The 72,089-nt window shown below is 48.6% G+C and overlaps 1 non-coding gene and 2 pseudogenes across 1 annotated transcript; all 3 read left to right on the forward strand.

Moving 5' to 3' along the window:
- The first annotated feature begins 25,869 nt into the window (after positions 1 to 25,869).
- LOC109939351 (UDP-glycosyltransferase TURAN-like) lies at positions 25,870 to 31,955 on the forward strand (annotated as a pseudogene).
- A 1,141-nt stretch (positions 31,956 to 33,096) lies between these two features.
- LOC103644791 (long chain base biosynthesis protein 2a-like) lies at positions 33,097 to 36,224 on the forward strand (annotated as a pseudogene).
- Positions 36,225 to 39,062: 2,838 nt separating this feature from the next.
- TRNAI-AAU (transfer RNA isoleucine (anticodon AAU)) lies at positions 39,063 to 39,136 on the forward strand. Its single transcript has one exon. It is a non-coding gene; the product is annotated as a tRNA-Ile (tRNA).
- Positions 39,137 to 72,089: the final 32,953 nt, after the last annotated feature.

Below are 72,089 nucleotides of genomic sequence, written 5' to 3' on the forward strand. Positions count from 1 at the left end.
GGACTCAACCTCGACCCCGAAAGACGGTCTTCGCCTCGCCCGACCCCAGGGCTCGGACTCAACCTCGACCCCGGAAGACGGTCTGCGCCTCGCCCGACCCAGGGCTCGGACTCAGCCTCGACCTCGGAGGAGTCACCGCCTCGCCCGACCTTGGGCTCGGACCGACCACGTTACAAGGGGATACATCATTACCCTACCCCTAGCTAGCTCAGGCTATGGGGAACAAGACCGGCATCCCATCTGGCTCGCCCCGGTAAACAAGTAATGATAGCACCCCGCGTGCTCCATGACAACGGCGGTTCTCAGCCCCTTACGGAAGCAAGAAGACGTCAGCAAGGACCCGACAGCCCCGACAGCTGTGCTTCTACAGGGCTCAAGCGCTCCTCCGACGGCCACGACATCACATGAACAGGGCACCAACACCTCTCCAACAGCCACGTCGGCATGTACATAAGGCTCTGGCTCCTCTCTGCCAGACACGTTAGCACATTGCTACACTCCCCATTGTACACCTGAGCCTTCTCCTTACGTCTATAAAAGGAAGGTCCAGGGCCCTCGTACGAGAAGGTGGCCGCGCGGGAGAACGGGCTGACGGACAGGCTCTCACTCTCTCTCTCTCTCTCTCTCTCTCTCTCTCTCCCTCGTGAACGCTTGTAACCCCCTACTGCAAGCGCATCCACCCTAGGCGCAGGATAACACGAGCTGTGGTTCCCTCTTTTGTTCCCCCTTGTGTTCCATCTCGCGCCGACCCATTTGGGCTGGGACACACAACGACAATTTACTCGTCGGTCCAGGGACCCCCCGGGGTCAAAACGCCGACAGTTGGTGCGCCAGATAGGGGCCTGCTGCGTGTTGACGAACTGCTTCCCGTCAAGCTCCAGATGGGTAGTCTCTAGCAACCTCTCCAGCCCAGGACGCTACTCCGTTTCGGGAGTCTCGAGTTCATGTCCCTCGACGGCAGCTACGACATGGTACTCCTTCCTCCGCCACGTGACAACGACAACGACGGCCGTCAGCCCGCCCGCCGGCGGCGGAATCAACGATGTCTTCCCCCCATGGCGGAAGAGTAGCATACGGGTCTGTCCCATCACCTTCCCCGCCGACGGAGGAGGAGGCGGGGCAACCATGGCCAAGCAGGAGGCGACACCTCGTTGGCTGTCGAGCGAGTCGACGGCGCCGGCGCCCCAACGGGGGACACGTCGGGCATTGACCTCGCGTCTGAGACGAAGACGAGCGTCGTTTCCCCACAACACGCCAACCCCAAGCGGACGGATGACGCCAGCACGCTCGCGAAGGACTTGCTGGGCGTTAGCCTCGTACCTGAGATAACGGTGCAGTCCGTCCCCGACGCGACTTCGTCGCCATTCGTCAATCAAGAGGTACCGTCCGCTTTCCATCCTATGCCTTTTAGATTCAGCTTCGACCCACCAAGCGATCCCGCTTCGGTGGACGCTTTCGTAAAGGCATATCCTAACCTTCCGCGGTACCATATGTGGTCAACCTGGGACCGACTGACGGCCGTCTCGACCTGCGGGCCCTCGGGTTCCGAGGAAGATGATGGGCCCGACTCTGGTTGGGATTTCTCCGGGCTCGGTAACCCCAGTGCCATGCGAGACTTCATGACCACATGTGACTACTGCCTCTCCGATTACTCCGATGATGGCCACAACCTTGACGACGAGGACTGTGGCCCAAGTCGCGAATGTTTCCATATCGATCTAGGGGGCCTCGACGAAGGCAACCACCTTGGTATGCCGGAGGACGGCGATCCCCCTAGGCCTGCGCCTCGCGTTGACATCCTTCGGGAGCTAGCTGTGGTCCCAGTCCCTGCGGGGGGTCAGGACACACAGCTCGAGCAAATCCGTGAGATGCAGGCTAGGCTCGACGAGGAAGCAGGACATCTTGTGCAGCTCCGGCAGAACATCGGGCAGGAGTGGGCAAGCCGAGCACCAGCCGGAGAAGCGCGTCATCTGGCCCAGGACGTCCAGCACCGCACCGCCGACGATGCCAGGGCAAGGCTGCCCCCCGCTTCCAGTGGGGTCGGCCAGAACCTGGCTGCAGCAGCAATACTACTCCGAGCGATGTCGGAACCATCCACCACCGAGGGGCGACGTATCCAGGGAGAGCTCAAGAATCTCCTAGAGGATGTCGCGGTTCGGCGGGCCGGAAGCTCTGCCTCCCGAAGGCAAGGGTACCCCCCGGAGCATCACACTGCGACTTCCGGATTCATGTGGGAAGCCTCGGTCCACACCGGGCGCACGCGGGACACAACGCATGCGGCCCCGGGTCGCCTCGGCAACGAGCACCACCGCCGCGACCGTCGAGCCCACCTCAACAAGAAGGTGCGCTGAGGCTACCACCCCAGGCGTGGGGGACGCTACGACAGTGGGGAGGATCGGAGCCCTTCGCCCGAACCGCCCGGTCCGCAGGCTTTCAGTCGAGCCATACGATGGGCGTCGTTCCCGACCCGGTTCCAAACCCCGACTACCATCACCAAGTACTCGGGGGTGACAAGGCCGGAACTGTGGCTCGCGGACTACCGGCTGGCCTACCAGCTGGGTGGAACGGACGATGACAACCTCATCATCCGCAACCTCCCCCTGTTCCTCTCCGACGCCGCCCGACCCTGGCTGGAGCATCTGCCTTCTGCGCAGATCTCCAACTGGGATGACCTAGTCAAAGCCTTCGCCGGCAAATTCTAGGGCACATACGTGCGCCCTGGGAACTCCTGGGATCTCCGAAGCTGCCGCCAGCAGCCGGGAGAATCCCTGTGGGACTACATCCAGCGGTTTTCGAAGCAGCGCACCGAGCTGCCCAACATCACCGACTCAGATGTCATCGGCGCGTTCCTCGCCGGCACCACTTGCCGCGACCTGGTGAGCAAGCTGGGTCGCAAGACTCCCACTAGGGCGAGCGAGCTGATGGACATCGCCACCAAGTTCGCCTCTGGTCAGGAGGCGGTCGAGGCCATCTTCCGGAAGGACAAGCAGCCTCAGGGGCGCCAGCCGGAAGACGTCCTCGAGGCGTCCGCTCAGCGCGGCACCAAGAAGAAGGGCAAGAAGAAGTTGCAAGCGAAACGCGGCGCCGCCGACGCAGACCTTGTCGCCGCCGCCGAGCACAGGAACCCTCGGAAGCCTCCCGGAGGCGCCAACCTGTTCGACAAGATGCTCAAGGAGTCGTGCCCCTACCATCAGGGTCCCGTCACGCACACCCTTGAGGAGTGCGTCATGCTTCGACGCTACTTCCACAAGGTCGGGCCCCCGGCAGAAGGTGGCAGAGCCCACGAAAACGACAAGGAGGGCCACAAGGCAGAGGAGTTCACCGAGTTCCACGACTGCTTCATGATCTACGGCGGGCAAGTGGCGAACGCCTCGGCTCGGCACCGCAAGCAAGAGCGCCGGGAGGTCTGCTCGGTGAAGGTGGCGGCGCTAGCCTACCTAGACTGATCCGACAAGCCCATCACCTTCGACCAAGGCGACCACCCCGACCACGTGCCGAGCCCGGGGAAGTACCCACTCGTTGTCGATCCCGTCGTCGGCAACGTCAGGCTTACCAAGGTCCTCATGGACGGAGGCAGCAGCCTCAACATCATCTATGCCGAGACCCTCGGGCTCTTGCAGATCGATCTGTCCACGATCCGGGCCGGTGCGGCGCCCTTTCATGGGATCATCCCCAGGAAGCGCGTCCAACCCTTTGGGCAACTCGATCTGCCCGTCTGCTTCGGGACTCCCTCCAACTTCCGAAAGGAAACCCTCACGTTCGAGGTGGTCGGGTTCCGAGGAACCTACCATGCAGTGTTGGGGAGACCATGCTACGCCAAGTTCATGACCGTCCCCAACTACACCTACCTCAAGCTCAAGATGTCGGGCCCCAACAGGGTCATCACCGTCGGATCCACGTACCGACACGCGTACGAATGCGACGTGGAGTGCGTGGAGTACGCTGAGGCCCTCGCCGAATCCGAGGCCCTCATCGCCGACCTGGAGAGCTTCTCCAAGGAGGTGCCAGATGCGAAGTGCCACGCCGGCAACTTTGAGCCAGCTGAGGCGGTTAAGTCCGTCCCTCTCGACCCCAGCAACGATGCCTCCAGGCAGGAACGGATCGGCTCCGAGCTCGACCCCAAATAGGAAGCAGTGCTCGTCAACTTTCTCCACGCGAACACCGAGGTTTTTGCGTGGAGTCCCTCGGACATGCCTGGCATACCAAGGGATGTGGCCGAGCACTCGCTGGATATCCGAGCTGGAGCCCGACCCGTGAAGCAACCTCTGCGCCGATTCGACGAAGAAAAGCGCAGAGCCATAGGCGAGGAGATCCACAAGCTGATGGCTGCAGGGTTCATCAAAGAGGTATTCCATCCCGAATGGCTAGCCAACCCTGTGCTTGTGAAAAAGAAAGGTGGGAAATGGCGGATGTGTGTAGACTACACTGGTCTAAACAAAGCATGTCCGATAGTTCCCTACCCTCTGCCTCGCATCGATCAAATCGTGGATTCCACTGCTGGGTGCGAAACCTTGTCGTTCCTCGATGCTTACTCAGGGTATCACCAAATCAGGATGAAAGAGTCCAACCAGCTCGCGACTTCTTTCATCACACCTTTTGGCATGTACTGCTACATCACTATGCCATTTGGTTTGAGGAATGCAGGCGCGACATACCAAAGGTGCATGAACCACGTGTTCGGAGAGCACATTGGCCGAACGGTCGAGGCTTACGTCGATGACATCGTAGTTAAGACGAGGAAAGCCTCTGACCTCCTCTCTGACCTTGAAACGACATTCAAGTGTCTCAAGGCGAGAGGCGTAAAACTCAATCCCGAGAAGTGTGTCTTCGGAGTCCCCCGTGGCATGCTCCTGGGGTTCATCGTCTCCGAGTGGGGCATCGAGGCCAACCCAGAGAAAATCGCGGCCATCACCAACATGGGGCCCATCAAGGACTTGAAAGGAGTACAGAGGGTCATGGGATGCCTTGCGGCTCTGAGCCGCTTCATCTTGCGCCTCGGCGAAAGAGGCCTACCCCTGTACTGCCTCTTAAGGGAGACCAAGCGCTTCACATGGACCCCCGAGGCCGAGGAAGCCCTCGGGAACCTAAAGGCGCTCCTTACAAGCGCGCCCATCCTGGTGCCCCCCGCTGCCGGAGAAGCCCTCTTGGTCTACGTAGTCGCAACCACTCAGGTGGTCAGCGTCGCGATCGTAGTCGAGAGACGAGAAGAAGGGCATGCATTGCTAGTCCAGAGGCCGGTCTACTTCATCAGTGAGGTATTGTCCGAGACCAAAATCCGCTACCCGCAAATTCAGAAGCTACTGTACGCGGTAATTCTGACGCGGCGAAAGTTGCGACACTACTTCGAGTCTCATCCGGTGACTGTGGTGTCATCCTTCCCCCTGGGGGAGATCATCCAGTGCCGAGAGGCCTCGGGTAGGATTGCAAAGTGGGCGGTGGAGATCATGGGCGAGACAATCTCGTTCGCTCCTCGGAAGGCCATCAAGTCCCAAGTCTTGGCGGACTTTGTGGCTGAATGGGTCGACACCCAGCTTCCAGCAGCTCCGATCCAACCGGAACTCTGGACCATGTTTTTCGACGGGTCGCTGATGAAAATAGGAGCGGGTGCGGGCCTGCTCTTCATCTCACCCCTCGGGAAGCACCTCCGCTATGTGCTGCGCCTCCATTTCCCAGCGTCCAACAACGTGGTCGAGTACGAGGCTCTCGTTAACGGGTTGCACATCGCCATCGAGCTAGGGGTTCGGAGCCTCGACGCTCGTGGCGACTCGCAGCTCGTCATCGACCAAGTCATGACGAACTCCCATTGCCGCGACCCGAAGATGGAAGCCTACTGCGACGAGGTTCGGCGCCTGAAGGACAAGTTCTACGGGCTCGAGCTCAACCACGTCGCTCGACGATACAATGATACTGCGGACGAGCTGGCTAAAATAGCCTCGAGGCGGACAACGGTTCCCCCAGACGTCTTCTCCCGAGACCTACATCAACCCTCCATCAAGACCGACGACACGCTCGAGCCCGAGGAGGCCTCGGCCCAGCCCGAGGCACCCTCGGCCGCCGAGGGTGAGGCACTGCGCGTCGAGGAAGAGCGGAATGGGGTCACGCCTAATCGAAACTGGCAGACCCCGTACCTGCAATATCTCCACCGAGGAGAGCTACCCCTCGACAGAGCCGAAGCTCGGCGACTGGCGCGGCGCGCCAGGTCGTTCGTCTTGCTGGGTGAAGAAAAGGAGCTCTACCACCGCAGCCCCTCAGGCATCCTCCAGCGATGCATATCCATCGCCGAAGGTCAGGAGCTATTGCAAGAAATACACTCGGGGGCTTGCGGTCATCACGCAGCACCTCAAACCCTCGTGGGAAATGCCTTCCGACAGGGTTTCTACTGGCCAACCACGGTGGCCGACGCCACTAGGATTGTACGCGCCTACCGAGGGTGCCAATTCTACGCAAGGCAGACACACCTGCCCGCTCAGGCCCTGCAAACAATACCCATCACCTGGTCGTTTGCTGTGTGGGGTCTGGACCTCGTTGGTCCCTTGCAGAAGGCACCCGGGGGCTTCACGCACCTGCTGGTCGCTATCGACAAATTCTCCAAGTGGATTGAGGTCCGACTCCTAAACAGCATCAGGTCCGAACAGGCGGTGGCGTTCTTCACCAACATCATCCATCACTTTAGGGTCCCGAACTCCATCATCACCGACAACAGCACCTAGTTCACTAGCAGGAAGTTCCTAGACTTCTGTGAGGACCACCACATCCGGGTGGACTGGGCCGCCGTAGCTCACCCCATGACGAATGGGGAGGTAGAGCGTGCCAACGACATGATTCTGCAGGGACTCAAGCCGAGGATCTACAACGACCTCAACAAGTTCGGCAGGCGATGGATGAAGGAACTCCCCTCGGTGGTCTGGAGTTTGAGGACGACGCCAAGCCGAGCCACGGGCTTCACGCCGTTCTTTATAGTCTATGGGGCCGAGGCTATCTTGCCCACAGACTTAGAATACGATTCCCCGAGGACAAGGGCGTACGACGACCGAAGCAACCAGACCAGCCGAGAAGACTCACTGGAAAAGCTGGAAGAGGCTCGGGACACGGCCTTACTACACTCGGCAAGGTATCAGCAGTCTCTGCGACGCTACCACGCCCGAGGGGTTCGGTCCCGAGACCTCCAGGTGGGGGACTTGGTGCTTCGGCTACGACAAGACGCCCGAGGACACCACAAGCTCACGCCTCCCTGGGAAGGGTCGTTCATCATCGCCAAGATTTTGAAGCCCGGAACATACAAGCTAGCCAACAGTCAAGGCGAGGTCTACAGCAACGCTTGGAACATCCGACAGCTTCGTCGCTTTTACCCTTAAGATGTTTTAAAGTCGTTCATATGCCTCGTTCTCTTTACATACACAAATAAAGTCTAACAATCAAGGAAGGGTCAGCCTTGCCTCGGCAAAGCCCGACCCTCCCTTAGGGGCTAGAAGGGGGAACCCCCTCTGCGTCAAAATTTTTCCTCGGAAAAAGTCTTTCTGTCAGAACGTCTTTCGCGCTTTTCGACTACTTCGATAGTGGGATCCTGAAAACAACGGAGTACACGTAAGCGGCAAAGCCGACCGAGCCGAGGGACTCCTATGCCTCCGGGATACGGATACCTCACTCATCACCTTCTGCGATAAGTAACTCACGCTCGGATAAGCGATTCCGCTGACCGAACAAGTCTTAACGCTCGAAAACTTTTCTGCCGAAACGATTTTTCGTGCCTTCTCGACTATATCGATAACAGAATCCTGCGTACGAGTAAGAGTACACGTAAGCAGCGAGGCCGACCGAGCCGAGGGACTCCTACGCCTCCGGGATACGGATACCTCACTCATCACCTCCTGTGATAAGCAACTCTCGCTCGGATAAGAGATTCTGCTACCGACAAACAAGTCCTGATACTCGAAACAAGGGGAAAAGAAACGCAGCTTTACAACACGACGATGGTATGTTTGGGCCTCGGCGGCCGCAAAAAAACATACGCATACTACAGACAAACTGATCCTGCAGGTTCAGACATCAATAGGGGGGGCAGCAGCACCCTCGGCGTCGACTCCACCTTCGGCGGAATCCGGCCCGGCCTCGGACGGCGACACAGTCGGAGGATCTCCACCTCGAAGGAAGATGTCAGCACCGCGCCTGGCCCATCGCCGCCAGGGTCTCCTCCAGGAACCCGGCCCAAGCAGACGGCTTGATGAGCCGCTCCGTAGCCTCAGCCAGCTTCCAGGTTCCAGCCGCCGCTGCTACGCCTCCTCGTCCAGGCCAGGTTCCAGCCGCCGCTGCTACGCCTCCTCGGCCTGGGAAGTCCCCTGCTCCTAGGCCGACGACCTGGCCAGGTTCCAGCCGCCGCTGCTATGCCTCCTCGGCCTGGGAAGTCCCCTGCTCCTGGGCCGACAAAGTTTTCTTCTCCAGCCGACTCCGCCTCTGTCCACGCTCACACCGCTGCCTCCGGCTCCAGCTCATCGCAGAGCGGCCGAGGGTTTTCTTTAACTGAGCAAGAGAAGCCTCGGGCGGCAAGGCCAACCGAGCCGAGGGACTCCTACGCCTCCAGGATACGAATACCTCACTCGTCACCTTCCGCACAGGGCAACTCACACTTGGTTAAGCGGTCCAGCTAGCCGACAGGCGAGTCCTGGTGCTCAAAATAAGGAAGAAACACGGTATTACACCCAAAATACCTAGATGTTCAGGCCCCGACAGCCACAATGAACAGACACCGGCACTCAAGGTGCCATTACAAACGGAACTCCGGTTCCACCCCCGCAGGTACGAACAACCCCCACATCGGAGGGCCTGCGGGACGACAAGCTCCGGGTGGCTCGTCGCCGACCACTGCAGTAGCGACAACGACCTCCGCTCCGAGCGGCCAAACAGCAGCAGCGATGACCTCATGGCAGACTCTGCTGCGGCAAGGTCCTCGCCCACGTCCCCACTCGAGGGGCGAGGACAAGCTATCAAAGCCAAAGAGCTGGAGGCCCGGAGTGCAGATGGCGCCAACGATCACGTCGGCGGCGAGGCCTTCTCCGGCGGCCACCACCTCAGCAACAACGGTCGTAGCCACCTGCCCACCGGCAGATTCCCACTCGAGTCCTCCCGGACGGGCGAGCACCGACCTCCGTGCGGAGGCATCGTGCCGGAGCGAGGGCGGGACAGCCCAACAACACGAACGCCGCCCTAGCAGCGCGCTACGTCTTGGGCGGTCCCCCAGTGCTCGCGGCGCAACAGCCGCCCGTACGACGGGCAGATAGCCACGCTCCGCCCAGCGGTGGGAGGTGGCACCGGAAGCTGTGCCAGAGCCAGCTGAGCCAGCGAACCAGGCACGCTGGAGCTAACGATGCTTGCGGCCGATCGGCCCCGCGTTGTCGAAGTCCGCCCCCTCCGCTAGGCCGGTGAGCGCCCTCTCCCCTGATTGCTGAAGGAGGAGGCGGCCCGCCGGCCCGTACGGGAGGTAGAGCTCTGGCTCAGCTCGCCCCCCGCCCTAGCAAGGATGATGAAGATCCTTGAAGCTGAGGGTGGGGCAGAGGCCGCAGCCCGGCTTGCTTCTCCCCACCATCGAACTGGTGGTCACCATCTTGGGTGACCATTGGTGAGGGGATGCAGCCGGGCTGCCTGATGAAAATCCTTGAAGCCGAGCGATGGCTGAAAGGTGCCAACTTCCGCGAAGTTGCACTCCTCCAACAGCAGCAAGACGAAAGCAACGCGGGCTCTCCCCATCCGGGGGCTCGGAAGGCGGAAGGGCGCGATGCATGAGGGGAGTGCGAAGGCGTGGCTACCACCCAGGGGGTCAATCCCTTTTTAAAGGCGACTCTCCTCACTCACGTCCTCAGGCGTCGCGGACTAAGTCTTCACCAACGCGCTCCAAGGTCCTCCCCCTATGACACGGGGGATGGGTCCCACGCGTCATGCGAGCTGGCCCAGGACAGAAGAAGCCAAACTGCCGCGCGCGGAGCGTGTAACCGCCCAGCGGTTACAAGCACTCCTCCATCTTCACCTAAACCAATGGGTGAAAGGGCGGACCGCCATGCAGGTGGCATGCAACTGCACCATAGGGGCGCACCCTTTCGACTTCGATGCGTCCAGCATGGAGGCCCAGGCCCACACGTCATGTAACCGGCGCGCCGGTTACTACGTGCGAAAAACTGCACCGCCTCTTGCACCAGTACCGCGCCTTCTCGGCTGCGGAACCGGTGCCGCGACTCGAGGCAACCCTGCGCATGGCCCAACAGTGCCAAACCGAGCACATCGGTCACGGGTCAGTCAGCCGCGGGAGAAGGCGCGACGGTCGATATGGCCAAAAGTGGGCCGGCAGTAATGGCGGCGGCAGGCGGGCGGAAGCAGCAGTCAAATCGTCTGCAGGCTCACGTCCCCTCCTGGGACAGCGAGAGAGCCCTCTCCCACGGCGTGAAGACGACGCGCCCGTGTTCCGTTCCTCGAACGGCTCGTGCAACGGCTTCCCCGCGAACCACTCGTCCCGTCGCATTAACTCCGAGGCAAGGCAGGCGACACCTTTGGCAGGCGAAGCGGGCGACGCTTCACCTCCGCCATGATGACCGCGTCAAAAAAGGTGTGCCACGTCGTTCAATTTCGTATCCTTTTCTTCTTCCCCTTTCTCTGTCTTGCTACAGGGACCAAGAAAGGGGATACTCCGAAAGGGATCCTTCTCCGTAAAGGAAGCGGGCCCCGAGCCCTCCTACTGATCAGAGGTTCGAAGGCTGGCTCCTCGGAAGGTTTCGACAGCCGCCTCAGAGCACTCAGGCTCCAAGCCCTCCTACTGATCGGAGGTTCGAAGGCTGGCCCCTCGGAAGCGTTCGACAGCCGCCTCAGAGCACTCAGGCTCTGCGCCCACTACTAGTCAGAGGTTCGAAGGCTGGCCCCTCGGAAGGGTTCGACAGCCGCCTCAGGCCACTCGGGCTCCGCGCCCACTACTGATCAGGGGTTCAAAGGCTGGCCCCCCGAAGGGTTCGACAGCCGCCTCAGAACACGCAGAGCGAGGGATGACTCTGGGTACGTCCGATACATGGCCGAGGCTCGTGCTACGCTCCCGAGGTACCCTATGACATTTCCGAGACCAGCAGGAGCGATTCTGTAACAGAATCCCATCAGAGGGAGGCATCGAGCCCTCGGACCCTATCAAACGGGACCGGGTCCGGCAAATCACCTGCAGGTACTTTTGGAGTGAGCCTCTGGGCCACTAGCCGACCCTTATCGAACGGGGCACGGGCGTCCACTCGGATCACCCATTAGCAACTCACTGGAGACACCATGTTCGGCGCCCTCCGAGGGCAACATGGCGCTTTCCCCCCTCCTCCTTGCAGAAAGGCGACGAAGGGGCGTATGATAAAAGTCGAGTCAGTCCTTGACCGTCCTCTCGCTCTATGCGGAGGCTCGGGGGCTGCTCTCGCAAACCCGGCTCCGGCCAAACCGTTGACAGCGTCAACATACCAGCCCGAGAACTCGGAACCTGACCATGCACCCGGGTTACGATCAGATCGCATGAGGGAACAACCAGACCGGCCTAGGCGTCACGAAAGACACTAAGACCTCGGAGGAGTCAAACCACTCCTCCGAGGCCTCGGGGGCTACACCCGGCGGGTGCGCTCGTGCGCACCCACCGGAACGAAATGCAACCGAGAAAGGTCGGTCCCCTTGCAAAAAAGTGCGACAAAGCCTCCAAGCGAGTACCAACACTCCCTTTGAGGCTCGGGGGCTACTGTCGGGGACCATAATTAGGGGTACCCCTAAGACTCCTAAACTCGGCTAGTAACCACCATCAGCACAAACCTGCAAAGGCCTGATGGGCGCAATACAGGTCAAAGCTCCGCCCACTCAAGGGACACGATCTCGCCTCGCCCGAGCCCAGCATCGAGCAAGAACAGCAGACCCAGGTGGATTCACGTCTCGCCCGAGGGTCTCCTCAAGCAACAGGCGCACCTTCGACTCGCCCGAGGCCCAGCTCGGGCAGGCTTTGCGGAGAAGCAACCTTGGCCAGATCGCCTCGCCAACCGACCATATCGCAGGAGCATTCAATGCAAGGATCGTCTGACACCTTATCCTGACGCACGTTCCTCAGTCGACATGGCCGAAGTGACCGCAGTCATTTCGCCCCTCCACTGACTGACCTGACAGGAAAACAGCGCCGCCTGCCCTGCTCCGACTGCTGTGCCACCCGCCAGGGTGAGCCTGACAGCAGCCAAGTCTAGCCTCAGGCGCCATAGGAAGCTCCGCCTCGCCCGACCCCACGGCTCGGACTCAATCTCGACCCCGGAAGACGGTCTCCGCCTCGCCCGACCCCAGGGCTCGAACTCAACCTCGACCTTAGAAGACGGTCTCCGCCTCGCCCGACCCTAGGGCTCAGACTCAACCTCGACCCCGGAAGACGGTCTCCGCCTCGCCCGACCCCAGGGCTCGGACTCAACCTCGACCCCGGAAGACGGTCTCCGCCTCGCCCGACCCCAAGGCTCGGACTCAGCCTCGACCTCGAAGGAGTCACCGCCTCGCCCGACCTTGGGCTCGGACCGACCACGTTACAAGGGGATACATCATTACCCTACCCCTAGCTAGCTCAGGCTACGAGGAACAAGACCGGCGTCCCATCTGGCTCGCCCCGGTAAACAAGTAATGATAGCACCCTGCGTGCTCCATGACGACGGCGGTTTTCAGCCCCTTACGGAAGCAAGAAGACGTCAGCAAGGACCCGATAGCCCCGACAGCTGTGCTTCTACATGGCTCAAGCGCTCCTCCGACGGCCACGACATCACATGAACAGGGCACCAACACCTCTCCAACAGCCACGTCGGCATGTACATAAATCTCTGGCTCCTCTCTGCCAGACACATTAGCACATTGCTACACTCCCCATTGTACACCTGGGCCTTCTCCTTACGTCTATAAAAGGAAGGTCCAGGGCCCTCGTACGAGAAGGTGGCCGCGCGGGAGAACGGGCTGACGGACAGGCTCTCACTCTCTCTCTCTCTCTCTCCCTCGCGAACGCTTGTAACCCCCTATTGCAAGCGCATCCGCCCTGGGCGCAGGATAACATGAGCCGCGGTTCCCTCTTTTGGTCCCCCTTGTGTTCCATCTCGTGCCGACCCATCTAGGCTGGGACACACAGCGACAATTTACTCGTCGGTCCAGGGACCCCCCCGGCGTCGAAACGCCGACAAGCTCAGCAATATCCGAAATTATTTTCCTTTGCTTGCAATAGCAAACTCTCTATCAAAGAAGCAAAGCAAAAATATCATCTTTTTGAGATTTTTCAGCTTCCTCTGTCTGTGCAGGCCTATGAGCAGTAAGGGCACTTGGAAGCTCATTTGGGGATCAGAAATTTTCTCTACAAAAAAGACTTACAGGCATTTGATGGGTCATTATCAAGTTCATCAGATTTTTAGATCGCTTTGGAAAAATAAATGTCAACCAAAACATAAAGTTTTTTATTGGCTGTGGTTAAAAAACAGACTCAACACAAGGAATATGCTGAGGAGGAAAAAACATGACACTTGAGTCTTACACTTGCGAGAACTGCATCTGGCAGAAGGAGGAAACTCTTTATCATCTGTTCCTCAGATGCAACTTCGCGAAGGCCTGCTGGAATTCAATCAGTTTGATACCCCCTAGAATTGCTAATCCAGAGGAGGCTGCGGCAAATTTAAAACATCAGCTCAATGTTCCCTTCTCTATGGAGATCATTATTCTCATGACTTGGAGCATCTAGAAATGTCGTAATGCTTGGCTTTTTCAGAACAAAGATCCAACGATGCAGTAATGCAAGCATGAGTTCACAAAAGAATTACTCCTAGTCACTCATAGAGCTCTGGGTAGATTCGATTCTGCCATCCCAGAATGGCTTCAGCAATGTCAGTAGAAACTCACTCTAACCTTCTGTAATACATCTGCTTGTTTGTTCTAAGCACCACTTTTTCTAGTTTTAATAAAATTTTCAGTAGGGGCTCCCCCTCCTGTTCTCTAAAAAAACGAGTTCATGATTTGGTATAAAAATTATTAGTAGAGAGAATGAAATACAAATAATAAGTTGTATAATCAAGTGAACTTGCACTAAGTTATCCATCCACCATATATATATATATATATATATATATATATATATATATATATATATATATATATATATATATATATATATATATATATATATATATATATATATATATATATATATATATATCTACTACATATTAAGTTAGCAAGGGGTAGGCTGCCCAATTCCCTGTTCTGCCATTCCCTACCATTCACGTTCTTCCATTCCCATTCCCGGTTCGGTTCTGTCATTCCCATCGCGCAGGTGGAAACCGCTCCCCTATCACCACCCGAGCCCATCTCCTTGCACACACCGCCGCCCCATCCCGGTCTCATCGGCGAGATCCTCTCCCTCCACCTCGGCTTCGCGCGCGTCGCCACCCCCCATCCCCTCACGAGCCGCCCCACCATCTTGGTCCTCGTCAGCGATATCCTCTCCCTCCACCTCGGCTCCGCGCCGCCGCCGGCTCTTGCTCTCGCCTCCCTCCATTCCCCTGAAACACAAAGCGGAGTCCAGATTGCAGTTCCTTCGGCCCATTCGGCCGTCACATCAGCCCCACGCCACGCCACCAGCCGCCGCACGACAGGACCCAGATGCCAAATAAGATGTGCGTGAACTCCAAGGCAGAGGCGGCCTACGAGCGCCGCTCCACCGCGGAGGTCGATTGGCGCGACCGCCGAGAGCGCGTCGTGGAGGAGCAGTACTGGGCCGCCTCCCCGCCTTCCTTGTTGTTGTATGCCCAGATTTCTCCTCTTCCACTACTGACCCGAGCCATCCCATCCGCCCCGCATCCTTGCATCGAACCTCATAAGTTTGAACCAACAATCAGCTGCGGGGGCCACCACCTCCTGAGGTCATACTCCTACGTTGTAGCCTGTGTAGCGGCCTCGTTCTGCTCAGGTGTGACGCCACGGTGGGAGGCCAAGCTGTGGCTGGCGGTTATTTAGGTGCTAGATCCACGGTGGCGGCTATGGACAAGAGCATTTGTATTTGGATCTGATGATTGAGTCACAAGTGCAAGATACATGTGTTATGCCTACAAACTAGGAGGTAAACGTAAAGCACTGGTGCTTCCATTTTCTGTTGTTGTAGTAATACAGTTCACATGCGCGATCATTTCCATTGTTTTTTAATAGTATTCAGCCCAACAATGAGTAGGAAATGGTGTGCTTCGTTGCAACTTATTTTTTATTGTACAATTTTGATGGCTCTATGCTAATTATTGTTGTTTGTGATATTCTTTTTCATAATGAACTTGTAGGATTGTAAACCACATGCTGTACTTAAACTATGGAAATGTCAAATTGAGCAACCAAAGCTTAATCAGGCTGACCCTTCCATTATCATTTTTGACAAATTAGATAAAGAGAAGAATAGGATTATTGCAGTTTCTTTCTTATTTGCTCTTAGTTGCTAAATCGGATAAGGATGAGACAATTGCTGCTGCACTGTAGTACAATAACAGTTCAAATTGGCGTTCATACCTGCATCAGTTATTTGACCATGGGACAATTGCTTCTTCCATTTTTCATTACTTACACAACTAAACCAGTCTGCATCAGTTATTTGACCATGGGACAATTGCTTCTTCCATTTTTCATTACTTACACAACTAAACCAGTCTAATTCTGTTGAAATTTATTCAGTTGAACAATGTGTGGTCAAAAATTTTCAGGGATTTGGACACCTTTCATTAATTACAACATCTACTTACACTACAAGTATATTTTGTATACCTCTCTCGCACTGGTATTGCTTCTTCCATTTTTCATTAATTACATAGCTAAATCAGTCTACATTGGTAATCGAATGCAATAGATGCTCTGCAATACAAATGTCAAATTCACAGTAGCAACAGATCCATACACCCTCCTTCCATTTTCATGACTAGATGACTGGGTTTAAACTAATAGGTTGGAAACATTGCTTCTAGCAGTATACAGACCTTCTGAATCACTCGTCAGCCATACATTTGAAGACTCGGCTGTAACACATAACCCTTGAGTTGGGTTGCCAGTTGCTTCGTTTGTGTTTCAGTACAGTACTCAAAGAGATGTCAAATTCAAGCAATTACTAATTACAAAACTAAGCTCTCAATCAACATGCTTGATTACGCTCTCAAACAGTTTAGGACATTGTTTGAAGCCAAAAGCCTTGTTTGCATTATGAGTACAGAAAGCGTGAGGCCGAGCTTCCAATTATACAAGTTACTGATTGAACCCCCAGTCAATTTACTACTAAAAATGAGGTATAAAGTATAAACATGGCTATTTGATTTTTCACATCTCGCTGGTAGATGGTTCCATGTCTCACTTGGTGATTCTGTTTCACTTCATTCTCATATAACTGAAGTTTCTAATGCCACTTATTCCCAAGCACTTACCCGGTTCATAGTTATCTTTGCAGAATTAATGCTTTGAAGGTGACCAGTCGTAGACACAACGACAGTTCCACGCATCCCACCTAAGGTGAGGCATCAACTTTTTATTTTTCTGTGGAATTCAGTACCCAACCTGAACGCTTACTACTTGTTGTCGCCAGTATACTTTGGTCATTTTTTGTATTGCAAGTCACATGACATGTTTGAGGCACTTTGGTCCTGGGACATTCACCAGAAACATAGTAGCCATTGTTTTCTAAACTACCATCGGTGACGACCAAATCATCAGGTGGCATATTACTCCATGCCTGTTTATTTCTTTCACCTTTATTTATGCTCTCAGGGTTGAAGTCGAGTCTTTCTCACAAGAGTCTATACTAAAAACCTACACAGAAAATGTACTCTCAGCAATGTACTTAAACAACAGAAATTCACTGCATTTAATCAAATGGTTTGAAACAAACATATCCCATCCCTGATGAAAAGAAAGGGAATCAGCCACCTTCGATACGATGACCTTTGAAAACCACCCCTCTGAATCTTTAAGATATAAAAAGTTGATTTGTCAAATACTACAATCTGGGTGCAACATTTGGTGGTATCACCTGCACAAATATATGAAAGAAAAAGATAGTAGAGTTGTAATGGAAAGTAGCAACAAACAAAACCATACCAGAAATTTCTCGGCATTGCTGCATACGAACTTTAAAAATGCAATGGGGGTCTGATTATTTCTTTCCTTGATGCCACTAAATATTTTCATTTCATTCATCCTGCCACCATGAATCTTATCACTATCATTGCACCACATCTTTTTTCCCTTGAATAGTGTGTGTGGTAATTTTTTCTTCCTTATTTTATAGTTAGAGCCACTTGATGTACCCATATTCTCGTCGGATATATCAAGCAACACATTTATCCTATTCTGTTTGTCATGTCTCATCTTAAACTCCACGCTCTCAGTCATCCTCAATTTCTTCTCTTTAACAAGAGAAGTGATTGGTGCAGTCTCCTTCTCAGTACTGGTATTCGCTGGCCTTTTCCTTTTCTTTTCTATACCACAAAATGTTGTGAACACAATCCCCCTTCTTTACTCCACTGTCATATTTCATCTTGCTGTCAGCAGTCTGCATCTTCTTCCCCCGGTATGTTTTGTTCAGCTTTTTCTCATTCTTCTCCTCACATAATTGGCTGGACACCTTGCTTTTCACCTTAGTAGCAGAGTTACTCATATTCCTCCCCCTCCTCGTCATCATCCCTTTGCATGTTCTTCCCAGTGCTGGCATTGTGAAGTTTCTTCTTCCTCTCCTTCTCAAGGGATGTGGTGTGGACCTTCTTCTTACCTTCAACCTTACTGCAGTCATTCGATATAATTATCTTTTCCATGTCTTGGTCAACACCCATCATCTTGTTCTTGCTATTGGTTTTGTTTAGGGCATCTTTTCCCTCCCCTGCACACATAAAGTTGCAAGCAACCTGCTCTGAAGTTTGCATTTTCTTTTTATAACCACCATCATGTGAAAAAGTTAAACAGACACCCCCAAAAAAAAAGAAAAACACTTATATGATCTGACCAGTGTACACCGTCACCAGTCTGAATATGAAAACATAGAGGTAATTAACATGGGAGCACCACTAACCCTGTTGCATTTTAGAAACTGATCAAAAGTTGTCGACCTGTCATTACTCTGTCTTCATTTTATCCCCTGAAATTTGTTGTTATTGGCCCATTGCTGGTTCAGAGCTGGTTTGTTCTTTTTGTGACGTGGGTGCAAATATCTACCGGAATAAGGAGCATAGCCCAAGAGAGCATTCGCTTCAAGTGATGTGAGTGGAAATTCTGCTGCTTCTGATCATTTTGTAATTCTTGGTTACTTTAGTACTTCAATGTATGCCTGCTCTTATTTTACCTGTTAACTCATCTACGTGTCTTTTGAATGCTGTAAACATCTTTCTCATGTTATTATATTTTAATTCTTCCTTTTCCCCTCCACGCGTTCTATACTTTAGATATCTGACCAACAAATTCTAGATTATTTGATAGTTCAATCTGTACAGAGTGGTATTTTTACTCTGCATTTTCTCTCTCGGATGCACAAAACTACACATCATTTTATATTAAGATCATCAATAATTTTGATGTTTGAATAATTCCCAGCAATTTTTAATAGTTCAAAGCATAAATAGGAATATGGTTCCTACATATAAGTACCTAAAGTTTGCTAGAAAAAAGTGGAACTGATACTGGTAGATACCAATCTGCAGTCACGCCATCCTCTCTGGTGATTGTTCTTAAATCAACATGTTGGAGTGGATCGGCTGGTCACCCTGACCCTGCTTAAATAAAGAGCATTAAAGTGGTTGGCTCGTCACCCTGAACTTTTTTCTAGCAAGAATAGAACAAAAGCTTGCCAAATTTTATTAGAGGCCTCCATCTTTAAAGGATTGGTCAAGTTTCTCGTCCACCTAAATAAACAAATTGAGAATCATTCATGTTAGCATGACAGAATTATAGAAGAGTAACACGGTGTCAAAGTAAATTGTTTGGATATAATCTTCACTTGAACACAACACCGATGGCTAAATAATTTTGATACCAAAACTGAGGCAATTCAATAATATAGGTGTATGTCCGTGTGTGGTTCTACGGAGGAATTTATGATAAGATATATTGATTGTCATTCTATGCTTTTGTTAGCATCTTCGAGACCAGGCTAAGAATGTTTACATAACTATAGTTCTATCTTCATCAATGAAGATAAAATCCATAAAAACGTTCGTGATAGTTTGCTTTTATGGCGGAGTATACATTTTTTAAGGTGTGTAAATATTCTTAACCTTTAAAAGATGCTAACAAAAGCAAAGAACAATAATTAATGCTTCTGCATCTCATCATAACATGTTTACTCCGTAACAACGCACGGGCATACACCTATGGGTCGTATAATTTCCGTTGTGGGTTTGCTCGTCGTTGACCTACCATATTTCTTCTCACGAGACAGAAGGCAGCCCCAGTGTTCAACCATATCCTCCTCCGCATATGGCCGACGTCGACCCTTCCCTGATCTGCGCCCATGGCTAGCGGCACCCCTCCCTGATTCGTGTCTGCTCTATTCTTGCCCCGTCCCAGACGTGCATCGTGTGTCTGTCATCACCCTGTCCTAGCTCTGAGCCCGTGGCCAACGTCGCCTCCATCGAGCTCAACATTCTTCACCGGATGTGGCTACGTCGCATGATGGAGGTCGACATTGTCGTGCTTGGAGACGTCGCAGGCAATGCCACCTCCATCTCCGCGCTCGATCTCTGACTCCCAAGTATCTGCTCGATCTCCTCTCTTTCCTCGTTCTAGCACCCTGTTTTACAACTTTCCGATGTCGTCAGCGTTGCGACTGAACCAAGTTGCTCCCCTCGGCAACATTGCTGCTTTCACCTCTAGAAGCTTCTGAGGTAGCGTAGGAGAGAACAAGAGGAGGCGGCGCGCGTGTGAATAGTTGATAGCGAGCGGCCGCCACTCCGCCAAATGTTCGCATGCTATATTTTAGCAGAAGTTTTAGTGTTTCTTGTTGGAGCTATATTGGACATGTAAAACCTCTATATTTAGGGTACATGGTGTTTACAGTCTCTTGTTGGAGTGTCCCCACCACTTATTTAGCAGCTACAGGAGCACGCTACACGCCGCAGCGGTGCCCCCTATGGTGCATGCCAAATCGTGGTAAGCTTCTCTCTCCCTCTAGATGAAGTTGGACTCTACCGAGCGGTCGCCAACTTTGTTGTCTCCCGCGTTCATGGCGAGGTTGGCAACAAATGGTATTCGGGCAACGCTCGAGGCGACGATAGTCTCCCCCGCCTCTCGGACTTTTCGAGGAGTTTCTGGAGTGCAGGGTCTTCATACCGCGTCACTATTGTCATCCTAAATCCTTACTGGCTTCCGCTCCATCCTTGAGTTACCCTCGGCATGCAGCGACGTCGGCGCTGATACTTGGGCACTCAACAACAGCAGGGCAATCCTAAACTCCACGTCTGCCTAAGTGGCTTTCCCACACGTGTCTCGCCAATCGCCTCACGCCCTTGCCTCTGGTCATCCGCACATCGACCGGCGACTCTATGTGTCGTCCTCCTGCTCCCCTCCTACCCGGCTCCGACGTCTGCACTATGCACCACATGTAACACCCGGGTTTTAGGGGTCCAAAGCCCGGGCGTAAACATAATCACCAGGTGTGCTGGGACCAAGTCTCACACATATGATGAATCATGGCACAGGATCAAATGTCACATCTTTACTACATAACAGGAGTTCTATACAAAATAAATAAATAATTACATTATAAGGAGACAACGGTCCAGCAACCCAAAGTTGACTGGGAGACGATGACCTAGACCTCTCACGAACTCGTCACAGCATCCTTCATGCGCCTCATCCTGTGGTACCTGTTCTTGACCTGTGGGGGGTGTGAGACAGCAAGAGTGAGCTCACATACGTTCATCGCTCAACAAGTTGTGGGGAATAATGTGCATGAACTCGCCAAAGGTGGGAGCTCACGTGAAGTGTAAGGCTTACCAAAGAGGATGGTTAGAGCTGAGCATTGCTTTTAAAGTTGGTCAAAATTTTATTAGCAATTACTAAGTATAAGTAAATACCAACCCAATTAAATAGTAGAACAAAAGTAACAACATCACCTGCGATGCAATGCATATGACAAATTGAGTTTAAGTTCCATAATTTAATCATGTGAGGGTCCGAGCTGCTCATGACCGTGAGCACGGCTAGTATACCAGTTTTACACTCTGCAGAGGTGGCGCATCTTTACCCACAAGTCATGTTACCCATCTGCCAAGGGATCGCGACTTCCCGTACACCTCTACCGAGGAGGCGAGGCAGGGTAACACTACGAGGCCTTTACAAAGTTCCACTAGCTTCAGAAAACCCGCTACAGTTTATAGGAAGCTCCAATGCAGGAATTCCCTTGCAGGACCGCCATCGCAGCAAAATCCTCCCGAGGGTCTCCCTACACTGACCACTCCCCTACTGCCCTTGCCCCTTTCGGGTAAGGTAGTCCTCCACTAGCTTTCCTAATTAATCAGCCAAGGGCGTCCCATTATACCCTTGTGGTAGCACTGTTTTCCCGGGTGGTCGCTCCATGTTCCAATTAACATAATGATCTTATCATGAACGATAAATAACAATGGATAACAAAAGTATAATCATGAGTAATGTATCTTCATACCCAAAACCACCTAAAGCACTAGCAAGTACTACCCAAAAAGTTCAGTGGTAACAAGGTATAAAGATAATCAAACTAGGGTAACCTATTGGGTCCCATCAAAATTAACCTATGCAGATCATTATGATTAATCAGAACATGGCTGGGTAAAAAGAAGTGATCAAGGGCACAACTTGCCTGGGACTTGAGATTCCAGGTACCAGGATGATCTTCAGGTGGCTCGTAACCTCGCGCTAGTCGTAGCAATACAAACAAACATGGCATAGGCAAAATTAACATCACATCAAACATATATGCAAAATACATAATAATGATCTATATATTGAAATAAGATCACAGGAACAGGAATTATAATTTTTGGAGTTACAGATTAAGTTATGAATTTTCAAAGGTTTTATGTGTTTGAAATAGAATTAGATGAGGAATAAATTTTCTTACTGTTTTCATGACCAAACAGAGGCTCTAAGTGATGTAGAATAAAAGTACAAAATTTTAGAAACTGGAATGGAGTAATTTGGAGCTCATATGAATTTTCTATGAATTATCAAAGTTCTAGCATATATTTTCACATTAAAAATCCTTTTATAATTCAATTTCTCGGGTTTTATAATACTCTGGACTGGGCCTCAAAATCTGAGAACAGCAGGGGGCTCTGCGCAAGATATTTCAGACTCAGTGCATAGCAAAAATGGACGGCGGGTTTATTTCAATGAAACCGAGGGGCTCTTAAGTAAAATGGACCCGCGAAGGGGTATCGGCCAAGTTGGGCTGTCCGATCAAACGTGAGCGATCCAGATTAAATCCCGAGCCAACCAAATGGAATGCAGCGCGGACCCTTGGATTAGGATCCAACGGTGTGGATGTTTATGTACCCAGATCTAATCGCAACCAATGGAGCTAAGGCCTACGGTTTGGATTTAGTATCGCGAGTGTGTGATGGTTGCTTTGATCTGCACCATCAATCCACGGATCAACGATCTAGGGTAGCTTCTAATTCTAGCCGCACAGTCAAGATCCGATGGCCAGGACCCCATCGTCCCCACACGCCGAACCCCAGACCGAACAGAGCCGGCCACCCTGCTCGGCATAGCACGCCGTCGAGCACGCAAATCGAGGACCCCCCACACGGACCCTGTTATTGACCGGATCGAAACGGAGGTCCGCCCGCTGTGAGTTCGATAGCCGATTGAACGGCCAGGGATGCATCTTCTTCTCTCTCGCTACCGAGCGACTGCGCCCGAGCCGTGGCGGCGAACACACGGCGGCGAGCAATTCCTGCTATCCGACACGTTGAGCTTCTACGCCTCCCGATGCTACGCGACGCAAAGAGGGTATGGATTGACAGGAGGGGAGTATTACCTGTTGTGATGCCATGGGGATCCCCCAACCACATCGCCCAGCGCTTCTGCGGCGGAGGAGACTCCGTTCAGGAATTCCCGTGGCCTGAGGGTTACAGGCACCAAATAGCTTCCTCCAACATGATCCATACTATCTGGATAACCCTCCAAGCGCCATGCCGAGGCGAAGGATCAGTGAAGACGCACATTGGCGGTGGCGCTCGATCTCTCACTTCTGTGTGCTTCTTGTTCAAGCGGACGCTCGAGGTATGCCAACGGTGGTGGTCGCGAGAGGCGGAGAGGGGAAGGCAGTAACGACGCACGACTTTTATTCACGGAGCTGGGGGAGGTTCGTGCCGAAGATCCCGGCCGAGAATCATGGGAGTCGGGCGAGTCAACCACGGACTTCGGAGGTGGTGGCGCCGGTGCGCGTGTTTTCTCTGGGAAGATGACCCTGACCCGCGGGCCCCAAGTGTAGGTGACGCCAGGGAAGCAGGAAGGGATGGGCCACGCGGCTAGTAAATAGGAAATGGGCCGAAAACGAAGAACTGAGTCCATACTACATTTTCCTTTTTATTATTTTCTATTTCTGTTTTCTTCCTTTCTAAATTCAATTTTGAATTCAAATTTAAATTCGAACCCTGTGCCAATTTTACCCTCAAATTATATTGTAACCTTAAAATTACTAACCTTGAAAATATATCTTTATATATATATTCTGTAAATTTTATACTCTTTCTCTTTCTTTTCCATTTATTTTCTTTCCTTCTCTATTTCAATCCCCAACTCTCAATTTAGGATTCAAACTTCGTTTCAAGTCATTGTTATTATTTTTTTTACTAGCATTATCATTGTTATTATTTTAATGCACAAGCAAACAGAACTCCAAAGGATGCACAAGTTATTTGAGTGTCTTTTGTTACCCATTTATTCTTGTTAAGTAGGGTGTCCACATGAGATGATGCACATAGATGACTCACAAATATATAAAGGAATGAATTCTCTTTTTAGACTTTTCTTACAAAGTGGGTATTACACCACATGAGGCTGGTGGGCAGCGGAAGCTAGCAGCCTAGCTTGAATGACCTAGATCATATGAAGAAGATGCCCCAGATGCTACTCGACTACAAGGTTTCTGTTTCTCAGGTGACTAAATACATCATGTGCTAATGTTAGCGATTCTTGTGTGGAAGTGAAATCGTGCCAAATTGAAGCCAGCATTGTTTAGGTGTATTATTTTTACTGGATTTAGGTTGAGGGTTAGTTTGTCTTCGTTTTAATTCTGCAAATACACATTGACAACCTAATGACTTTCTATTGTTCTAATATCAGACCAATAAACCTTATGTCGAAGAAAACTTTTTTTAATCTGTTATGAACGGTATCATCTTTGTGACCTCTTGTTTCCATTTCCCCTTGGATTCATATAATTAACTTTGGACACCAGAGCAATAGATTTGTCATCAAGTATTAGCATAATTTGTTATGTCTTGCTTGGTTCAGCCTCAAGAGGTTTTATGCATGTTCTTTTGTATTGCTTGGGTTGTTAACTTTTTGTATCCATTTGGTGTTGGTGACGGTGGGATCTGTTATTCCTGAAGTAATGCAGAATCCATTCATTATGATCATAGTAGGATTATGGCTACACTGATTCTTTCTTCCTCAGTGGAGTACAATTGGTGGCCTTATATACATGATGTGGGCGTCATTTTTCTGATTGCCTCTGAATGCCTATATCCATTTTCTAGGTGAACATGGTATTTTTTATTTAGCCAATTGAATCATCTTCTGTCCTTTCAACAATTTGTATTTGTAATCATGTGCATATATTTATCCTCAATTTGAAATCGAACTCTGAAAATCAAATTGTCCTTCCTATTTGATGGTACAGGGTCATGCCTTTGGATAATGAAGGAGAAGATTTAGGAACACAATTGTATCGGCTGTTAGGACTTGTGAGTACTCTACCCCTTATTGTCTCCCGATTGCTCCCAAGTCCCAAATACAATCGGGATCCATTTTGAGATTAGTTAAGGTCATGCATGCAATTGCTAACATGTTCAAGGCAACTCATTTCTTCCAGTGATTCCCATCAATTAAATAGATGCAAGATGTGTGCACTGTCAAAAGTGGATCACACTTGGACTCGAAAGATGCATATGTTACTGTCATGCATGTGAAGTTTGCAACAAAGAAAGGTGGGCGGATACAATTTTTTTTGCCAAATTGTTTACAAAATAATTTTTTGTGCCTTTCATTTTTGTATTCATCGAAAACTGAAGTACAACATAATTTGTTTTTGTATTATACAATTGCAGGAATAATTAAGATTATTTTATATGTAATTAAAGTTTATAAATAATTTGTATAATTTCGAATATTAACACATCAATGCCTATGCAATTTGTTTTGGAAAATAATCAATAGAAAATAAAATGAGTGGTAGTTGAAAGGAAATGTATATTTTATTTGGATGGTGGTTAAGACCAGGAATTTCATGAGTAGCATCCAGCATAACAAACAATACTATATTTCTGCAGTATAATTTAGTTGACTTGCTTTATTTGTTGTTAGGTGAACACCCATTGTGCAAAATCGATAGCTGCATGAAATGTAGTGAACTAAAGTGGGTTCAGCTTGAAGGTACATGGTCTTTCATTTCCCAAATAACTATGATAGTGAAATAACGCTACAATCATCTGACAGGCGATCAACAGAAACTTCTCTTGTTATTCGACATACAACGAAGGCAAGCATATTAACGCATTTAATGCCACACTCAGGTCGGTCTTTTAAAAAACATCAGTTTTTAATATGATATCAGGGCCAACTTACAATGTTTGTTATACTTTTTTCCAGATTGATGTCATGTCCAAGTTCTACAAGCTGATGATGGTAGGTGTTCTGCTTCACTTCTTTCTCATTGTTGAAGTTGTCCCAGGTTGTATTCACTCTTAGAACCCCTCTATTATTTATTTTTGAACAAAGCTTCCTTTTTTGTTATGTCCTAAAATGAGATCAAGCAAGACCATTATTTCCGTGGGTTGAGTAAATCTAGATTTTTTACTTGGCATGATGAGACAATCTGGAGAATGTATACCAATTATGTTGTATGCCTTTTATATTTATCTACATTACCCAGTGTAGCATATTATTCGTTTCTATCTTAGTCAATTATTACTCATGCTATGGTATATTTTTCTTTTGCTTCTTGAAAATAATTTAACCTTTGTTATTGAGTCATGTTATAACATATTATTCTTTTGCTTCTTGGAAATAATGTAACCATAGATTGTGCTTCAAAATTATTGTCGTCTTGACCATCACCATATGCACAACAGGAACAAGGTCAGCTACTCGGCTTGCATCAATGCTACAACACTAGCTCTTGCATATGCTGGGATTCCAATGCGAGACACTGTCACATCTTGTAGTGTTGTCTATTTGTGTTCTACTCCTTTGCTCCATAGGGACCTACCTAATTTTCATAACTTTAGCAATAGTCTTGTGGTAATAAAAGTCAAACAATAATAATGTATTGTGCTAGATCTGAATTACCTCGAAGACAGTGTTGGGGGTTCCGATGTCACTGTTGACATCATATCCAAATTTGTATCCTTTTGTATGGTGTGATATATCTAGAAGCTCTAAGAATTTTTGTCTTGTGCAGGTCCTACAATTAATGAATGATTTGAACCAAAGTGTTCGAAATGTTGTTCTCTTGTATTGAGGTTAGTTAATTCCATATTTGATACTATATAGGCCTACTTTAGCTGACATTTTGCTTTTTCCACACCCATGATGACGGGTATGATCTCTATTTCTATTGATCTTGTTCAATTTCTCAATAGTTACATCCTACATTTACAACCTGGAGAGATTGAAACATTTTTATAGCAACATCTTAACTATTAAAACTCTCTGTTGTTTGCTCCACCACGAGCTTCCAGTGCACTTTCTCTCTCTATCTTGTGTGATCAGGTTGTTAAGATATGCATCTACTCATATTTTAATTTTTAGCAGATATGTATCTAAATTTTCTTGTGTTTTAATACAGGCTTACAGTGTGCTTGAGGTTCTTCGACCTCTCTATGAATCCCCTAAGATACCGGCACAAAAGATAATTGTTGCGATATGTGTCATTGATCAAGTTCGTTGTTACTAGGAGTTTAAGGTAAAAGACATATGGCATATGATGACTTGTGGACATGTTATTAATGGAATGTACTGGTTATATATATTGAGTATCTGTTTGAATTGTAAGGCCTTGTGATATTTCCTAAAGATTTGTATAAGTTTATAATTTGTTGTGATCGTCTTAACATTTAAATGATGCAATTGATATGACATTATTAAAATCATATATAGAAGTATGTATAGTACAGATGGTTGCAATGTAGTGGTGAAATAACTAGATAAAAATAATAAAATTTTTGTATGACTAGGATCAGAAATGGATTACGAAATATTTTTCTTATAACATACATTTGTATATAAATTATCATGCTATTATATGTTTCCGTTGCAACGCACGGGCACTCACTTAGTATATATATAAGAACGTAAGGGGTAGGCTGCCCCTCTTGGTTCTGCCTTCCACTGATCTACACCGTCCGTTCGTCGAGCACCACCCCTGCCCCCGCTGCACCGTCCGTTCGTCGAGCATCACCTGCCCGCCCACCCGCCCCTCCCCGCATCCCTCGCAGCTGCAACCGACGCCGCCTCAATCCACCTCTCTCTCCCCATCGTCAGGCACCTCCTCTCTCGCTGCCGCGGCAACGGCTGCATCCCCACCACCTCCGCCTACCCCTTCCACTACCTCGCTCCGCCATGGGCCGCCTCCTCACATTTCCCCCCTTCCCATCTCACCCATCGCGCTGGGCTAGAGGAAGAGGACGAGGACACAGCTCCGGCTTTTCCTAGGGCGGAAGCAGAGGCGGGGGCTAATGCGTAAGCCGGTGGCGCGGAGGCACAGACCGAGGTGCTCGGCGCCGGCAAGCCCGATCTCGAGTGCAGGATCGTGGCCGCCTCGACAAGGTAGTGGAAGAGGGCGAGTGCAATATTGTGGCCGCGGTGGACACTGTTCGCTCCGTAAGATCTGCTTCCTTTTTCTTTTCCCCGTTTCTTTGCGTCTGGATTTTTTAAGTATTCTGATCTATGATAAACCTCATTCAAATACCAACTACTATGAATGTTCATTTTACTATTCATATATACTCTGATTGTTTGATCTACCATTGCTGTGAAATTACCAGGATTGGCTCCTATTCGATGCATTCTAGGGCACGATTGTGCTTATGTTACCCAGTTTGTGCCCTCCTTTAATTTTTTTATGAAGCACTGAAATTGTTAGCATGTGGGTACTCTTTGGATGCTCAGCAAGAATGAAGTAGTTGGCAACCTGGATAGATCTAACTCCTAAGCATGAAGCAGTTGACAACCTAGATAGATCTAATAGAATTGAGTCATGTTTTTTGTTTTTAGGTTGCACAGATTGGATTTCTTTGTTCTTATGGTGTTTTGTCACGTTACAATTAGCCAAATGATGCATCGATTGTAAGCCACCTTAGTCATTTATTAGTGTGGATAGATAGGCATGGTCAGATAACATCATGAACCAATCATGTCAGTTTTTGTTTGTTTGATATGTGATGTAATCTTGTGATGACGCAATAGAACCGAGCCTTCAGAAATATTATTGCTCTCGATCATGGTGGCACATAGCTGCTCAACCAAACAGAACAAGTAATCATTTCTGTTACTGCTGATATCCTCTTTCTTTGCATTGCGGTTGCTCTTCTTGAAACCAAGGAGCACCTAGATTGTAATAGGTGTTAAGCCCATACAACATGTAGAAAAATGAACGGCTAAAGTAAACATGTATTGAATGTTTTTAAGATCATATGTTGTTCCTCTAATTGGCTCACAAGATACAATGTCTGGTGAATCCCAAAAACTAGAAGCAAGAAGCATTATATCTATCTTTTAGCGCTTAGGGTATTGCTCATGTATTATTTTGAATGTGATCTGTTTACTTTCTAATAAGTTTGATGTTTTGGTCTACAATATGGTTGCGTAGATCTTTCAATTTATAGTGTGTTCGCAGTATATGTTTGTAATCAAATGTCATATAAATATAGTAAACTTGCTAATGTTAGCATCATGTTTTTGTGACTGTCTTAAGCTGGATATCATGTTATGTGGTGGATATGGTCTCATATTTCTGACACGTTTTCATTCTGATTAGTCTTTGTGTAGCACATTTGTGAAGCTGTCAATTTAACAGCAATGTATATCCAGAGTTATTAGATTGCAGTCTCTTCGAGTCCCTTTTGTTTGATGCTTACAGAAGCCCCCCTCTTGACATAGCCTCAAAATTTTCAACAACATGCTTTGTGATGCAACAGGAGGCCTAATTTCATTTTTTGTTTATCTTTTCTCCAATAGAATCCACCCTCTGTTCCAACACTGTCTGCTGTAAAACTGGCAAGCTGGCTGAGAGGTGCTAAATTTATTGTTGATTGGCATAAGTTTGGATATACATTGTCGGGGTTGTCGCATGGCAGAAGTCACATTATTGTCAAAATATATTTCTGGTAATCTATTTTACCCTGTTTGTTTACCTTCTGTTGAGATTAACGTAGCATATATAACCTGGTGTTCAAGAAATTTATTCCTTCACTTGATATATCTGTTAATATAGTAACATTTTCTTATTCGATAGGTTTGAGAAGTACTTTGGGCAGATGGCTGATGGTGCCTTTTGTGTTACAAAAGCAATGCAACATGAACTTGCTCAAAATTGGGGAATCAGGTAGACTGATCAAAATTTAAACATAGTTTTCTTCATATATGAACTGCTCTTCACATTTTCTAGCATGTACTAATATAGCTTTCAATGCCAGAGCAACGGTTCTTTATGATCAATCTCCCGATTTTTCCACCCTACTTCATTGATGGAGAAACATGGGGTGAGCATCTATTTTGAGTTTTATTTTTCTCCTTCCAGCACTTAATAGTTGTTTAGCAGGCTAGAGAATTCCATCTATAGTGCTATGGGCAATGCCAAATGCATATCAGTGGGTACGTTTTTCATCAATTAGCTAGAGCATTTTGATGTTTTTGGTTATTTCGCTTCAATTTATTTCTTGTTGCCTTATCATACATCGCAGAGGAAGTATGGGAAGACATGAACATTACTGTCTTCGCTAGTAAGATTGACGGTGAAGTCTTCTTGAAGTCTAATAGACCGACACTTGTGAGCAGCACAAGCTGGTCTGCTCTTTTGAACCATACAGTCATTGATATAGCCTTCTTTGTGTTCATTGCACGTGATTATCGAGTGAATAGTTCAAATATGAGAAAGGAAATAAACCTTTAGCACATATTTTTAGGACGCCAGATGAAGATTTCAGCATACTTCTGGAAGCAGTATTGATGTACGACAGACGTGTCTCTGCAGCTTTAGGTGAAGATGATTCAACGGATGAGGAGCAACTTTGGATTGATATCAAGAATGGGAAGCAATTTGTCTACCCAAGATTACTGTTTATTGTTACAGGTATAATCCATTCTGCTATATTAACTTGAATGACCAAAGTTCAAGCATTCTTTTGTTTTTCATGTATTCCAAATTTTCTAGGTAAAGGACCTGATAGGAAGAAATATGAGGATCAAATAAAAAGGTTGAAGTTGAGACGTGTTGCCTTGCGGACGATGTGGCTTGCATCAGAGGACTACCCTCTATTGCTCGGTATGCCAGCTGATTTTACATCCGTGTGCACACTTGTAGCACAAAACCTACCTAATTTGATGGGCACCAGAGCATAGTTTCTCTGGGTGTCCACGCACAAACAGGCAATCCACATCCAAACATAGTTTCTCTGGGTGTTTTGTGGACTGAAGCACCAGAAATGATAGATTTTAAGAGAAATTTAGGCATAAGGGGATCCTAAGTGTTGTCCGTACCAAAAAACAATTTGTATCACTTGCTTCTTTTCTTTTGTTTGAGTATATGAAAGTTCGGTCATGAAATTGTTTCAAAATAATAAGATTGTATAGCATTGCACAGGTAACATTTTCTTTCCAAGCGTAGTATCTCTTTTGTTCTTGTCAAATCAGATTGGTTCACTTCGTGCCTCTGTGCTCGAGCGGGCACGGACGCGGAGTCGGAAGAGTTCCCGTTGCCTAACCACAAGAGAGAGGAGTGTGCGTGGACACTAGAGCCAGAAGACGCCTTGTCGCCAGGACGTGCCGCGGAGCAAGGCACACGAGGCTCCACGACCTGCTGTTAGGTCCGGTAAGTCCTCCTTGATTTGTACAATCTGGAGTGGAGTGGAGTGGTCCTCTAATCTGTACATTTTTTTGGCAATTCCACAAAATTTAGACTCTCTGCCAAACCTTTAGGAATGCTACCCTGATTTTGGGCACCGCTAACCCTCATTTAATCCTTATAGCTGTTTTTATCATCGCTCGGTAACCTTGGGTCAATGCACAACATTGTCGATTCCTCACAGAGGCTCAGATTCAGTAGAGCTTTGGATGTATATCATATTCTGTGAGCCCCTGACAGCTTCGTACTTACAAAATCAACAAATTGTTTTAGATCCATGTCTCCATGTCTCTGCCACTTAGCATCTAGGTTCCTACCAATTTAGTCTGTATTTTCTTTTATCAATTTAGGCCACATCATATCTTATGGTATAACCTTCTCGTACTGACTTGCATGTTGTTTTACATGCATCAAGGTTACACCAGTAGCCCCTTGGAGGACAGGGCTAAGTGGCCCTATTCAGAAGGCCCTCATATCAGGTAAAAACTGTCTTACATAACTTTACACCTGGGAAGTGAATGCATGCAAAAGTTTGAAAGGGTTGACTTTCTGCATTGGCAATTACACAGAGATCACTGATCTATTTCCTGTATTCAGGTGCCCAAAAGCTGAACAGAGTTGAGCTTGAAGTCGCTTGTGATGCAAGTAGATTATTCAGACAGTACAAACATTTTTAGCTGTATTTATTCTTGTTTCTATTCGGTGCTTCATTCAAGCCTGCAACTTTCCTATGTCTCTGTGTGCTTGATAGTAGATTATCCTATATTCTTGCGCAAGATTTTTTTTGGACGCACAAGTAGTTCTATAGAGTTTACTACATCCTGTGATGTTTTAATCCATGAAATACAGATAGGGGTTACACTGTTTAGTTTGGTTATATATTTTTTATGATCCAAGAGGAGCTGTTTTCAACCCAATCCATGTTCAAATAATAATATAGATTGCCATATGGAGCATGGAACATCAGTTCCTCCATCCTGTGTTCACTTGTGATTTCTTTTTAGTTCCATTTTCCGAATACTGATGTTCTGTCTCATCATATGCTTTTAGTACTCCATGGTTATGTAGTCTGTGCTCCTTGATGAATCCTTCAACAACAGACAAATAACTATTTGTTGAACTTTCAACAAACTCGATTTGTCTGGGCTCTAATTTATGCACACTTGAACTTCCTTTTACATCTGTAATCACATTACTGAAGAATTCATTTGATACTTGTGAAACTAACTCTGACATTTTTATTTTTGCATCTGAGGTTTGTAGGGCCCAAATTATGTTTTCCAAGTGCCTCTTGGGCCTGCTGCAAAACTGCCTGAAGGTATTTCCCTTGGGCTTCAATTCATAGTTGTCGATGCCTTTGCATCTGTTTCCAGTTTAAATTTCAGTTCGAAGCATTATAAAATAAGTAGCAGACTTTGGACTTCATTTTATGGACACTACAAGTGGGACTTTGATGGACCTTTAAAATCAGTAGCAGACTTTGGACTCCAATATTGGGTGTGCGAAGCCATAGAAAATAATTCAAGATGCTACAAGTTATCTAATGATCAGCACAAAAGAGGCTGAGGTGCTTGGCACCGAGAAATCCTATTTGTAACAGACAGGCAAGAGAAATAAGACTGGAGGCGTGAGAAACCATATGAGAATGGGTTTGCTTTTCAAGCATGTAGCTTCAAGATTACTAATTGATTCAGGTCATCGTCTATGTCGGACAGAATGCACAAGTGCACTTAGGCTAACAGGAAGCAGTAGGCTGCCATAACATGGGAGGTGCGACTTGCGACAAGGATAGCTTGAAAAAAGAGGAAGAACACACTCCACCTATTCCAAATCATACTTCATTTTAGTTCTATTGCAAGTTAAACTTATTTTCGCTTAGTTTTTATAAAAAACTATATTATTATCTACAAATTCAATGAAACTAATTTGATTTCATAGATGTTGATGTGTTTTTTCTATAAACTTGGACAAAGGTAGATAAGTTTGACTTAGGACAAAGCTGAAGTAAACGATAATTTGGAACATAGATATCATATGAAGGTTGAATGCCATTTGTTCAATATTGCATACTTGCATTAATGGGAATTTTCATCAACGTTTAAAAGTTCACTAATAGAATTGATGTTTGATAGATCTGTTTTCATGTTTATTTTTTAACAGACTGTTTGTTTCTTCGCCCTGCACTAACTAATGACTATGTGCATTTCATGGTTCAGCTCAAACAATCGTATTCCTTAATCTAGAAGGGTAATTAGCTTGTACTCCCTTTGTTCCAAATTGTAACTTGTATTTAGTGAATTCATTTGTTTATTGTATGTTTTTGTCTTGGTGAGGAAACATAAATCTGGAAGGTTCAGAGTGTTGTTTCGACTTATGTTGATACATGTTTATGCGTCACTGTCTTCTTAGTTCACATTTTTGTCTTGGTGAAGCAAGTTTCAGCTGTTGCTAACACACATTATTGATTCATTGTTGCAGGCGTACCTCGAATACCACCAGATGCCTCAACTTGGGCTCCTACAACTACCTTGGCTTTGCTGCAGCAGATGAATACTGCACACCACGTGTTATTGAGTCTCTCAAGAAATACTCAGCAAGTACCTGCAGTGTTCGTGTCGATGGCGGTAGGATACATTATCAACATGCTTATATGTTTACAACTTTTTAAGAACAAAAACTACTAAACTGATCCCTTTCATCTCGTATCAGGTACGACCAAGTTTCACAATGAGCTAGAGGAGTTGCCTGCGCGTTTTGTTGGAAAGCCTGCTGCTATCCTATTTGGCATGGGTTATGTTACAAACTCTGCCATCATTCCATGCCTAATTGGAAAGGTTTGATCAACTGCTTATATGTTATGTATACATTTAACTAAAAATGTGGCTAAACTGAAGTAATCATTAGTATATCTAAATTGAGGGAATGATTGTTTATTTTACCTTTTTGCAACATTCCAGGGTGGACTGATAATTAGTGACTCTCTGAATCATAACTCAATTGTCAATGGCGCAAGAGGATCTGGTGCAACTGTTAGGGTTTTCCAGCATAACTGTAAGTTGTTGTGAATTTCAATAATACATATCAGCATTTGATCTCTCCTGTTCATAATGACTTACCATGGCAAATGTAATCTTACAGCCCCTGCTCATTTGGAAGAGGTCCTGAGAGAGCAGATAGCTGGTGGTCAACCACGGACACACAGACCATGGAAGAGGATCATTGTCATTGTTGAGGGTATCTATAGCATGGAAGGGGAGCTGTGTAAACTCCCTGAGATTATAGTTGTCTCCAAGAAATACAAGGTCTTGAGAATTTTATTGTAATTAAGTTTGGCACATAAATTATTCTTTTTTGCTTCTCAGTCCATTGATAACCTTAACTGAGTGCAACAAAGAGGGCTGGCCCTCAGGCCACCCATAACAGTCATATTCATTTACTCCTTGTTCTATCAAATAGGCCTACACATATCTGGATGAGGCCCATAGCATTGGTGCTGTTGGGCAGTCTGGCCGCGGTGTTTGTGAGCTCCTTGGGGTTGACCTAGCTGATGTAGACATAATGATGGGTACTTTTACCAAGTCTTTTGGATCATGTGGTGGATATATTGCTGCATCAAAGGTACATACTACTGAAAGTGACTGTATTACATTGTAGCACTTGGTAAGATTGCATTGAAGATTTGCTGATTCTTTTCCCTATAACTTTCAGGAGATAATTTAGCACCTTAAGCATAGTTGTCTGGCCCATCTGTATGCTACTTCCATGTCGCCACCAGTAGTCCAATAAGTTATTTCTGCTATTAAAGTTATCCTTGGGGAGGATGGCTCCAACAGAGGTACTAAACCAGTTTCTTTAACACTTTTTGCCCTTTTCATTTGCAGCTGTGTTAATGTTCGATTAAATAATTCTTTTTTTCCTTGTGATGTACTGAAGGTGCCCAAAAACTTGCTCGCATCCGCGAGAATAGTAATTTCTTCAGGTCAGAGCTCAAGAAGATGGGTTTTGAGGTTCTTGGTGACAATGACTCTCCTGTCATGCCCATAATGCTCTACAATCCGGCTAAGATTCCTGCATTCTCTAGGGAGTGCCTTAGACAAAAGGTTAGTAGTAGAGTTTGTCAGGATATTCTGAAGATCCAAATAGCACTATGCTTTTGGTATACTTTTTTTTAAAAAAAAATACTTTGTTTGAGAATTGTGGTGCTAATAGCAATATGCATGTAGTCCATTTCCATCACTATTTGCACCCACTGGTTTTGTTCTTCCTATCTGTCATGGTACTTATAAGATACTTATCTTTCAGGTTGTTGTTGTTACTGTTGCGTTTCCTGCGACACCTCTTCTTCTTGCTAGGGCACGCATATGCATTTCTGCTTCACATACTAGGGAGGACCTGATTAAAGCCCTTGATGTGAGTGTTATAAATACTTCATTTTTATTCTAGGAGTCATAAATAAAGCTGAGTTGATGTGTTTCTTGTCTGTGCAACCCACTCTCAGGTTATCAGCAGAGTTGGCGACCTTGTGGGCATCAAATACTTCCCTGCAGAACCACCAAAGATTGCTGGAGCTGATCATGATAAGCTGGAGTAGGAATCAACCCTTAGTTGCCCCATGAGTGATTGAAGTTGTTAGAATCCCTTGGAGTTGTCAACAAATCATTATGGAAAGAAGCACATATTAAGCCATTTCATTTGGATCTTGTCAATACACAAGAGTCCAGGATCTGTCATATTAAGCTGACTACGTTTGTTGATTGTACAACTATTCTTCCAATTGTGTATAGCTGGTTGAAATTCAGTTGTTCTGTTGTTAATCCATTCCCAATATGTAATACAATTAGAGGCAATATAAACTTCGAGTAGAACATTACTGAGTTTCCCTTGCAGATCACTGACGGCTATTGGTCTCTTGCTTTCATGTATTTTTTACCTTTTGACATGGGATTAGTAGATGTCTCTCTACACTTTATATGAAGATAAGAATTATTTTTTATTCACTGAATGTTATATGCGACCACTGACAATGTTTATGGGTAGAAGTAAGATAGTAAGAGTCATATATGATCCTGTCAAAAATATGATTAGTCACTGACGACTATTGGTCTCTTGCATTCATGTATTTTTTACCTTCGAAGTATTATCTCCTCTCAGAGATAATAATCTTCGGACGAAGGTCATAAAGAATGTGTCTTCATCATTTCATAGATGAGTAGGAATACGCAAAGATGACAAATATAATTCAATGATTCATTCATATTTGTATTTCATAAAACACGCATGAATATTAATAGAATTAATATTACATTGATACCTTCGGTTTGCTCGAAGGTATGGATGCGAGAGAGTGATTACAATCCAGCGTGAACAGTACAGTGTTACTGTTCATCTATTTATAGGCACGGAACGCAACCCAGGTAAAATTGCATCTATGCCCTTGAACATTTGTCTATAAACAACTGAAGCTAGCAAGGTCTATCTCTTTACATGTTCCTTTCGCTGGCTCTGAGTATCAGCACCCATGAGGGGCAATTCTACTGGTATACTAAGAGCAACTCCAAGAGATCACTACAAAATTCTTCCCCAAAATGTTTTATTGGGGTTGTTGTTAAAATAATTTCCCCCAAAATTTATTTATCCCACATCACACTGCTAAGTTGGTCCCTAAAAAAATTGAAACAACCTACATTCCATTGCTGGTGCGTTCGCATCTTTTGAGACTGAGTATGGTGCAATTTGCCTTGCCTCTCCCACTCGTACCCGCCCATGGCCAGTCGCTTGGATAGGAGCGAGTCTGTGCTCGCCATGGATTTGGTGGCTGAGTAGCCTTTGATCTTAAACTTGTGCATGATGCAAGCGGCGTCGGTGAGGTTCTAGGAGGATCCCATGGATGGCGTGATGAACTACTTGTGTTGAAGGGGTGAGACGAGCGAGGGCATCAGAAATCAACAAGGCATTCACACGGGCAAAATCTTGGGGCGAAACAACTTTCTCTGCGCGTGCAGTGTCTGATTGGGGAGATTTGGTTGACGCGAATATTTGCGGGAGAGGAGAATATTTGCGAGAGAGGGAGCTGTGGATTCGGGATGCGAATGTTTTGGGGAAAAGTTAAAGAGTCTGTTGGATGGCTAAAAAAGTGTTTTTTGATCCTATAAAAGCTTTTGGGGGTTGTTTTACATTTTCTCTTGGAGGTGCTCTAACAAGACACCACCTAATCCTGGATTTTCATAGGTAAAAAAGTTCGTTTCCTTGCCTTCTTGATGTCATTGCTAATCAGTAGAACCATTGAACAGAGCAATAGTAATCTTTTTTTAGAGATCAGAACAATGTTAATCTTAAGTCTAGGTACAACACCAATCACCCAAGTAAACTGAAACTAACAAAAGCAAGAACTAACAAAAAGGAACCTAGATAAAAAGCTGCCCTCCTTCAGTCCAGGAATCCGTGATACAGGTTGTGGTCCCATCCCACCAAGGCACCAATATTGCTTGTTCAATAATGTTGTCCTGAATGTCCCTACCATTTGTCTATGATGAACTGGTAAACTACATTATCCTAGGGGTTTTTATTTATTTCTTCTTATTTTAGCTTGGAATGTTATAAGTTACTGTATAAACGAGTTTGGGTTATAATCAAGTGCTCTTGAAGAAGGAAAAACTCCGAAAATGCCAAACAGAACATTACTAGGGCATCACTATCATTAGAATAACAAGCAGCAGGTGGTGACCGAGACCCTGTATGACCTGATAGAATCGACAAATGGGAAACAAAAACAATGTAGACCTCTAGCAAATGTGCAGCGGTTTTTCTGCTTGGTCGAATTGCTTGCGATGACTTTGTGAAACTACAGCTTGTGTAGCATGGCAAGAGTATAACATGTTTCATTGCATTGTATTTTGTTTAGGGAGAAATTTTTCTTGGCACACAAATTTTGTATATCATAGTAATATTTGTCGCATCTATGTTTCACACTAAATTTTTACTCCCGTGGCAACGCACGGGCACAGACCTAGTATATATATATATATATATATATATATATATATATATATATATATATATATATATATATATATATATATAACGCTAGTAAAAACTATAATATCAAGCAAGCAACACTCTCACCAACTACTTATACATTCACCATTTGCTAAAAATTAGAAAGTAAATAGGGAGATAACAAGTTTGTTGTTCGTTTATAAGATAAAATGATAATATGCACTAGGTTGGTCGGATTTAAAAAACCGCGGGTTCACGGGTTTATGTACTGTAAGAACAAACTCGTACTCATGAACCCATCGGGTATAGATTTATGTCTATTAACAAATTCATGGATATGAAAATTGACTCAAACTCGTACCCTAATAGAGTAAAAATCATCGAGTTTCGGGGTACCCATTATATCTCTAGTGAGGTTACTGTACAAGCATCACCTGTTTCGTGATAATCATGCAGCTCAGCAGCAGAAGCTAGCTCGACAATCTATAAAACCTGAACAACTGCGGTCAGTCATGCTCATGCATGAGAGAACGCCAGCTGCGAGTGCTTCGACGCCGACATCGCCGCGGGCGTGCGACGACGGGCCCCTCCACGATAGGGTGCGCGTGCTCTCCGTGTCCTGGGAGGCTCGCCCGCGGGCTACTTTCGCATGGAAGATGCACGGGTAAAGATAGGTGAGGCGGTTCACCAGGCTAGCGAATAACTATATATGTATTTGAATTTTAAAATAATTGGCCTATTAGCTCAGTTGGTTAGAGCGTCGTGCTAATAACGCGAAGGTCGCAGGTTCGAGACCTGCATGGGCCAAGTATTTATTTTTGCACAATTCTGCTAAGACATTTTTTTTTATTGTCCATTTACCCCATTTCGTTCCCCATTTAAGCCCATTTCGGCTTCAGGCCCCTTACGAGCCCATTTCGGCTTCAGGCCCCTTACGAGCCCATTTCGGCCTTTAAGCCTTTTTTTGCTTTTTTTTTATTATGCATTTCCCATTTTGGGATCCTTTATGCCCATTTCGGACTTAGGCCCCTTTTGATTTTTTTCCCCCTTTGTTCATAACAATGGCACAATGAGTGTAGACATAGATAGGTTCACGGTTACTTACTAGCAAATGATTTTTGCTACTGACCACCGAGTGTCACATTGTTTCCATTTCAGGTTATACTTGTTAAGTAACCCTAGTTAGGGTTATGTGGGCAAATACCTGCTTTGCCCTTGAGGGGTCTCACATCTCTATATAAGGAACCTGTACACCCCTTCATATTACAGAGATCAGAAAGAGGCCAGAGGCCCAACCCTATATCCAGTGTCTCGTGTGTTTTCTCTGTCGTGCTTATGGAAAGGGAGATGGGATCTCTACATCTTCTTGCGCCTCTACTGCTGACGGGAGGGAAGGGAGCGGATCTGGTGATCCGTGGTAACGTAGTTCTCAAAACGTTATCAGCACGCTCTACCTCGACGTTGCTGCGAGATCAGATCTGCATCAACTCCTCGTCAAACCGGCAGGTCTCCGGCCTAGCCGAACTGTCCTACGCGACAGGCTTCGATTCCCCTCTACACAGTTGAGCGGTATGTAATTTTTGGATCAGATCTGCAATCTACTTCCGATCTGTTGTGTTATCGCGGTGCAAAAGACCAGAGCTTCTGGTCCGTCCACCTCGTTGCTGAGGAACAACTGATCCTCCTCGAAAGTTAGCCCGTACGCGATGTCGTAGTTGTACACCTGCCTCCACTCATGATCCAGGATCCGTCGTCCGTATCAAAATTGCTGTTGGGATCGCCCGCACTAGGAGCAAATCCAGCGTAGCTGGGGAGGCGTCCGACCGACCACATGGCGAGGCTAGCGGCACTCGCCTTCGCCCCTGTAGTGGCTGGCGACGCTGCCATCACCCGCGCCACTGTGGCGGGGAAGAGGTAGTGTCCAGTGGTTGGCCGGCTGGCCCTCTGGTGGCGCTGATCAGAGAGAAGCATCTGTTGAGCGCCTGCTCGAGCGCTCAGAAGGCGCTAGCCAGTGATACTGCTTTGCGCTGCGGTGGCCGACCTTGCCCGAGACGACGTGACAGTTTTCTCGGTGCGAGAATGGTGCGGTGCGGATGATGGGCTGTCATCCGGTCAAAGCAGTACCTTCCACTAAAAATGGGAACGGATCTGAAAAAAAGGAAAGAAAAGCAGTTACGGCTTGCATGTCGAGCTTGGTCAAAGGACCGTTTGGTCAATCCAGTTTAGTTTTTCTCTTTGGATTAATCAAGTTTCAAATAACCTTAATTTATATACATGGTTCATATTATTTATTATATTTATTTCCTGTTGCAAATAATAAATAGAATGAAGTGTATTTTAAGTTGCAATTTCTACTTTAATCCATTATTTCCCGTAGTAAATAATTGGTAGAAAAACATATGCTTCAATATGAGGAAAATGCCTTCATGCACCTAATCTGCTTATGCTCATGCATTAATTCTATTATTATTTTTCTGCTTTATTTCACATAGTAAATAGCAGAAAATTATTAAAATGTATATGAAGGCATGCGCATACTTAAATCGCTCTAAATATTTATGATATGTTGAGCTTTGGGACTCACGTCGAGCGATTAAATTGTATAGTGGGTACTCAGACACGTCGATCAGACTACGTTATTAATCGATCGAGTTATGGCATTGGCTGAGCACTGGCTGCGCCCTGGCAACACGACACAGTATTTGTGTCGTTCGAACTTGGCTGCGTCATGTGATTGCTATGTCGCGCTCTCCATTAATCGGATTGCTCCCGTTGAGTCAGACCGTCATCGCTGAGTCGCGTATTTTTTTTGCATGCCCTGTAGGCACTGTCTGTCTGCCGTGATCATTGAGCCAGAATTGCGCCTGTTGCGCACATTGCGTGGACTTATCGTGTACCCCGACTACCGAGCCATAATTGTGTCTGTTGCTCTTATTACGAAGGCTTGCTGTGTTGTCGTAGCCCTGATGGCCGCACACGCGTTGACACCAGACGCTAGAGTTTGTACTCGTATGGATTGTGGTGGGTTGTTCAAACCCTGAAGTCACATTATACGCAACCTTCTTAAACAATTTTATTTGGCTGTATATTTTATTTGACTGTGTTGTGTGGCATTATATATTTATATATCGCCAAGTGGCCATAACAACTATATCAAGCTCAATAGTGCTTCGAAATCTGGGAAATTAAATTGAAATACAATGAAACACAGATAAGTTAATTATTTGCTCTCTCCTCATGCATAAAGTTTTACCTGAAGTAACCCGAAGATATATAAATAATGCATGAAAGCCTTTTTGGCACAGAAAACATCACAAATTGGGACTTTATTAGTAAGCAATAAGACCTTGTCAAATGAATAAATGCTAGAATCTCAGTCACACATTGCTCAACCAGATGTTAGCACATTGCTCTCTTTGTCGCTAGATGACATGAAGCAAACTATGAGATAAAAGGACATGTAATCGCTAGCAACACGAAGTTGCGAGTATACCGAGAGGTTATTCTGAGAAAATTTTCACTATGTTGGTGTGAAAACCATAGTGTGTTCCCGTCGAACCACTTTACTCGTTCTATCTAGAACCTCTATGCTTGTGTCGCATACATCTCTCGGAATTGTAAATACTTATAGTCACTGAATTGACTCGGGATAGTCCTTTGACAAGTTTGGTATACACTGTAAACTAAATGGTAAAGGTCGGTCCTGAATGGACACATACCTAGGGTTTATGTAGCCGAACTACACTGAATTTCACCCTTTGGCATGCTTACCATTATCTACCTCCGATCTACCAGAAGTGAGAAGAGTAGACAAATAACTATGAAATCCCACATCACCAAAAAGCTTGTAGCTAAATTAGACATTAACATATTCTTGGTCCTCGGAGCCAGAAGAACCATATGTCTTGACCACTAGACTACTAGTGATGACAATTTGTGATAAAAATATGAAGATCCTGTAGAGTCCTGTTGTATCCTCTCTACTCCTCATGATTTCTTCGTATGAGAGCAGTAATATCTGTTGTTGAAGATGGATCCTAGGCGGATACCAGTATTGTTTCGTTCTTGCCAAGCAGTTATCATCATTTGCTTCATCTAAAGCTAGTTATATGGTGATTTTTCCCAGATAACATGAATTCTTGGCCTTATCTGTTCTATTCCAAAGCTTCTCTTTTTGCCGAACAACGAAGAGATCGAAATAATGCTTTATAGAACAAATTGGTATATAATATGAGGAGAAATGTTTGCCCTGCTGGCAACATCACAAATTATTAACTATTGTTATAAATTCTCTCTCAAAATTATAGTACCTAGAAATGTTGCATAAATCGATACCCAATTTCAGAGCAGTATGAGTAATTGGGTAAACCATGGGCAGTGATAAAAATGAGCTGGACTATACATCTCTGCATATAAAAATCTTTGCTTGGCAGCATTGGCCTGATGCCGTGCACTTCACTACCAATATAAACACACACATTTTTCCTATGTGCTTAAAAGCACAATGCAACCAGTGAATGTCCTTGTGAGCGCTACACCCTGATGGTCATTTTACTTGTTGATCTGAAGTCAACTAATGGCTCCAAATGAATGGTATGCATGAGCCCCTGAAGGACCCTTATGGATAAAATAGTGTTGCGCATATCAGTCTAAATCTTAATGATTGACTATGCATTTGGTAGTAATAACAATAAGTTAGCAGAATTGTAACCATGAAGCAACTTGTTGTTGTGTGTCTCGCTGGATGTTGAGACTAACCCTTCATTCTGAAGGACAAATATGTAGTATTCATGCCACTACATAAATCTAAGTCCAAAGCTCACTGCATAAAACCCCTATCTGTAATGTGCGTAAGATTTCCCAAATAAATCACCACAATAGCATACATTGCCCACAACTGGATGATTGTGGTTGGGGATTTTATCTGTATGCTTTTAGAATATCTCGGCATTAGGGGGAGGAATGCCCATATAATGTAATGCCTCAATATTCTATTAAACGCACAAAAGCCAAACTGAACCTGTCGTTCGGTGTGTACTCCTGTGTATATGGAGTTTGCCAGAAATCGTTGAGGAGTAACCATATTGGTCTAAATGCTTCTACCTGATGTAGATGTGGATATACACGGGATTAATATCATATCCACATTTGACTTATTGGTATTTGATCTATTCTCGGGGACGCCTGCGATTATGATCCATCAGCCTTAGTCAAAGCATATGTTCTGATTGCAGATTCACGTGGTCTGTGATAACTCTCATCCGATTAATTCACCCTGATGGTGATTTGCCTCACAAAGAGGTTCATCTTGATGATGAAATTCCTAGCAATGCGCGCAATATCATTGTGCTGGGAATACGGAACAATGAATCTTTCGTTTTGGGAAATGACGGAGATCATTATTAAATGTGGGAGACAAATATGTCGACACCTATCTTGCCTCTCTAGATTGCAAAGGGATCCAAAACAAAGTCCTAGGCATGAGTGTTTGAAGCTCTCTTATCGGGTCAATGATAAATGCAATCGAGGTTGAACCAATAATCGCAAAGTGAAAATCACGAGCTTGAAGTTCGGACATTTATGGGCACTATTGAAATAATGTGTGGTGAATGCGATGGTTCAAGTGGTCTTGTGAGAGACCCATCCCACATATGTGTTGAATAAACACTGTTCCGCTATATGTAATATATCTGGCAAACGACATGAATTATAATATGCAGTTGAAAGGATTCTGAAGATCCATCATGAGATCCAAGGAGGACTCATATCTTTGAATTATAAATATGCAACATATAAATCTCATACCGAATAATATATTCCTGATGAATGATCACTCTCCTGTGTAGGGAGAATATCTCCTAGCTGAGATTATAGTTCCCAGATGGAACCTTTCTAGAAGAAACAAAGTCTGTGTTGAACACCAAAGTTTGATAATCCCTATAAAGGGATAAAGACCCATACAGACCCGAAAAAGAATAAGATGAGGTACCAAAGAACTTGAAGTTCACCGAATAAGCACATGTGCATTCCATGAGTTTTACTCATGGTAATTTCCACTAGATGTGGAATTACGGTATCCTCTAAAGCCCTGATGGCAGAAACCTATAAGGTTTAGGTGTTACTGGCAAAATATCCCCATTGTGCCAGAATGACAGACTATAATGATGTATCTGATCGATGAAAAATCCCTGATGGATTACGATCTTAGATGGACTTTTGTTACACCATCATAGATGTTGCAATGGATGAACGCCTCGAGCGATGTGCCATATTTAGAATATGTACTATTGCAACTATATTATCCCCTAAGTCCTATTGAAGGACATGTTATTTGCTTTGCACAACTATGTATAAATTATGGTGTAAGATAGAAAATGATAGCACCCCAACCTCATTCATTCTCGTTATTCCAGATGAACAATGAGACATATATCTTGAAGAATATGCTTGAGTTATGAGGGATAAAGACTTTGACAGATGTCATCGTCAGGGGGAGCGAATGCTTATATTGATCACAACCGTGAGACAATAAATGTCATATTCTATGCCCTGAAGACGTGAGCTTGATGATCAATATGTGAACCTTTATGGAACTTTCTATCAAATATATAGATCTAGCCGATCGAACACCATCAATCAAAGTGGCTTATTTATATTGATACGTGCACTTACCTTGTATATCCTAGAAGTGAGTAGAGGTAAAGTTCCTGAAATAGTCCTTGCAAGGATATGCAATCCATTTGCTAAATATTTATGTGCATATACTTCTAGAAGAAGATGTTTTGCCTTATTGATACGGTTTTGCAAGGATCAGGGGGAGCACATTTCTAAAAGTTAGCCCTTGTAGAAGATTCGATAGAATCTAGATCTCAGAGGATCGAAATCTGTCCCGATGACAGCTGTTGTACTCTTTTTCCCTTTGTGAGTTTTCTTGAAGTTTCTCACATGAGGTTTTTAACGAGGCAACAAAGTGCAAATGCAATTTGTATCACCATGCTCTCTTTCTCCATATTTTTCCCACTGGGTTTTTCGGAGTTTTAACGAGGCATGTGTTGGTCGTGGTATTCGCCCAAGGGGGAGTGTTAAGTAACCCTAGTTAGGGTTATGTGGGCAAATACCTGCTTTGCCCTTGAGGGGTCTCACATCTCTATATAAGGAACTTGTACACTCCTTCATATTACAGAGATCAGAAAGAGGCCAGAGGCCCAACCCTATATCCAGTGTCTCGTGTGTTTTCTCTGTCGTGCTTATGGAAAGGGAGACGGGATCTCTACATCTTCTTGCGCCTCTACTGCTGACGGGAGGGAAGGGAGCGGATCTGGTGATCCGTGGTAACGTAGTTCTCAACAATACTGAGAAATAGCCATGACTTTTTTTTTTGTATAGCGGCTGCCAGGACTGGGAAATTGACTTGTCATGGAGCAGTTCTTGTAATTCAGCTATGGCCTTATAGTTCAGTTCAGGTAAATGACAGGAAATGTATCAGGTGCTTCCACACGCTTCAATCAATGACACGACACAACCCTTCCTGGTTGTTTTTTTTAACCTGTGGAGGAGCTGAGTATACACACATATCATTATCGTGAATTCGGTACTATTTGCCAACATCCCCATTCTGGATCAAACATTCAAAACTTGAGGACACGTACGAGACCACACATTCCTGCTATTATATGATACGCGTTGTATGAGTGAGGTGATGTGCTGTTCCGTGGTCTCGCCGGTTGCGTTCTTTGGCTAAAAACGCATGGCGGGCACGGGTGTGATTTACACTTCGGACTGATTTGGTGACTAGTGATCACGGGAGTATTGTAAGAGATTGAAGGGAAAATTAGTTCATTTCTCTCTCAATCCCTCCAATCCCTCCGTGATCTCCTTGTCACCAAATCAATCCTTCAAGGTTATCTTATACGACCAAGCGCACAGCAGTGGCACTATGCCAAGGCACTCTAGACCAAATATAGGGGCACTATACCACTCTATCAATGTCTCCTATTTAATTCCCACATATACGGGAAAAAGAATATTCCTGTATATATAAGGAGAACATTATATTCCCCTTATTTTTTTAATCACACCATTTTTTATGATATTAATTTTGTTTAAGCCTCGTAAATAATGTGTTATGATAGCACAGATATTGTCTGATTTAAAAAATCAAAAAAATGATAAATAAAACCTGAACTTAATTTGGGTATCGGATTCAGGTGGCTAAAATATCCGAACTTTCATGTGTCATGTATTAATGTCATGGTTGATTATTATAATTATGTGTAAGTGTGCATGACTTGTGATTATAGATTGCCTATGTTTTTTATGTCCATGTATATTATTATTCAAGCTATATTTTTATACTAATTTAATAGAGTGCATTTGTTTTTATAAAGCTTACACAATAGTTCGAGTAGTTCGGAAATACTCGAACTCGAACCCGGAATTTTGGGTACCCGAATTTTCGGATATTATAGAACCTATTATAATTTCGGGTATCAATTCTCAGAACCCGATATTTCAACTATCTGAATTACTCGATCTGAAATTTTCGGATAACTCACGTCCAGCACTCTTCCTCTGCCTCTACGTGGGTAAAACTAAAACTACTGGCTGCTACAAGAAGCCTGGTAGCCGTGAGATTTTCGGCCTAGTGCCGCGCGTTGTCTACGGCGAGATCGTGCACAAGGGGGCGATGGGTTATCTGGAGCACTGTAGGCAGATGTGCGTCATCACTCTGGTGTGGTTTATCTGATTATCATCAGTGACGTTATGTCTAGGTCACATTGGCGTCATGTGGTATGTCAAATTTGTGCTAGTATCACTGATATACCCAACTGAATGAATATAATCCGTCTATAATCTCTACTAAACCTTAAGGCTAGAGCGAGGGCGTCCACCACCCTCATTGTACCCCCGCTCCAGCCCCCGCCCGCGCCGTCTTCCTCCCTGCAATCCCGCCCCCGCGCGCGCCCGCGCCGTCCCTTCCCTGCAATCCTGCCCCCGCCAGCGTCGTCCCTTCCCTCCATCCCGCCCCCACCCGCGCCGTTCCTTCCCTGCATCCCGCGCCGCCCCCGCGCTCCCATCCGCTACCCCATCTATCTCGTCGTCGACCTCGCCCACCCTGCCTCCCACGATGGCTTGCACTCGCCGCACACGCAGGAGGCTTGGATCCAGCTCGTGCACACGCTGCTAGCGTGCGCAGAGGTCATGCAGCAGGAGAACTTCTCTGATGCGGAGGTGCCGGTCAAGCAGATCCCATGATGGCCTCGTCGCAGGGCGGTGCCATATGCAAGGTCGCCGCCTACTTTGGAGAGGCGCTTGCCCGCCGCATGTATCGCTTTCGCCCGCCATCGGACTGCTCCCTCCTCGACGCCGCCTTCAACGATGCCTTGCACGCGCACTTCTACGAGTCTGGCCCCTACCTTAAATTCGTCGACTTCACCAGGAACCAGGCCATCCTCGAGGCTTTCGCCGGCTGCCGTTGCGTCCATCAAGCAGGGGATGCAGTACCGGCTCTTCTCCACGCCCTCGCTCTCCACCCTGGCATCCCCCCATCATTCCAGCTCACAGGCGTCCGCCCACTACAGCCCGACGAGGTGGCGATGAGCGGGCGCGTATGAGGTCAGGCACTTGTCCTTCTCCACCCTGTATCCGTCACCACCGACGAAGAGTGCCAGTCAGGCACTTGTCCTTCTCCACCCTGTATCCGTCACCACCGGTGAAGAGTGCCAGCAGCGCGAGGCGCGGGTTCCTCATGGAGTGGACGATGCCCAGAGATTGAGGGGCGTGCAGCGCTAACAGAGGGTAGCGTCGGCATGATGACGATATGGATGCGTTTAGGTGTCTATGTCCTGACGGTCAACTGCAATCTAAGGTGTGTTTCCTTCACATGTGTTTTCTGTATCCTGTGCAGCATTGGGTTGTCTACCTTTTTGTATAATGGTGCTGCATTGATGGGATACAAAATGTTTGGTGAAGCCACATAGTCCCAATTCACACTTAACTTTACCAGATAATTTTGTCATTTCTAAGATTGTTGTTTGGATAACAGTAATTGTTGCTTCCAAGAAAAAATTAGTGTAAAGTCTGTAAGGAAAAAGGCAATGACATCTTTACACCACTAGCAGCTAACAACAACTAACTAAATTTGTGTCAATGCACAGACTGAAACTTAAAGCAAACAAAAAACCCATCTAGAAATCATGTAGATGAATTGCATGCGTATGGAGAAGGGGTAGATGGAATATGTATTTTTTTAATAAAAATGTTGGACCAGGTTTAATTGAAGATGATGCCTTAAAATTTCTTTTCCACATGGTTGCAAATGGTTCACTATCTGCGTTTTCATAGTTCTGGGATGGAATTGTTCCCCTTCACACAATTCAGCTCCATCGCCATGCAATGCAGGTAATTTGAACTATGTAACATTATGTTTTGGAGGGTCATGTTTTTGCTGCACCGATAGTTGCTAAATATATTAAGTTCATAACTGAACAGGTCATTATGTTTTGGAGGGTCATGTTTCTGCTGCACTAATAGTTGCTAAATATATTAAGTTCATAACTGAACAGGTCATTGGTCTTCGTCTTGCAAATGACAATGGGACTTCTGCAAAGCACATCAGGAAGAACTAGCCGGTACATTTCTGAAATTTGTGTTACATTACACACTCCATAGGTTGGCAATAAAGATGATTTGGTTTTAACTGGATAATATGTATCCTTCCCAATCCTCAGCATTCTTTTTTGACTTATCTCTCCTTTGTCCTTGTCTATGCAAGGAAGAAATAATGCGACACTAGATGATCTCATTCATGTTATTATTCTGAAAGGAAGATGTCAGTTGTATTTTCTATCCCTCGATTTCTTTTTTTAATTGCAACTTGATTTTTTTCCACAAATTTCATTGTATCGAAATATAATTCAATATGTGCCTTTGCATGATTCGTCTTTATTTGCCTGCTACGACTAAACCTGTAGCTAAACAAATGGACAACTGTTGAGATATCATGATTGAAAGTTTCCCATCTTTTTTGTCCCATGAAATGTTCATTGTCGGGCAGTTTTACACTTCTACTTCCATGGTTGTGATATAAATTCTTTTGTTGGGTTGCAATACCAGAGTAATAGGGTGTCGTCAAACCTAACCCTCTGGTATCTCCCTAAACTTCTCCGGATCACATGTTGGTGATGCACGTATGCATCCTCAGCCCATCGCAACTTTTACCATGGTACAATGTCGAACAAGTACATTTTCTGCTTCACATTTACTGCCCCAAGACCTTTTTTATTCATTCGTTGCTATATTAGAGTTAAAAGTAGCATGTAACGATGAACCAGACCGATGAAAACCACCAGAAGGTTGCAGTTCATGACAAGCCTGTGCATCTGTTGCTTGACATTGGCTCATGGTTTTGTTCAGATTTTTTAAATATAGTATTAGATCCTCGCACACCAAGCGATTGCCCCCTGAGTGCTTATCAGTATGCCATTTCGCCCGAACAAAGATGCCTGCCTACACATGCCATGGACAGCACCAAACCTGCCTGACTCACAACTCTTGATCCTGCAAAAAGAAAAGATAGTACTAGATTTGCGAGGAAATCGGAGAACTAGACCTCGGTGGATAGCAACTCTTCAGTTCTTCGTGTCGCTGAAAGACTGAAGGGAAGGTAAAAGGATCAGAGAGTGCAGGTACTATCAGCACACTATATATTCAGCAAAAGGTTGAATGTAGAATCTGCCACAATATTCAGCAAAAGGTTGTGTTGCTGAACTACAAAATTTGTTGGATTATATAATCTAGGCAAATTATAATCCCAAACAAACACCCCCTTAAAAAGGTTATGTCGCAGATCTATGTAACCTTTTGAATTTACAGAGCACAACAGGGAGAATGGATGGTTTTGTGGTGAAGATATGCTTGATGGTGGCTGGGTTCATGATGATGAGGACATAGTTGATGGTAAGTTTTGTGCTTTTCTTCTACATTTTTGTGCTAATGTAATAGTAGCACTTATATGTCTTACTTTGCAAGCGTCTATGCATTTAGATATATTTATTTCTAATTATGGTAAAAAAACAAGGCTCTTTACCGATACAACTTGGTTTGCCTACTGATTCTTCTACACTTTCTCCCTCCTTTTCCTTCCTGAACCTCAAATGTTATAGGATTAACATCATTGGGTGACTTTCTAGAGTTGCATCAATGGTTCCTTTTAGTGAGAAAAGGTCTTACCATTGATCGAGAATGTAACTTGTAGAGCATGATGTTGAATCGTGAAAATTAGTTGAGTACTTTTGATCTAATAAATAGAAGGTCGAATTGGGAAAGGAAATACTAAAACACTTCAACCATTTTTCTAGAGCATCAAAATACCAACAAATTCAACTTGATTTTTTAGAGAGCAGTGGGTCTTTTAGATTTGTCGTAGCGTTGGTACAAGCATCTTACTATATGATTTATGCCGTCGCAACACACATGTATTTATACTTTATTATCTTCTGATGTTCGCATTGTAGTATAATTTGATTTATATCAGTTTAGTTCTGTACTGGTTGTTGCCAAAAAATTGTGAAATATTGAGTTCGATAATATATGTGGTGTTTATTTTATATAACTAGTATGCACTAACATTTTGTCAAATTGATTGTGTGCCGTTGCAACGCACGGGCACTTAACTAGTTAATTAACTATGCTTGGACTTCACTTTTATGTTGGCTATGCCACTGCTCCGGGCTACATAGAGAATTAGAGACGCATTCCGATCAGCTACCTTTAATCTAAAGCGAACATGGGATTGGAAGGGGGCGCGCTTGCACACCAGCCCAAGACACACGTTGTTCCCTGCACTACAATAAAAGAGGAAACGTTCGACGGCCACATTATGTCCGACTGCCTCCTAAGCCACCGTCGGACATAAGGTTATGTCCGACGGTCAAAAGCGGCCGTTGAAAATAACCGCAAATAGCCGACGGCTGTCAGGCTGGCCGTTTACTGTAGAGCTGTCCGTGTGTCGCTTCACCGTTTTCTAACTGACCGCTACATTAGCCAGGTCGTTCGTGACCATGGACCGTGTGTCAACATGAAGAATGAGCACGAGGGAGAGGAGATAGAGGCAATTTGGTCTGAACATTAGAATAAATGCTTTGAAGTGGTAACTAGTGGTATATCTTAAAAGATCTATACAATTAATATCGTAATGGTATATTTTTGGTTCGTGAATAGTGATGGTATAACTTGGAAACGTGGTATTATTAACAAAGACATGTGTATCCAGTTAACCTTTTTAAAAACTCAACCATCTTCATTTCCAGGTATTAATTGTACCTATATATTGAAACCTAATTGGTACTTCATCTGATTGCAGTTTTCTAAAAAACTTAATTTCATGTTGCTTTCTCATTAATATAAATACTAAATTCTGCAGTCATTAGTTGATTGACTTTACTGCCAGACTCCACATATATTAGATTATTAGAAGACTAGAACAGATTGTTCTTGTCGAGCTTAGTGGAAAGAATCAGCAATCACAAGATGCTGTCTTGGCCAATGGTTGACAGATGCCATATTTGCATGCACATTGGTATATGATGTAGTTAATCTCTTTGTGTCTAAGACACTCGACAAAAAACACTCGGCAAATATTTTATTGACAAAGGGTTCTTTGCTGAGTACTTTTTTCGGGCAATCGACAAAGACTTTGCCGAGTGTCGAAAAGCACTCGGCAAAGAAAAACACTCGACAAATTAAGAATCGATTTTTTTAAAAAAAACAGCAAATTTTTTTTTAATTCTACGAACAACTCTCCAACCCTACCTATTAGGCTGCCCGCAGCCATGCACTGGGAAGGGCACGCTAAAGTTTTAGCGCAAGGCAATACGCTGCAGCGGGAACTGAAAACGGCACTGGAAACTGCATGGACCGCGGCGGTACGCCACTCCTAGCGCTCGTACGGTGCTGCTCTATCCACTGTGCACGAGGACGGCAGCCGATGCTGCGCCCGCCTGGTTGGACCACGTGGAGGACGTGTAGTGTGTTCCCAGGGATAGGGTTAGATATAGAGTAAATATGAGTGCGGAGAATTGTGGTATAGAGTAAAGAATCTCGCTGACCAGGATAGAATATTCTTTTTAGAGTAAAAATTTAGGGTTGTATGAGTGTGGATAGCCTTACCTTACCCATTGCCCTATCATTTTTCACTATTATTTTGAATCAAATTTATATATTTGTAAATGGTGAGATTCAAACTCGCAACCTCTCTCTCGCGCAAAACTTAATTTCATGTTGCTTTCTCATTCATATAAATACTAAATTCTACAGTCATTAGTTGATTGAATTTACTGCCAGACTCCACATATTAGATTATTAGAAGACTAGAACAGATTGTTTTGTCGAGCTCAGTGGAAAGAATCAGCAATCACAAGATGCTGTCTTGGCCAATGGTTGACGGATGCCATATTTGCATGCACATTGGTATATGATGTAGTTAACCTCTTTTCTCTTTAGTTACTATATGCTCATGAAAAGATTGAAGGTTTTCAGAATATAGAGATAATGTGGTTTAGTTTTGCACTCGATCTGTGTATACCTGCATTATATTGTGCTTGATTTTAAATTCGTGTAAGCCCTTTTCTTTTGTAGTGACGACTCAACCAACAGAAGGGACATTTATGTATGTTACCGAGGTTCTAGAATGCAAGTAGGGTAGGCGTGGCCGTGCGTGTGAAGAGCTCGAGGGCACTAGAGTGTCCACCAATTGGTCGGCCACCCACGAATGTGTTTGGTTTGATGTTTGTCGGGACCATAATTAGGGGTACCCTCAAGACGCCTAATTCTCAGCTGGTAACCCCCATCAGCATAAAGCTGCAAAGGCCTGATGGGTGCGATTAAGTCAGGGGTTAGTCCGTTCGAGCGACTCGATCAGGCCTCGTCCGAGCCTAGCCTCGGACAAGGGCAGCCGACCCCGGAGGATTTCCGTCTCGCCCGAGGCCCCCCTCCAACGGCGGACACATCTCCGGCTCGCCCGAGGCCCTGCCTTCGCTAAGAAGCAACCCTGACTAAATCGCCGCACCGACCGACCGAATCGCAGGAGCATTTAACGCGAAGGTGGCCTGACACCTTTATCCTGATGCACGCCGCCCGGCAGAGCCAAAGTGACCGCCGTCACTTCGCCGCTTCACTGACCGGCCTGACAGAAGGACAGCGCCGCCTGCGCCACTCCGACTGCAGTGCCACTTGACAGAGTGAGACCGACAGGCAGTCAGGTCCGCCAAAGGCACCATAGGAAGCTCCGCTCCGCCCGACCCCAGGGCTCGGACTCGGGCTAAGTCCCGGAAGACGGCGAACTCCGCTCCGCCCGACCCCAGGGCTCGGACTCGGGCTAAGTCCCGGAAGACGGCGAACTCCGCTCCGCCCGACCCCAGGGCTTGGACTCGGGCTAAGTCCTGGAAGACGGCGAACTCCGCTCCGCCCGACCCCAGGGCTCGGACTCGGGCTAAGTCCCGGAAGACAGCGAACTCCGCTTCTCCCGACCCAGGGCTCGGACTCAGGCTCAGCCCCAGAAGACGGCGAACTCCGCTCCGCCCGACCCTAGGGCTCGGACTCGGGCTCGGTCCCAGAAGACGACGAACTCCGCTTCGCCCGACCCCAGGGCTCGGACTCCACTCTGGCCTCTACCGAACGACCTCCGCCTCGCCCGACCCAGGGGCTCGGACTCGGCCTCGGCCATGGAAGACAAACTCGACCTCGGCTTCGGAGGAGCCTCCACGACGCCCAACCTAGGGCGCAGGCCAGCCACGTCAACAGGAAGCGCCATCATCACCCTACCCCGAGCTGACTCGGGCCGCAGGGAACAAGACCGGTGTCCCATCTGGCTAGCTCCGCCAGATAGGCAATGATGGCGCCCCGCAAGCTCTGTGACGACGGTGGCTCTCAGCTCTCTTACGGAAGCAGGAGGACGTCAGCAAGGACTCAACCGCTCCGACAGCTGTCCCTCCGCCAGGCTCCGTCGCTCCTCCGACGGCCACGACATCACACCAGCTGGGTGCCAAGATCTCTCCGGCTGCCACATCGGCATGTACTTAGGGCGCTAGCTCTCCCCCGCTAGACACGTAGCACTCTGCTACACCCCCATTGTACACCTGGATCCACTCCTTACGCCTATAAAAGGAAGGACCAGGGCCCTCTTAGAGAGGGTTGGCCGCGCGGGGACGAGGACGGGACATGCGCTCTCTTGGGGCCGCTCGCTTCCCTCACCCGCGTGGACGCTTGTAACCCCCTACTGCAAGCGCACCCGACCTGGGCGCGGGACGAACACGAAGGCCGCGGGATTTCCACCTCTCTCACGCCCGTCTCCGGCCACCTTCGCTTCCCCCCTTCGCGCTCGCCCACGCGCTCGACCCATCTGGGCTGGGGCACGCAGCGACATTCACTCGTCGGCTTAGGGACCCCCCGGTCTCGAAACGCCGACAATGTTAAAGTAAAATGACACGGGGTGATATCGTCCCCTCGATTTTTTGGGATTACGCCGCCATCAAAATTTACTCCGGTGTTTATCTCACATCCACATGACTCTCATTTAAACACTATAGAAATTGTGGCCGACCCCTTCCATTCCTCTTGTATAGTTAGGAATAATAGTTCACCGCGTAGATGACCTTTCATTATTTTTTATAGAGATGAAATATTCATGTGGACTCTTGTGCGCTTTGATTTTTTTTGGCTTGATTCTATGTTTGAGGGTTGGAAGGAAATGGTGGAGGCAATATACTGGGCCATTCTTGCCAAGTTCGCTATTGCAACCTTTTTTTAGTAAGAGGAGCATATGGCTGCCCCCTCTTGTCTGCACTCTAATCCTATCTCCATTTTATGTTTCTTCTTTTATTTGTATCATATTGCATGGTGCATCATTTTTCGGTATATCAAGCACAGGGTACTAGGGTAGTCATCCTCATCCAAATCTTTAGCTTTTTAGAAAGATGAGTTATTAGTCTTTTCTTTTGATCAACAGAGTTATGAAAGAGAAGCAGAATCAGTGAGTTTCCTAGTGAAAGGAACTCACGATCAATGAATGGAGCTTCTACTGGAAGAGCGAAATGGCTACTGATACCACATGTTACTTGCTGGCATGGCTCCTCATTTACAACTTAGTGGCTCCGTTTCAAAATAGTATTCGTTTCAGTACTTAATTTTTAAATATATATTTAATTGGATAATGATCAATCTAGATACATGTATAAAACTTATACATTAAAGGTCATATGGATCTATTAATTATCTAAAACGAATTTTAAATTGAGACAGAAAAGAGTATTTATCGTAGAATCTTTGGTAAGAAAACTGACGTGTGATTCTGTTTTACACATTAAGGCTAACACACAGCTAATTACTAGAACGCAGACATTCACCTAGTACGTATACATAGGTTACGAAGTATGTTTTGTACTGCTGGGGTATATCTAGTCGATTTCATCTAAGCATATATATAATCAACTATCGGCCGGGAATAGCGGCTCACTTTTTATTTGCATCCGGTTTATAGCTGCACCTTTATCGCCCTTCGTTTCGTCCTCACTTTTTTATCAGTCCGCGTCATGCATTTCTAGGCGAACTAAGCGAACACTTTTTTTTAAAACCCTTCCAGTCAAGTATGGTAATAAACCAGCTCACCATCAGGCTTGTTAGAGCAAACAGATAATAATAACCCACTGCTAATCTTAGTACGCCGTTATTAATTTGTTGTAGGAAGAACACTAGAGTGATTTGCTTACAGCAGCGGTATAACAGGGACGTGGCGTCTCGGAGGAATCAGCCGAGCGCAAGAGCGATCGATGTCCAGCTCCGGCAGGTCTTGAACAAGGGGGACGACTGGACGAGGACAAGGACATCGTCGGAGGCGGAAACTAGATGTCGAGGTGGGCCCGTGCTTGCCGTTCCTCGCTGGTTGCCAGGGCCGCCCAATCGGCATCTCGATCTCGACCCCTTCCCCTTTGGGGCCTCCGATGCGCAGCTGCATGCATCAGCAGCAGGTATATAGGCCAGCTACTACTTGATTGTTCCCGATCCGGATCGCGTCTGCGTCGGCGTCGGTCGAGACGAGCGAGAAATTTCAATATTTAACCCTTAATTTCAGCAATGGATTCTCTACATTTGACGATAGATTTTTTTTCTTATTTCCTATTTTTAAGTGTCTGTTCTTACTCAGCACACGCCGCCTGCGCATAGAATCCCCGCAACAGACCCTTTTATCCTGGGAGATCGAGAATTCAATGTAGTGTTAGATTTTTAGGGACTAATTTTTAAACACTTTATTTTAGTCTTTTTTAATCTATAATTTGTTAAATACAGGGTAAATGATGTATTATCTTGTGTTTGATAATTTAAAAAATAAAAGGGACTAAAAATTAGTTCATATAAACCAAACACCTCGTAATCAACTCTTAATCAACAGTGAATAATTAAAACTAAAGAAACTAAGGACATGTATTGTCGGGTACCGTAATTAAGGGTACCCCCAACACTCCTAAACACGGCTGGTAACCACCATCAGTACAAGCTGCAGAGACTGATGGGCGCGGTTTAGGTCAAGGCTTCGTCTACCCAAAGGGCGCGATCTCGCCTCGCCCGAGCTCAGCCTCGGGCGGGAACTGTAGCCTCGGACGAAGCTACATCTCGCCCGAGGGCCTCCTCAGGCAGTGGGCACATCCTCGGCACGCCCGAGGCCCAACTCGAGCAGGCTTCGTCGAGAAGCAACCTGGCCAAATCGCCTCTCCAACCGACCGTATCGCAGGCGCATTCAATGCGAGGATCGCCTGACACCTTATCCTGACACGCGTGCCTCAGTCGGCATGGTCGAAGTGACCGCAGTCACTTCACCCTTTCGCTGACCGACCTGATAGGAAAACAACGCCGCTCGCTCCGCTCCGACTGCTGTGCCACCCACCAGGGTGAGGCTGACAACAGCCAAGTTCAGCCTCAGGCGCGACAGGAAGCTCCGCCTCGCCCGACCATAGGCCTCGGCCTCGGAAGGAGGTCTCCGCCTCGCCCGACCCTAGGGCTCGGCCTCAACCCCGGCCTCGGAAGGTGATCTCCGCCTCGCCCGACCCCAGGGCTCAGCCTCAACCTCGGCCTCGGAAGGTGATCTCCGCCTCGCCCGACCCCAGGGCTCGGCCTCAGGAGAAGTCTCTGCCTCGCCCGACCTCGGGCTCGGACCGACCGCACCACGGGGATACATCATTACCCTACCCCTAGCTAGCTCAGGCTACGGGGGAACAAGACCGGCGTCCCATCTGGCTCGCCCCGGTAACAAGTAATGATGGTTCCCCACGTGCGTCCATGACGACGGCGATTCTCAGCCCCCTACGGAAGAAGGGAAATGTCAGCAAGATCCCAGCAGCACCGACAGCTGTGCTTCTACAGGGCTCAAGCACTTCTCCGACGGCCACGATACCGCGTACACAGGGCTCTAGCACCTCTCCGACAGCCACGTTGGCATGTACACAGGGCCCAGGCACCTCTCTGCCGGACACGTTAGCGCCTAGCTACACCCCCATTGTACACCTGTACCCTCTCTTTGCATCTATAAAAGGAAGGTCCAGGGCCTTCATGCGGGAGGGTCGCGCGGGAGAAGAAGCTAACGAACAGGCTCACTCTCTCTCTCACGCGAACGCTTGTAACCCCTACTACGAGCACACCCCCTTGGCGTGGGATATTACGAGCCGTGTTTTCCCTTGTGTTCCATCTCGCGCCAAACCATCTGGGCTGGGACGCGCAGAGACAAATTTACTCGTCGGTCCAGGGACCCCCCGGGGTTGAAACGTCGACAGTTGGCACGCCAGGTAGGGGCCTGCTGCGTGTTAACGAACAACTTCCCGTTGAGTTCCAGATGGGTAGTCTTCAGCAACCTCTTCAGCCCGGGACGGTGCTCCGCTTCGGGAGTCTCGAGTTCATGTCCCTCGACAGCAGCTACGACATGGTACTCCTCCCCCCGCAGCGCGACAGCGGCAGCGACGGCCGTCAGCTCACCCGGCGGCGGCGACCTCGACGACGTCTTCCCCCCGTGGCGGAAGAGCAACACCCGGGTTTGTCCCGCCACTCTCCTCGCCGCAGGAGAAGGAGACGGGGCAACCGTGGCCATGCAGGAGGCGGCACCTCGTCGGCGACGCCGGCACCCCAGCGGGGGACATGTCGGGCGCTGTCCTCGCACCTGAGACAACGACGGATGTCGTTTCCCCGCAATGTGCCAACCCCAAGCGGACAGATGACGCCAACACGCTCGCGAAGGGCTTGCTGGGCGTTAGCCTCGTACCTGAGATAACAGTGCGGTCCGTCCCCGACGCGACCTCGTCACCGTCCATCGATTAAGAGGTACCGTCCGTTTTCCACCCTGTGCCTTTTAGATCCAGCTTCGATCCACCAAGCGACCCCGCTTCAGTGAGCGCTTTCGTAAAGGCATATCCTAACCTTCCGGGGTACCATATGTGGTCATCTTGGGACCGAGTGACGGCCGTCTCAACCTACTGGACTCCGGGTTTCGAGGAAGAGGACGGTCCCGACTCCGGTTGGGACTTCTCCGGGCTCCGCGATCCTAGTGCCATGCGAGACCTCATGACCGCATGTGACTACTGCCTCTCCGATTGCTCCGATGATGGCCACAGCCTTGACGACGAAGGTTGTGGCCCAAGTCGTGAATGTTTCCACGTCGATCTAGGGGGTCACGACGAAGACAACCACCTCGGTATGCAGGAGGATGACGATCCCCCTGGGCCTGCTTCTCGCGTTGACATCCTGCGGGAGCTAGCTGTGGTCCCAGTCCCTGCGGGGGGTCAGGACACACAGCTCGAGCAAATCCGCGAGATGCAGGCCAAGCTCGATGAGGAAGCAGAGCAACTTGTGCAGCTCCGGCAAAACATCGAGCAGGAGTGGGCAGGCCGGGCACTCGCCGGAGAAGCGCGTCATCAGGCCCGGGACGTCCAGCGCCGTACCGTTGACGATGCCAGGGCAAGGCTGCCCCCGGCCTCCAGCGGGGTCGGCCAGAATCTGGCTGCAGCGGCAGTACTACTCCGAGCAATGCCCGAGCCATCCACCACCGAGGGGCGACGTATCCAAGGAGAACTCAAGAATCTCCTGGAGGATGCTGCGGTCCGACGGGCCGAGAGCTCTGCCTCCCGAAGGCAAGGGTTCCCCCCGGAGCATCGCGCAGCAACTTCTCGACTCATACGGGAGGCCTCGGTCCACACCAGGCGCACGCGGGACGTGACGCCTGCAGCCCCAGGTCGCCTCGGCAACGGGCACCGCCGCCGCGACCGTCGAGCCCGCCTCGACGAGAAGGTGCGCCGAGGCTACCACCCCAGGCGTGGGGGACGCTACGATAGCGACGAGGATCGGAGCCCCTCACCCGAACCACCAGGTTCGCAAGCCTTCAGTCGGGCCATACGACGGGCGTCGTTCCCGACCCGGTTCCGGGCCCCGACTACCATCACCAAGTACTCGGGGGAAACAAGGCCGGAGTTGTGGCTTGCGGACTACCGGCTGGCCTGCCAGCTGGGAGGGACAGACGATGACAACCTCATCATTCGCAACCTCCCCCTATTCCTCTCCGACGCCGCCCGGGCTGGCTGGAGCATCTGCCTCCTGCGCAGATCTCCAACTGGGACGACCTGGTCAAGGCTTTCGCTGGAAACTTCTAGGGCACGTACGTGCATCCTGGGAACTCTTGGGATCTCCGAAGCTGCCGCCAGCAGCAAGGGGAGTCCCTGCGAGAGTACATCCGGCAGTTTTCGAAGCAGCGCACCGAGCTGCCCAACATCACCGACTCAGATGTCATCTATTCCTAGCCGGCACCACTTGCCGCGACCTGGTGAGCAAACTGGGCCGCAAGACTCCCACCAAGGCGAGCGAGTTGATGGACATCGCCACCAAGTTCGCCTCTGGTCAGGAGGCGGTCGAGGCCATCTTCCGGAAGGACAAGCAGCCTCAGGGACGGCAGCAGGAAGACGTCCCCGAGGCGTTCGCCCAGCGGGGCATGAAGAAGAAGGCCAGAAAGAAGGCGCAAGCAAAGTGTGACGCCGCTAACGCGGATCTCGTCGCTGCTGTCGAACACAGGAACCCTCGGAAGCCTCCCGGAGGGGCCAACCTATTCGACAAGATGCTCAAGGAGTCGTGCCCCTATCACCAGGGTCCCATCGAGCACACCCTTGAGGAATGCGTCATGCTTTGGCGCTACTTCCATAAGGCCGGGCCCCCGGCGGGAGATGGCAAAGGCCAAGACAACGACAAGAAAGAGGGCGACAGGGAAGAGGAATTCCCCGAGGTCCACGGCTGTTTCATGATCTACGGTGGGCAAGTGGCGAACGCCTCGGCTCGGCACCGCAATCAGGAGTGCCGGGAGGTCTGCTCGATAAAGGTGGCGGCACCAGTCTACCTAGACTGGTCCGACAAGCCCATCACCTTCGACCAAGGCGACCACCCCGACTGCGTGCCGAGCCCAGGAAAGTACCCGCTCGTTGTCGACCCCGTCATCGGCAACGCCAGGCTCACCAAGGTCCTCATGGACGGAGGCAGCAGCCTCATCATCATCTACGCCGAGACCCTCGGGCTCTTGGAGATCGACCTGTCCACGATCCGGGCCAGTGCGGCGCCCTTTCATGGGATCATCCCCGCGAAGCGCGTACTGCCCCTTAGACAACTCGATCTGCTCGTCTGCTTCGGAACTCCCTCCAACTTCCGCAGAGAAACCCTCACGTTCGAGGTGGTCGGGTTCTGAGGGACCTACCACGCGGTGCTGGGGAGACCGTGCTACGCCAAGTTCATGGCCGTCCCCAACTACACCTACCTCAAGCTCAAGATGCCAGGCCCCAACGGGGTCATCACCGTCGGATCCATGTACCAAAACGCGTACGAATGCGACGTGGAGTGCGTGGAGTACGCTGAGGCCCTCGCCGAGTCCGAGGCCCTCATTGCCGAGCTGGAGTGCCTCTTCAAGGAGGTGCCTGATGCGAAGCGCCACGCCGACAACTTTGAACTAGCTGAGGCGGTTAAGTCCGTCCCTCTCGACCCCAGCAACGACGCCTGCAAGCAAGTCCGGATCGGCTCCGAGCTCGACCCCAAATAGGAAGCAATGCTCGTCGACTTTGTCCGCGCAAACGCCGAAGTTTTTGCGTGGAGTCCCTCGGACATGCCCGGCATACCGAGGGATGTCGCCGAGCACTCACTGGATATCCGAGCCGGTGCCCGACCCGTGAAGCAGCCTCTGCGCCATTTCGACGAAGAAAAGCGCAGAGCCATAGGCGAGGAGATCCACAAGCTGATGGCTGCAGGGTTCATCAAAGAGGTATTCCATCCCGAATGGTTATCCAACCCTGTGCTTGTGAAAAATAAAGGTGGGAAGTGGAGGATGTGCGTAGACTACATTGGTCTAAACAAAGCATGTCCGAAGGTTCCCTACCCTCTGCCTCGCATCGATCAAATTGTGGACTCCACTGCTGGGTGCGAAACCCTATCATTCCTCGACGCCTACTCAGGGTATCACCAAATCAAGATGAAAGAGTCCGACCAGCTCGCGACTTCTTTCATCACACCTTTTGGCATGTACTGTTATACTACTATGCCATTTTGCTTGAGGAATGCAGGTGCAACATACCAAAGGTGCATGAACCACGTGTTCGGAGAGCACATCGGCCGAACGGTCGAGGCTTACGTTGATGACATCGTTGTCAAGACAAGGAAAGCCTCCGACCTCCTCTCTGACCTTGAAACGACATTCAAGTGTCTGAGAGCGAAGGGCGTGAAGCTCAATCCCGAGAAGTGTTTCTTCGGAGTCCCCCGAGGCATGCTCATGGGGTTCATCGTCTCCGAGCGGGGCATCGAGGCCAACCCGGAGAAAATCGCGGCCATCACCAACATGGGGCCTATCAAAGATTTGAAAGGAGTACAAAGGGTCATGGGATGCCTTGCGGCTCTGAGCTGCTTCATCTCGCGCCTCGGCGAAAAAGTCCTACCCTTGTACTGCCTCTTAAGGAAGGCCGAGCGCTTCACTTGGACCCCCGAGGCCGAGGAAGCCCTCGGAAACTTAAAGGCGCTCCTTACAAACGCACCCATCTTGGTGCCCCCGCTGCGGGAGAAGCCCTCTTGATCTACGTAGCTGCAACCACTCAGGTGGTCAGCGCCGCGATCGTAGTCGAGAGACGAGAAGAAGGGCATGCGCTGCTCGTCCAGAGGCCGGTCTACTTCACCAGTGAAGTGCTATCCGAGACCAAGATCCGCTACCCGCAAATTCAGAAGCTACTGTACGAAGTAATTCTGACGCGGCGAAAGTTGCGACACTACTTCAAGTCTCATCCGGTGACTGTGGTGTCATCCTTCACCTTGGGGGAGATCATCCAGTGCCGAGAGGCCTCGGGTAGGATAGCAAAGTGGGCAGTGGAGCTCATGGGCGAGACAATCTCATTCGCTCCTCGGAAGGCTATAAAGTCCCAAGTCTTGGCGGACTTCGTGGCTGAATGGGTCAACACCCAATTGCCAACAGCTCAGATCCAACCGAAACTTTGGACCATGTACTTCGATGGGTCGATGATGAAAACAGGAGCAGGTGCTGGCCTGCTCTTCATCTCACCCCTCGAGAAACAGCTCCGCTACGTGCTGCGCCTCCATTTCCTAGTGTCAAACAACCTGGCCGAGTACGAGGCTCTAGTTAATGGGTTGCGCATCGCCGTCGAGCTAGGGGTTCGGCGCCTCGACGCTCGTGGCGACTCGCAGCTTGTCATCGACCAAGTCATGAAGAACTCCCACTGTCGCGACCGGAAGATGTAGGCCTACTGCGACGAAGTTCGATGTCTGGAAGACAAGTTCTATGGGCTGGAGCTCAACCACATCGCTCGACGGTACAATGAGACTACGGATGAGATGGCGAAAATAGCCTCGGGGCGGACAACGGTTCCCCCTGACGTCTTCTCCAGAGACATACATCAACCCTCCGTCAAGATCGACGACACACCCGAGCCCGAGGAGGCCTCGGCCCAGCTCGAGGTATCCTCTGCCGCCGAGGGTGAGGCCTTGCGCATCGAGGGAGAGCGGAATGGGGTCACGCCGAACCGAAACTGGCAGACCCCGTACCTTCAATATCTCCACCGAGGAGAGCTACCCCTCGACAAGGCCGAAGCTCAGCGACTGGCGCGGCGTGCCAAGTCGTTCGTCTTACTGGGTGATGAAAAGGAGCTCTACCACCGCAGCCCCTCATGCATCCTCCAACGATGCATATCCGTCGCCGAAGGACAGGAGCTATTGCAAGAAATACACTCGGGGGCTTGCGGTCACCACGCAACACCTCGGGCCCTCGTGGGGAACGCCTTCCGACAAGGTTTCTACTGGCCAACCGCGGTGGCCGACGCCACTAGGATTGTACGCTCTTGCCAAGGGTGTCAATTCTACACAAGACAGACGCACCTGCCCGCTCAGGCCCTGCAGACAATACCCATCACCTGGCCGTTTGCTGTGTGGGGTCTGGACCTCATCGGTCCCTTGCAGAAGGCACCCAGGGGCTTCTCGCACCTGCTGGTTGCCATCGAAAAATTCTCCAAGTGGATCGAGGTCCGACCCCTAACCAGCATCAGGCCCGAGCAGGCAGTGGCGTTCTTCACCAACATCATCCATCGCTTTGGGGTCCCGAACTCCATCATCACCGACAACGGCACACAATTCACTAGGAAGAAGTTCCTGGACTTCTGCGAGGACCACCACATCCATGTAGACTGGGCCGTCGTAGCTCATCCCATGACGAATGGGCAGGTGGAGTGTGCCAACGGTATGATTCTGCAGGGACTTAAACCGAGGATCTATAATGACCTCAACAAATTCGGCAAGCGGTGGATGAAAGAGCTACCCTCGGTGGTCTGGAGTCTGAGGACGACGCCGACCCGAGCCACAGGTTTTTCGCTGTTCTTTCTAGTCTATGGGGCCGAGGCTATCTTACCCACAGACTTAGAATACGGTTCCCCGAGGGCAAAGGCGTACGACGACCGAAGCAACCAGGCCAGCCGAGAAGACTCACTGGACCAGCTGGAAGAGGCTCGGGACGTGGCCTTACTACACGCGGCGCGGTATCAGCAGTCTCTGCGACGCTACCACGCCCGAGGGGTTCGACTCCGAGGCTTCCAGGTGGGAGACTTGGTACTTCGGCTGCGGCAGGACGCCCGAGGGCACCACAAGCTTACCCCTCCCTGGGAAGGGCCGTTCATCATCGCCAAGATTTTGAAGCCCGAAACATACAAGCTGGCCAACGATCAAGGCAAGGTCTACAGCAACGCTTGGAACATCCAACAGCTACGTCGCTTTTACCCTTAAGATGTTTCAAGTCGTTCATATACCTCGCTTTCTTTACATACACAAATAGAGTCTAACCGTCAAGGAAGGATCAGCCTTGCCTCGGCAAAGCCCGACCCTCCCTCGGGGGCTAGAAGGGGGAACCCCCTCTGCGTCAAAATTTTCCTCGAAAAAATATTTTGCCAGAACGTCTTTCGCGCTTTTCGACTACTTCGATAGCGGGATCCTGAAAACGACGAGAGTACACGTAAGCGGCAAGGTCGACCGAGCCGAGGGACTCCTACGCCTCCGGGATACGAATACCTCACTCATTACCTTCAGCGATAAGTAACTCATGCTCGGATAAGCGATTCTGCTACCGAACAAGTCCTAACGCTCGAAAACTTTTCTGCCAGAACGATTTTTGTGCCTTCTCGACTATATCGATAACAGAATCCTGCGAACGAGTAAGAGTGCACGTAAGCGGCAAGGCCAACCGAGCCGAGGAACTCCCATGCCTCTGGGATACGGATACCTCACTCATCACCTTCCGCGAAAAGTAACTCTCGCTCAGATAAGCGATTTTGCTACCGACGAACAAGTCCTGATACTCGAAACAAGAGGAAAGGAGACACAACTTTATAACATGACAATAAGATGTTTAGGCCTCGGCGGCCGCAAAAAACATACGCATACTACAGACAAACTGTTCCTGCAGGTTCAGACATCGACAGAGGGAGCAGCAGCGCCCTCGGCGTCGTTTCCACCCTCGGTGGAACCTGGCCCAGCCTCGGACGGCGACACGGGCGGAAGGATGTCCACCGCAAAGGAGGACGCCAGCACCGCACTTGGGCCCCCACGGCCAGGTTCTCCGCAAGGGTTCCGGCCCGAAGCGGACGCCTCGGCTGGCCGCTCCGTAGCCTCAGCCAGCTGTCCCCCGAGGACCTCAGCCCGGCTCACGGCCTCGGCAGCGTGACTCCGGGGTTGGTCCCGCTAGCGGACAACCTAGCCATGCTCCAGCCGCCGCCGCTGCACCTCCTTGGCCAGGGAAGCCACGTGCTCCCGGGCCGACGAAGCTTCTTTTCGAGCCGACTCCGCCTCTGTCCACGCCGACGCCGCTGCCTCCGGCTCTAGCTCATCGCAGAGCGGCCGAAGGTTCTAAAACTGAGCAAGAGAGGCCTTGAGTGGCAAGGTCAACCGAGCGGAGGGACTCCTACGCCTCCGGGATACGGATACCTCACTCGTCACCTTCCGCGCAAGGCAACTCACGCTCGATTAAGCGGTTCAGCTAGCCGACAGGCGAGTCCTAGTGCTCAAAATGCGGAAGAAACACGATATTACACTCAAATACCCAGATGTTCAGGCCTCGACAGCCACAATGAACAAACACCCATACTCAGGGTGCTATTACAAACGGAACTCCGGTTCCACTCCCACGGGTATGAACTACCTCCACACCAGAGGGCCTGCGGGACAACAAACTCTGGGTGGCTCGCCGGCGACCGCTGCACCAACAGTGCGGCAACGACCTCCGTCTCGGGCGGCAAGACAGCTGCAGCGACGGCCTCAGGGCAAACGCTGCTGCTGAAAGGCCCTCGTTCACGTCCCCTCACGGGGGACGAGAACCAGCCATTAAAGCCGAAATGCCGGAGGTCCGACCGCAGGTGGCGCCGACGGTCTCGTCGGCGGAGAGACCTTCTCTGGCTGCCACCACCTCAGCACCGACGACGGCAGCCACCTGCCCACCAACACCGCACCAGCGAGCGGTGGCCACCCCAAAGCGCACCGGCAGGTCCTCACTCCCGTTCTCGCCATGAGAACGAGAACGGGACCGTCCCAGAACATGAGTACCGCCCTCGCGGCGTACGACGTGTTGTGCAGCCGACGACGCAGGGAAGACCTGGACGTGGCCGGCCCGCACACGGCGCAACCGACACCCGTGCGGCGGACGGGCAGCCACGCTTCGCCCCAGTGGTGGGAGGTGGCACCGGAAGCAGCGCCAGAGCCGCTCAGGCCGGGGAGCCAGACACGAGGCAGCTGCCAGCTCCACGGACGGCGAACGCCCCTCTCCCCCAATCACTGAGGGAAGGAGCGGGCCGCTGCTCACGCGGAGGTAAGCCCCAACTCGGTGCGCCCCCCTCCCCAGCCCGGATGATGAACATCCTTGAAGCTGAGGGCGGGGCAGAGGCCGCAGCCCGGCTTGCTTCTCCCCACCACCGAACTGGTGGTCATCATCCTGGATGACCATTGGTGAGGGAATGCAGCCGGGCTGCGTGATGAAAATCCTTGAAGCCGAGCGATGGCTGAAGGGTGCCAACCCCCACGAGGTCGCGCTCCTCCAACAGCAGCAAGACGAAGGCAACGCGGGCGCTCCCCATCCGGGGGCCTGGAAGGTGGAAGGGCGCAATGCATGAGGGGAGTGCGAAGGCATGGCTACCGCCCTGGGGATCGATCCCTTTTTAAACGCGGCTCTCCCCACTTTCGTCCTCAGGCGTCACGGGCAAAGTCTTCACCGACGTGCTCTAGGGTCCTCCCCCTACGACACGGGGGCTAGGTCCCACACATCATGCAAGCTGACCCGAAACGGAAGAAGCCAAACTGCCGCACGCGAAGCATGTAACCGCCTCACGGTTACAAGCACTCCTCCATCCTCACCGAAACCAGCGGTCGAAAGGGCGGACCGCCATGTAGGTGGCGTGCAACCGCACCGCGGGAGCGCACCCCTTCGGCTTCGTCGCATCCAGCATGGAGGCCCAGGCCCACACGTCATGTAACCGGTGTGCCAGTTACTACGTGCAAGAAACTGCACCGCCACTTGCGCCAATGCCGCGCCTCTTCGACTGCGGAACCGGTGCCGCGACTCGAGGCAATCCTGCGCATGGCCCAACAGTGCCAATCGAGCACATCGATCACGGGTCAGTCAGCCGCGGGAGGAGGCGCGACGTTTGATATGGCCAAAAGTGGACATACAGTAATGGTGGCAGCAGACGAGCGGAAGTAGAGGTCAAATCGCCTGCAGGCTCGCGTCCCCTCCTGAAGCGGTAGGGAAGCCCTCTCCCACGGCGTGAAGACGACGCACCCGTGTTCCTTTCCTCGAATGACTCATGCACGCGGCCGTCCCGTGAACCGCCCGTCCTGTCGTGTTTACTCCTCGGCAGGGCAAGCGACACCTTTGGCAGGCGAAGCGGGCGTCGTTTCACCTCCGCCATGATGACCGCGTCAAAAAAGGTGCGCCACACCGTTTAAATTCATATCCTTTTCCTCTTCCCCTTTCTATCTCTTGCTACAGGGACCGGGAAAGGGGATATTTCGAAAGGGATCCTTCTCCGCGAAGGAAGCGGGCCCCGAGCCCTCCTACTGATCAGGGGTTCGAAGGCTGGCCCCTCGGAAGGGTTCGACAGCCGCCCTAGAGCACTCGGGCTTCAAGCTCATTACTGATCAGGGGTTCGAAGGCTGGCCCCTCGGAAGGGTTCGACAGCCGCCTCAGAGCACTCGGGCTCCGCGCCCACTACTGATCAGGGGTTCGAAGGCTGGCCCCTCGAAAGGGTTCGACAGCCGCCCCAGAGCACGCAGAGCGAGGGATGACTCTGGGTACGTCCGTTACATGGCCGAGGCTCGGGCTACGCTCCCGAGGTACCCTAGGACATTTCCGAGACCAGCAGGAGCGATTTTGTAACGGAATCCCATCAGAGGGAGGCATCGAGCCCTCGGACCCTATCGAATGGGTCCGGGTCCGGCAAATCACCTGTAGGTACTTTTGGAGCACGCCTCTGGGCCACTAGCCGACCCTTATCGAACGGGGCACGGGCGTCCACTCGGATCACCCGTTAGCAACTCACTGGAGACACCATGTTCGGCGCCCTCCGAGGGCAACATGGCGCTTTCCCCCTTCCTCCTTGCGGAAAGGCGACAAAGGGGCGTATAATAAAAGTCGAGATAGTCCTTGATCGTCCTCTCGCTCCGTGCAGAGGCTCGGGGGCTGCTCTCGCAACCTGGCTACAGCCAAACTGTTGACATCGTCAACAAACCAGCCTAAAAACTCGGAACCTGACCATGCACCCGGGCTACAATCTAGTCGCATGAGGGAACAACCAGGCTGGCCAAGGCATCACGAAAGGCATTAAGACCTCAGAGGAGTCAAACCACTCCTCCGAGGCCTCAGGGGCTACACCGGCGGGTGCGCTCGCGCGCATCCACCGGAACAAAGTGTAACCAAGAAAGGTCGGTCCTCTCACAAAAAAGTGCGGCAAAGCCTCCAAGCGAGTGCCAACACTCCCTTTAAGGCTCGGGGGCTACTGTCGGGTACCGTAATTCGGGGTACCCCCAACACTCCTAAACACGGCTGGTAACCACCATTAGTACAAGCTGCAGAGACTGATGGGCGCGGTTCAGGTCAAGGCTTCGTCTACCCAAGGGGCGCGATCTCGCCTCGCCCGAGCCCAGCCTTGGGCGGGAACTGTAGCCCCGAACGAAGTTACGTCTCGCCCGAGGGCCTCCTCAGGCAGTGGGCGCACCCTCGGCACGCCCGAGGCCCAACTCGAGCAGGCTTCGTCGAGAAGCAACCTTGGCCAAATCGCCTCTCCAACCGATCGTATCGCAGGCGCATTCAATGCGAGGATCGCCTGACACCTTATCCTGACACGCGTGCCTCAGTCGGCATGGTCGAAGTGACTGCAGTCACTTCACCTTTTCGCTGACCGACCTGACAGGAAAACAGCGCCGCTCGCTACGCTCCGACTACTGTGCCACCCACCAGGGTGAGGCTGACAACAGCCAAGTTCAGCCTCAGGCGCAACAGGAAGCTCCGCCTCGCCCGACCTTAGGCCTCAGCCTCGGAAGGAGGTCTCTGCCTTGCCCGACCCCAGGGCTCGGCCTCAACCCCGGCCTCGGAAGGTGATCTCCGCCTCGCCCAACCCCAGGGCTCGGCCTCAACCTCGGCCTCGGAAGGTGATCTCCGCCTCGCCCGACCCCAGGGCTCGGCCTCAGGAGAAGTCTCCGCCTTGCCCGACCTCGGGCTCGGACCAACCGCACCATGGGGGATACATCATTACCCTACCCCTAGCTAGCTCAGGCTACGGGGGAACAAGACCGGCGTCCCATCTGGCTTGCTTCGGTAACAAGTAATGATGGTTCTCCGCGTGCGTCTATGACGATGGAGGTTCTCAGCCCCCTACGGAAGCAGGGAAACATCAGCAAGATCCCAGCAGCAACGACAGCTGTGCTTCTACATGGCTCAAGCACTTCTCCGACGTCCACGATACCGCGTACACAGGGCTCTAGCACCTCTCCGACAGCCACGTTGGCATGTACACAGGGCCCAGGCACTTCTCTGCCGGACACGTTAGCGCCTAGCTACACCCCCCATTGTACACCTTGACCCTCTCCTTGCATCTATAAAAGGAAGGCCGAGGGCCTTCATGCGGGAGGGTCGCGCGGGAGAAGAAGCTAACGAACAGGCTCACTCTCTCTCTCCCGCGAACGCTTGTAACCCTTACTACGAGCACACCCCCCTTGGCGCGGGATAATACGAGTCGCGTTTTCCCTTGTGTTCCATCTCGCGCCAACCCATCTGGGCTGGGACGCGCAGCGACAAATTTACTCGTCGGTCCAGGGACCCCCCGGGGTCGAAACGCCGACATGTATAGTCCACACAAATTATTTATATCTTAAGTGATACCTAATGACATGTTTGAAACCACGCCAGTTTTTTTAAATCCAGTTTCTAGAAACTGATATATAGAAAAAAGTTAGGTAGAGGTGTTTGGAACTTAGTTTCTAAGGAACAAGTATCTAGTTTTTTTGATAAGCAAGTATTAGCATACACTTCCTCTATTTAAAAAAGTGGTGGCAATATATGTGAATTTCATGAAACCAATAAGGGCATGATGTAATTAAATAAATAAAAAGCTTGTTTTAGCTAGGAGAGAGTAGCTTTTTGGTTTTTAATAAACTAGAAATCTGGTTTCTATACACTGGAATATAAATTAATATGTTTAGATCCACTCTAATTTTTAAAAACCATTTTCTGAAAAACTGAGTGCTTCAAAACAGGCCCTAAGGTGGTAAACATAAAAAACAAAAGAGATGTATCTTGGTGAAGAACTGTCTCTAGCAATACGGATCCACCCAAACAACTCACATAAATAAATCGTATATTGGGGGTTCTAGTGAATAAGATACAAAGCCTAGATATATTGGGTTGTATGAACGATTTTTTAGGTGTATCTAGTACTTGGAGAACCTCAACATAGTATCTAGGTTGTACAAGTTCTGATCTTTAGTTTTGATTGCCCAAACAAATTTTAAAATTGTGTTAATTTGGTGTTACATTGATGTGGTCAACGAAACTATGAGTATAATTACTTCTTTTCAATTGTTAAATTAGTTTAAAATTAACTAGAAATAATTGATTACTATATATATAGGGTTTTTTCTGCTCTGGCTCGCGAGCTAAACGAGCCAGCTTGAGCTCGTAAACGAGCCGACACTAGTACGCAGAGGCTCTATAGTGGCGGTTCTAGAGACGTTTGCACTGGCGTTTTTCAGTGCCGCCAGTGCTAGGGGCCAGTGGAAATCACCATTTCCACTGGTGGTTATTCTATAACCGCCAGTGGAAATAGCATTTCCACTGGAGGTTAGCATTTCCACTGGCGGTTTTATTAAGAAAACCGCTAGTGGAAATGCTATTTCCACTGGCGGTTGTTTTATTTAGCCGCCAGTGGAAGTTTTCCCGCCTTTTTTAAATTTTCGTACTGAAATTTACACACACAAACATATATATATATATATATATATATATTGATATTGATAAACATGTAGTATTGATATTAAAAGCAACATGGAATTAAATTCTATCATACATTTATATACATCAAAGTCTTGTTTACAACCATGTATGCATCACACATTATATACATCAAAGTTTTCACTTAAGATCTAATAACTATCTCGGCTAAGAGATAGTCTACTAATTTCTGTTAGTATTCTAAACTCTAGCAAAGCTAATGTTCCGGAAGCATCGTGATATTTCCCTTCTACGGGAATGACCTCTTTCAATATGAATGTGCACAGGTCCTCAACTATGCCATACAATGCACCTTCAGTCAAGTTCTCCGGGCTTCCTTGTTGAAATTGCTGTAAAGGAAGTTTATAAACATTATCTATTTATACTCAATAATAACACATTTGCATCTTTAATGACATAAATACATACGTGACTATTACTAATAATACCTTGCCAGGGTTCGTGATGTATCGTCCGTTCATTCTCATGAACTCGCACACGTAGAACCCACATATGACCGATCCGGGTGGTTGCTTGTGGCACTACATAACGGGAGATTGGTTATTTAGTTGCAACATTGTCCTATGTACGTACATGTATGATATGTATTCATAAATTCACATACTTACCGGCCAGTTATAATGGATGTCTAGTGGCACGCCTTTTTTGGACGTGTCGTACTTT

Source organism: Zea mays, chromosome 1, assembly GCF_902167145.1.
Source record: "Zea mays cultivar B73 chromosome 1, Zm-B73-REFERENCE-NAM-5.0, whole genome shotgun sequence".
In the NCBI taxonomy this organism is placed as follows: Eukaryota; Viridiplantae; Streptophyta; class Magnoliopsida; order Poales; family Poaceae; genus Zea; species Zea mays.